Raw genomic sequence first — 72,089 nt, forward strand, 5'->3', positions numbered from 1 at the left:
TGTTAATATCCAAACAGTAATAACCTTATACATGATCTATAAAACAAATCGACAGTGCGCATCAGACAGTCTATGCCCCATTCATTGATACATAACAATTTAGTATGCACAAACAATGTCCCTTAGGTACAACACCCAATTATAAAAGTGTAGTGCAAACGTGCTCTGTACTTTAAGGGTTAAAATTCCTTGTTCATGATGCAGCTGCATCATATTAAACTTTTAAAACTGATGGAACTCACCGCCCATGGACCCGCCGAGCCAGCCAGCATTGGCGTCCCCCCATCTGCCATGCGCATGCGCCGGGCCAGACGTCTCTCACTCACCTCCCCACGCAGCCGCGTCACCACGCACGCTCCCTGGGATGCACCGCCACCCAGTGGAGCACACCGCAGGCGTCGCGGCGGTGGGAGGGGGGAAAGGACACGTGACACGGCCGCACTCGCACGGCGTCAGGGGTGTGTGTCAGTGGCCATGGTAACACAGGGTACATATCCCAGTGTGGCTTACAGTGGGGGCATCCAGACGGCCACACCGTGCACAACAGTCATATCAACCTTCATCTTGGTGTGTAAGGGGGCCAAGTGACGGCGACATCCAGCGTCAGGTTACATAACCGGACCTACCAGTGGCGCCCCCTTAGGCCACTCCCCACACCAAGAGAGAAACACTGGTGCTGCTCCAATGGGACAAACCCTTCCCATCTACATGCAATTAAAGCGTGGTATGCAAAACAATGCCATCTGGCATCAAGGTTCGAGGCCAAAGCTATGCCACCCAATACCATCTTCTCGTTGGTGTAAATCAGGTCAAATGTCATATTATGCACCATGTGACTCGTCCATATGCACACCCGCCGCAACAGCCAGTTCTTCATACAAGGGTCACTGCTTTGCTGGCGTTCTCAGGGGGTCCACACGCGGCACCATCCAAATATTAGACAAAGGGTCATTAAGTTCATCCAAAAATTATCTGAAAAAAAAGATCAGACAAAATGTAAAAAATACTGAACATACAATAGGTACCAAATAGCACTGTTGTATATCCTCCCCACAAGACAAGACGATTAACACCCCCCACGTTTGGTGAACAAATGACACATTCTCTATCCACATAATTCCCATCTACATTCTGCATTAAGGCCGTCAGGCTTAAGTGAACGTAACTTGTGTATCCACATGATCTCACGCTGCTTCAACTTTCTCTCCCTGTTGCCTCCCCTTTTAAGTGGAGGAATGTGATCTATCACCCTGAACTTGAGGTCCTTTTCTCTGTGCCCAGCTTCAACAAAATGCTTCGGCACAGGGAGGTCCCTCCGTTTTTGGCGGATGGAATACCTATGGTAGTTCATTCTCGTCTCATGTCACAGGTGGTTTCCCCAACGTATAGGAGGTTGCAGGGACATGACAGAACATAGACGACAAATGAACTATCACATGTTAGGAAGTGTCGTATTTCAAACACTGTGTTTGATGTTGGGTGCGTGAATTTCTCCCCTTTCAGCATATAACTGCAGTTCACGCAATTTAAGCATGGATAGCATCCATACTTCTTGCGACCTATGTAGGTCTGGACTGAGGTCCTGTCTCCAGCTACCTCTGCCCTGACCAATTTGTCTCTCAGGCTGTCAGTTCTCCTATATGACATTAGGGGAGGAACAGCAAATTCTCTCACATTGCCAAAGTTACTATTCATTATAGGCCAATGTTTCTTGATGACACCTGCTATCTAATAGCTACCCTCAGTATAGGTAGAGATGAACGGTACTCTAACTTGATTGTTGACTCTCTTGGGGCCCTTAGGTTCCAGATCGTCCAAATGTCTCTGGACTAATTTTTTGGGGTACCCTCTATTTGTGATTTTTTTCAGCTATCTCTGATAATCTCTTACTCCGTAATTGTGGATCTTTTACAATCCGTTGTATTTGGAGAAACTGACTCCGTGGTAATGATTTCACCACGGACCGCGGGTGGCAGCTCTCAAACCTCAATAGTTTATTGCAGTCAGTCGGTTTAGTAAACAAGTCTGTCACCAGTCCAGTGTCCTGCTTCCTAACCATAGTGTCCAAAAATTGAACCTGCTCGGTGGAGTGTGTCAGAGTAAATTGAATCTCGGGGTCCATTGTATTAAAAAATTCATGGAACTTAGCCAACTCATTCTCAGTGCCGTCCCAGATGACAAAAACATAATCTATGTATCTCCACCACCCCAGCACATGGCTGAAGTGGTGGGACACATAGACGTGCCCAGCCTCCAGGCCCGACATAAAAATGTTGGCATAAGTTGGCGCCATATTAGACCCCATTGCGCTTCCATGCAATTGAAGGTAGTAGCCATTTTGGAAAGCAAAATAGTTGTATCTGAGCACTACACTGAGCAGGTCAATTATGAACTCTTTGCATTCATCGGTGTACTGCGTTGAGACCAGACACCTTCTGACTTCCTCCACACCCCTATCATGTTTGATAGAGGTGTAGAGGCTGAATACATCAAAGGATGCTAGTATAGTCATCGAGGTCACCTGCACACCTGCAATTTTATCCTAAAAATCGCCTGTGTCCCGTATATATGATTTAGCTGAAATAGCAAACTGCCGGAGGATCTTATCTAAAAAAAATGGCCAAATTCGAGAACACAGACTCCCTCCCGGAGACAATGGGTCTCCCCGGGGGGTTCTGTATGCTCTTATGAATTTTCGGCAACACGTACATCAATGGTGTCTTGGGGTGTGTAACCAGTAAAAAGTTGTACAGAGACTCATCAATCAGACCTCCCATCTTAGCTCTATCTAATACCCTGGTGATGATTTTTATCACCTCAAACTTGGGGTCATGATTCAGCGATCTATATACTAGAACATCTCCCAGCTGTCTCTGAATCTCAGAGATGTACCATTTGGTGTCCATTACAACAACGGCTCCCCCCTTATCAGCGGGCTTCACTGTAAGGGATCCATTGTTGCATAGTTCACCCAAGGCCTGTATTTCTGCAGACGTCATGTTTGGATGTCTAAGGCCACTGGTTTGCAAAGAACCTTTTAACCCTTCAATGTCAGTCCTCACTGCATTGATGTACGTGTCTATAGCTGGACATTTTATCTGTGGCGTGAAGTCGCTCTTCACATGTAAACCAACACTGTGAAGGGAGAGTTCACAACCATGCACATTATCACTGTTAGTCAGCTGCTTATCAGAAAACCACACCTTCAATTTGATGTTTCTAAAAAACTTCTGTAGGTCAACTTCAAGTTGAAACCAGTCTATACCAACTGAGGGGCAATAAGAAAGACCTTTAGATAAAAGGTCAGTCTGTGCAACTGTCAGTACATGGGAGGATATATTTACCACCACTGATTTATTTTCCTCGTGGGCCGGCTCCTTGCTGTGTGTTGATCTTTTTCTCCATCTGTACTGTCTTTGTCCCCCACGTCTGGTCCTTTTGGATCCAGAGTTGGGCCTAAAAAACCATCATCTCGCCGTTGCTCGACTTGCATAGATCCTGCTTCAGCAGCTGGTGTCATTCTATTCGTGAAATTATTGTTGTTTTTCTTGGTGCTGTTGGTAGTACCATAGAATGGTTGACGTCTCTGGTTTCTCTGCTCCTGCCATGTATACACATTACCCCGTCTGTAATCTTCCTCATCTCATAGCCATTTGTGCCGTTTAATCATCTCCTGCTCTTTTCTGAATTTATCTAGGTAAGCAGAACAGCTGGTTAAAAAAGTGTCATAGTCCTGTACAGGGAGGACATCCTTCAACCTGTTGTCAGCCTTTTCAAACTGCTCACGTGTCGCTCCCAATTCGTGTTGGAGAAACTCCAAGTTGAGCAATATCACATCCAGGGCGTATTTATTGGAGATCTGCGTGAACTTGTGCGCAAATTTACTGTCAGCTGGAAACAAACTAGGCTTCAGTTGGGAACGCATCCCCCTTAGGATTCTATGCGACTTGTAGTACTCAGCTAAGGTCGCTAGATGCAGCTCCATTGAAGTCAGCCGTTTTCCATCAGCCTCATAGCCTTTCTTAAGCTCTGTAACAGATGGAGTGGATAGGAATGTGCAGTCGCTCACCAAATCATGGAGGATTCTCTCTTCATCCTGCCTTGTGTAGGAGAATACATCGGGGGGGGGGGGGGGGGTCCCGTGGGGGGGGGGGGTCCCGTTCAGTTGGGTCAGGCATCTTCAATATATTCAGTGCTAAGCTGCTAAGTCCTTATATAATACCACAAATATTGCAGCAGCACAGTCAGACCATGTGCACTGGGTGCAACTCCTCACAGAGGTCGGCTTCTCCTCCACGATATATACTCAGCAAATGACGAGGCAGCACTTCCAGCTTTTGGTGACAGGGTGACGACCCCAAAACTTTATTCCCAGCAACGTTTCGGCCTGCTCAATGAGGCCTTTGTCAAGCTATACAACAGTGCTTACTATTGGGTATATATACCCACAATTCATTACAAACTCAGTGCAATCAGTGAAAACACATGTTAACAATAAGGTCACATGATCATCAAACACCACATCATCACATGACATTCTGTGTATACAACATGTTAATATCCAAACAGTAATACCCTTATACATGATCTATAAAACAAATCGACAGTGCGCATCAGACAGTCTATGCCCCATTCATTGATACATAACAATTTAGTATGCACAAACAATGTCCCTTAGGTACAACACCCAATTATAAAAGTGTGGTGCAAACGTGCTCTGTACTTTAAGGGTTAAAATTCCTTGTTCATGATGCAGCTGCATCATATTAAACTTTAAAAACTGATGGAACTCACCGCCCATGGACCCGCCGAGCCAGCCAGCATTGACGTCCCCCCATCTGCCATGCGCCGGGCCAGACGTCTCTCACCCACCTCCCCACGCAGCCGCGTCACCACGCACGCTCCCTGGGACGCACCGTCACCCAGTTGAGTGCACCGCAGGTGTCGCGGCGGTGGGAGGGGGGAAAGGACACGTGACACAGCCGCACTCACACGGCGTCAGGGGGGCGTGTCAGTGGCCATGGTAACACAGGGTACATATCCCAGTGTGGCTTACGGTGGGGGCATCCAGACGGCCACACCGTGCGCAACAGTCATATCAACCTTCATCTTGGTGTGTAAGGGGGCCAAGTGACGGCGACATCCAGCGTCAGGTTACATAACCGGACCTACCAGTGGCGCCCCCTTAGGCCACTCCCCACACCAAGAGAGAAACACTGGTGCTGCTCCAATGGGACAAACCCTTCCCATCTACATGCACTTAAAGCGTGGTATGCAAAACAATGCCATCTGGCATCAAGGTTCGAGGCCAAAGCTATGCCACCCAATACCATCTTCTCGTTGGTGTAAATCAGGTCAAATGTCATATTATGCACCATGTGACTCGTCCATATGCACACCCGCCGCTCAGAAAAGAGCAGGAGATGATTAAACGGCGCAAACGGCTACGAGATGAGGAAGATTACAGACGGGGTAATGTGTATACATGGCAGGAGCAGAGAAACCAGAGACGTCAACCATTCTATGGTAATACCAACAGCACCAAGAAAAACAACAATAATTTCACGAATAGAATGACACCAGCTGCTGAAGCGGGATCTACGCAAGTCGAGCAACGGCGAGATGATGGTTTTTTAGGCCCAACTCTGGATCCAAAAGGACCAGACGTGGGGGACAAAGACAGTACAGATGGAGAAAAAGATCAACACACAGCAAGGAGCCGGCCCACGAGGAAAATAAATCAGTGGTGGTAAATATATCCTCCCATGTACTGACAGTTGCACAGACTGACCTTTTATCTAAAGGTCTTTCTTATTGCCCCTCAGTTGGTATAGACTGGTTTCAACTTGAAGTTGACCTACAGAAGTTTTTTAGAAACATCAAATTGAAGGTGTGGTTTTCTGATAAGCAGCTGACTAACAGTGATAATGTGCATGGTTGTGAACTCTCCCTTCACAGTGTTGGTTTACATGTGAAGAGCGACTTCACGCCACAGATAAAATGTCCAGCTATAGACACGTACATGAATGCAGTGAGGACTGACATTGAAGGGTTAAAAGGTTCTTTGCAAACCAGTGGCCTTAGACATCCAAACATGACGTCTGCAGAAATACAGGCCTTGGGTGAACTATGCAACAATGGATCCCTTACAGTGAAGCCCGCTGATAAGGGGGGAGCCGTTGTTGTAATGGACACCAAATGGTACATCTCTGAGATTCAGAGACAGCTGGGAGATGTTCTAGTATATAGATCGCTGAATCATGAGCCCAAGTTTGAGGTGATAAAAATCATCACCAGGGTATTAGATAGAGCTAAGATGGGAGGTCTGATTGATGAGTCTCTGTACAACTTTTTACTGGTTACACACCCCAAGACACCACTGATGTACGTGTTGCCGAAAATTCATAAGAGCATACAGAACCCCCCGGGGAGACCCATTGTCTCCGGGATGGAGTCTGTGTTCTCGAATTTGGCCATTTTTTTAGATAAGATCCTCCGGCAGTTTGCTATTTCAGCTAAATCATATATACGGGACACAGGTGATTTTTTGGATAAAATTGCAGGTGTGCAGGTGACGTCGATGACTATACTAGCATCCTTTGGTGTAGTCAGCCTCTACACCTCTATCAATCATGATAGGGGTGTGGAGGCAGTCAGAAGGTGTCTGGTCTCAACGCAGTATACCGATGAATGCAAAGAGTTCATAATTGACCTGCTCGGTGTAGTGCTCAGATACAACTATTTTGCTTTCCAAAATGGCTACTACCTTCAATTGCGTGGAACCGCAATGGGGTCTAATATGGCGCCAACTTATGCCAACTTTTTTATGTCGGGCCTGGAGGCTGGGCACGTCTATGTGTCCCACCACTTCAGCCATGTGCTGGGGTGGTGGAGATACATAGATGATGTTTTCGTCATCTGGAACGGCACTGAGAATGAGTTGGCTAAGTTCCATGAATTTTTTAATACAATGGACCCCAAGATTCAATTTACTCTGACACACTCCACCGAGCAGGTTCAATTTTTGGACACTATGGTTAGGAAGCAGGACACTGGACTGGTGACAGACTTGTTCACTAAACCGACTGACTGCAATAAACTATTGAGGTTTGAGAGCTGCCACCCGCGGTCCATGGTGAAATCATTACCACGGAGTCAGTTTCTCCAAATACAACGGATTGTAAAAGATCCACAATTACGGAGTAAGAGATTATCAGAGATAGCTGAAAAAATCACAAATAGAGGGTACCCCAAAAAATTAGTCCAGAGACATTTGGACGATCTGGAACCTAAGGGCCCCAAGAGAGTCAACAATCAAGTTAGAGTACCGTTCATCTCTACCTATACTGAGGGTAGCTATCAGATAGCAGGTGTCATCAAGAAACATTGGCCTATACTGAATAGTAACTTTGGCAATGTGAGAGAATTTGCTGTTCCTCCCCTAATGTCATATAGGAGAACTGACAGCCTGAGAGACAAATTGGTCAGGGCAGAGGTAGCTGGAGACAGGACCTCGGTCCAGACCTACATAGGTCGCAAGAAGTATGGATGTTATCCATGCTTAAATTGCGTGAACTGCAGTTATATGCTGAAAGGGGAGAAATTCACGTACCCAACATCAAACACAGTGTTTGAAATACGACACTTCCTAACATGTGATAGTTCATTTGTCGTCTATCTTCTGTCATGTCCCTGCAACCTCCTATACGTTGGGGAAACCACCTGTGACGTGAAGACGAGAATGAACTACCATAGGTAGTCCATCCGCCAAAAACGGAGGGACCTCCCTGTGCCGAAGCATTTTGTTGAAGCTGGGCACAGAGAAAAGGACCTCAAGTTTAGGGTGATAGATCACATTCCTCCACTTAAAAGGGGAGGCAACAGGGAGAGAAAGTTGAAGCAGCGTGAGATCATGTGGATACGCAAGTTACGTTCACTTAAGCCTGACGGCCTTAATGCAGAATGTAGATGGGAATTATGTGGATAGAGAATGTGTCATTTGTTCACCAAACGTGGGGGGTGTTAATCGTCTTGTCTTGTGGGGAGGATATACAACAGTGCTATTTGGTACCTATTGTATGTTCAGTATTTTTTACATTTTGTCTGATCTGTTTTTTTTAGATAATTTTTGGACGAACTTAATGACCCTTTGTCTAATATTTGGATGGTGCCCCGTATGGACCCCCTGAGTACGCCAGCAAAGCAGTGACCCTTGTATGAAGAACTGGCTGTTGCGGCGGGTGTGCATATGGACGAGTCACATGGTGCATAATATGACATTTGACCTGATTTACACCAACGAGAAGATGGTATTGGGTGCCATAGCTTTGGCCTAGAACCTTGATGCCAGATGGCATTGTTTTGCATACCACGCTTTAAGTGCATGTAGATGGGAAGGGTTTGTCCCATTGGAGCAGCACCAGTGTTTCTCTCTTGGTGTGGGGAGTGGCCTAAGGGGGCGCCACTGGTAGGTCCGGTTATGTAACCTGACGCTGGATGTCGCCGTCACTCGGCCCCCTTACACACCAAGATGAAGGTTGAAATGACTGTTGTGCACGGTGTGGCCGTCTGGATGCCCCCACCGTAAGCCACACTGGGATATGTACCCTGTGTTACCATGGCCACTGACACGCCCCCCCCTGACGCTGTGCGAGTGCAGCCGTGTCACGTGTCCTTTCCCTCCTCCCACTGCCGCGACGCCTGCGGTGCGTTCCACTGGGTGGCGGTGCGTCCCAGGGAGCGTGCGTGGTGACGCGGCTGCGTGGGGAGGTGGGTGAGAGACGTCTGGCCCGGCGCATGCGCATGTAAGATGGGGGGATGCCAATGCTGGCTGGCTCGGCGGGTCCATGGGGGGTGAGTTCCATCAGTTTTTAAAGTTTAATATGATGCAGCTGCATCATGAACAAGGAATTTTAACCCTTAAAGTACAGAGCACGTTTGCACTACACTTTTATAATTGGGTGTTGTACCTAAGGGACATTGTTTGTGCATACTAAATTGTTATGTATCAATGAATGGGGCATAGACTGTATGATGCGCTCTGTCGATTTGTTTTATAGATCATGTATAAGGGTATTACTGTTTGGATATTAACATGTTGTATACACAGAATGTCATGTGATGATGTGGTGTTTGATGATCATGTGACCTTATTGTTAACATGTGTTTTCACTGATTGCACTGAGTTTGTAATGGATTGTGGGTATATATACCCAACATTAAGCACTGTTGTATAGCTTGACAAAGGCCTCATTGAGCAGGCCGAAACGTTGCTGGGAATAAAGTTTTGGGGTCGTCACCCTGTCACTAAAAGCTGGAAGTGCTGCCTCGTCATTTGCTGAGTATATATCGTGGAGGAGAAGCCGACCTCTGTGAGGAGTTGCACCCAGTGCACATGGTCTGACTGTGCTGCTGCAATATTTGTGGTATTATATATATATATATATATATATGTGTAGGAGTTATGCTCCACAGCTATGGATCAGGATAGGCAGCTCAAGTGTTTCGGTGGGTCAAGGATTGCCTTTGCCCTCCTTTGGAGAGATAAAAGCGGTGCGGAGAGAAAGAAAGAAAAAAAAAAAGAGGAGCCCTTCGCACCCGTTAAAAAGAAAGAAGAAACACGTACTAGGCGCCAAATCATAGATTTCTAGACCAGTCCTCTATGGACTCCATACTGGTCTAGAAATCTATTGAAGCACTCCTGATGAAGAGGGCATCAGACCCTCGAAACGCTTTGAGCCATATATTATTATTAGAATGATTGACCAGAAGCCACGTGTGTAGACCGAGCGATTTGGCGCCTAGTACGTGTTTCTTCTTTCTCTTTAACGGGTGCGAAGGGCTCCTCTTTTTTTTTTTTTCTTTCTCTCCGCACCGCTTTTATAATCGCCACTGGCCATGTTGGTGGAGTACTCGAAAAAGTGCAACAAGGAACACAGGTCTCGCACGGAGGCCCAGTCATTGGTGGTGAAGTGGTGCTGTTCGCACGTCGCATATGAGGCGGTGAGCGAGAAGGCCATAGTTACACTGCAGCGCTGACAGGCGAGCAGCAGCAGGGTGAGAACACCGATAGCGCGCACAGATGGCCCGCACTTTATGCAGCAGCTCTGACATATCGGGGTAAGTGTTAAGGAATCTCTGCACCACCAAATTCAGCACATGTCCCAGAGCTGCTACGAGATTGTGCCCATTATCGCACACCACCAGGCTGGGCTTGAGGCTGACCGGCACAAACCACTCATCGGTCTGTTGTTCAAGGCCCGTCCACAGCTCCTGCGCGGTGTGGGCTTTGTCCCCAAAACAGATAAGTTTTAAAACTGCCTGCTGTCGTTTACCCCTGGCTGTGCTGAAGTTGGTGGTGAAGGTGTCATGCTGACCGGATGAGGAGCTAGTAGAGGATGAGGAAGCAGAGTAGGAGGAGGAAGCAACAGGAGGCAAACTGAAGCGGTCTGAAATCCTCGGTGGTGGAAGGACATGCGCCAAACTGCTATCCGCCTCAGGCCCATCCACCACTGCATTTACCCAGTGTGCTGTTATGGAGATATAACGGCCCTGACCGTGCTTACTGGTCCATGTATCCGTAGTCAGGAACACCTTGCCACAGATGGCGTTGCGCAGTGCACACCTGATTTTGTCCCCTACTTGGTTGTGCAGGGAAGGGATGGCTCGCCTTGAAAAGTAGTGGCGCCTGGGCACGACGTACTGTGGGACAGCCACCGCCATAAGGTCTTTTAACCACCTCCGGACCGCCTAACGCAGATGTGCGGTCCGGAGGTGGCAGCCCTGCGCACGACGACGCATATACGCGTCATCTCGCGAGGGCCGGGATTTCCTGTGAACGCGCGCACACAGGCGCGCGCGCTCACAGGAACGGAAGGTAAGCGAGTGGATCTCCAGCCTGCCAGCGGCGATCGCTCGCTGGCAGGCTGGAGATCCAAATTTTTTAACCCCTAACAGGTATATTAGACGCTGTTTTCATAACAGCGTCTAATATACCCCCTACCTGGTCCTCTGGTGGTCCCTTTTGTTAGGATCGACCACCAGAGGACTCAGGTAGGTCAGTACAGTCGCACCAAACACCACACTACACTACACCCCCCCCCGTCACTTATTAACCCCTTATAAACCCCTGATCACCCATGATCACCCCATATAAACTCCCTGATCACCCCCCTGTCATTGATCACCGCCCTGTCATTGATCACCCCCCTGTCAGGCTCCGTTCAGACGTCCGTATGATTTTTACGGATCCACGGATACATGGATCGGATCCGCAAAAAGCATACGGACGTCTGAATGGAGCCTTACAGGGGGGTGATCAATGACAGGCGGGTGATCACCCATATACACTCCCTGATCACCCCCTGTCATTGATCACCCCCCTGTCATTGATCACCCCCCTGTAAGGCTCCATTCAGACGTCCGCATGATTTTTACGGATCCATGGATACATGGATCGGATCCGCAAAACACATGCGGACGTCTGAATGGAGCCTTACAGGGGGTGATCAATGACAGGCGGGTGATCACCCATATACACTCCCTGATCACCCCCCTGTCATTGATAACCCCCCTGTAAGGCTCCATTAAGACGTCCGCATGTGTTTTGTGGATCCGATCCATGTATCCATGGATCCGTAAAAATCATGCGGACGTCTGAATGGAGCCTTACAGGGGGGTGATCAATGACAGGCGGGTGATCACCCATATACACTCCCTCATCACCCCCCTGTCATTGATCACCCCCCTGTAAGGCTCCATTCAGACGTCCGCATGTGTTTTGTGGGTCCGATCCATGGATCCATGGATCCGTAAAAAATCATGCGGATGTCTGAATGGAGCCTTACAGGGGGGGTGATCAGTGACAGGGGGGTGATCACCCTGATCACCCCCTGTCATTGATCACCCCCCTGTAAGGCTCCATTCAGACGTCCGCATGTGTTTTGTGGATCCGATCCATGTATCCATGGATCCGTAAAAATCATGCGGATGTCTGAATGGAGCCTTACAGAGGGGGTGATCAGTGACAGGGGGGTGATCACCCTGATCACCCCCTGTCATTGATAACCCCCCTGTAAGGCTTCATTCAGACGTCCGCATGTGTTTTGCGGATCCGATCCATGGATCCGTAAAAATTATACGGACGTCTGAATGGAGCCTTACAGGGGGGTGATCAATGACAGAGGGGTGATCTGGGAGTCTATATGGGTGATCACCCCCCTGTCATTGATTGATCACCCCCCTGTCATTGATCACCCCCCTGTCATTGATCACCCCCCCCCCCCGGTGAGGCTCCATTCAGACATTTTTTTTGGCACAAGTTAGCGGAAATTTTTTGTTTGTTTTTGTTTTTGTTTTTTCTTACAAAGTCTCATTCTACTAACTTGTGTCAAAAAATAAAATCTCACATGGACGCACCATACCCCTCACGGAATCCAAATGCGTAAACATTTTTAGACATTTATATTCCAGACTTCTTCTCACGCTTTAGGGCCCCTAAAAAGCCAGGGCAGTATAAATACCCCACATGTGACCCCATTTCGGAAAGAAGACACCCCAAGGTATTCGCTGAGGGGCATATTGAGTCCATGAAAGATTGAAATTTTTGTCCTAAGTTAGCGGAAAGTGAAACTTTGTGAGAAAAAAACTAAAAAAATCAATATCCGCTAACTTATGCAAAAAAAAAAAAATTTCTAGGAACTCGCCATGCCCCTCATTGAATACCTTGGGGTGTCTTCTTTCCAAAGTGGGGTCACATGTGGGGTATTTATACTGCCCTGGCTTTTTAGGGGCCCGAAAGCGTGAGAAGAAGTCTGGGATCCAAATGTCTAAAAATGCCCTCCTAAAAGGAATTTGGGCCCCTTTGCGCATCTAGGCTGCAAAAAAGTGTCACACATGTGGTATCGCCGTACTCAGGAGAAGTTGGGGAATGTGTTTTGGGGTGTCATTTTACATATACCCATGCTGGATGAGATAAATATCTTGGTCAAATGCCAACTTTGTATAAAAAAATTGGAAAAGTTGTCTTTTGCCAAGATATTTCTCTCACCCAGCATGGGTATATGTAAAATGACCCCCCAAAACACATTGCCCAACTTCTCCTGAGTACGGCGATACCAGATGTGTCACACTTTTTTGCTGCCAAGGTGGGCAAAGGGGCACATATTCCAAAGTGCCCCTTTCGGATTTTGCAGGCCATTTTTTACACATTTTGATTGCAAGGTACTTCTTACACATTTGGGCCCCTAAATTGCCAGGGCAGTATAACTACGCCACAAGTGACCCCATTTTGGAAAGAATACACCCCAAGGTATTCCGTGAGGGCCACGGCGAGTTCCTAAAATTTTTTATTTTTTGTCACAAGTTAGCGGAAAATGATGATTTTTCTTTTTTTTTCTTTTTTCCTTACAAAGTCTCATATTCCACTAACTTGCGACAAAAAATAAAAAATTCTAGGAACTCGCCATGCCCCTCACGGAATACCTTGGGGTGTCTTCTTTCCAAAATGGGGTCACTTGTGGCGTAGTTATACTGCCCTGGCAATTTAGGGGCCCAAATGTGTGAGAAGAACTTTGCAATCAAAATGTGTAAAAAATGCCCTGCAAAATCCGAAAGGTGCACTTTGGAATATGTGCCCCTTTGCCCACCTTGGCAGCAAAAAAGTGTGACACATCTGGTATCGCCGTACTCAGGAGAAGTTGGGCAATGTGTTTTGGGGGGTCATTTTACATATACCCATGCTGGGTGAGAGAAATATCTTGGTCAAATGCCAACTTTGTATAAAAAAATGGGAAAAGTTGTCTTTTGCCAAGATATTTCTCTCACCCAGCATGGGTATATGTAAAATGACCCCCCAAAACACATTGCCCAACTTCTCCTGAGTACGGCGATACCAGATGTGTCACACTTTTTTGCTGCCAAGGTGGGCAAAGGGGCACATATTCCAAAGTGCACCTTTCGGATTTCACCGGTCATTTTTTACAGATTTTGATTGCAAAGTACTTCTCACACATATGGGCCCCTAAATTGCCAGGGCAGTATAACTGTGAACCGAGAGCAAGGCAGGTGGTTTGACTCCGCAACCAGAAAAGAGTGCGTACGCAGAAGTCAAGATTAAGAAAATTGCATTTACTACAAATTAATAAAAGCAGGTTAACAGTGAAGTACAGAGATAAAGACAAGCTAAATATATAAAACAGTATGAACAATTCAAGTCAAATACTACAACAATTTCCACCTTTGCTGTGTCCGTGTTCGCAGTGCGGACACTAAGGAATAGCAGTCCCAGGAACTATCCCTAACTGACCCTAACTTTCAAGCGGGTGCGCACCCCCCTTATCCCAGTGGTCCAAGTGGACCTCTTACAGTTTGTGGAAGTGCACGGTGGGGCCCGACGTCGTCCTTTTCCTTTATAACCAGCGCAGGATCCACAACAAAGAAGTCCTCCTCAGCAGGCCGGAAAACCAGATGGATATAATCCAGAATTTTACAGTGACTGTCCGGTACCTCGACAGCACTGTGAGTCTCTTTACTGTTTGGGGCAATCCACTCAGCCCAATGTCGGCTCCACAGGTTAGTTGCTGCACAGTCCTTTTTAACTTGGCTTCACTAAATGCACGGTCTCTTTATACTCCATCCGTCTCTAGACTGAAGTTCACACAGCTTGGCTGCACAGGAACGTCCTTTAGTATCTCCACACACGTATACCACAGCACAGAACTTGTTTTCTTTCTTGCCAAGATGGCAGCCGTTATAGTTTTTGTCCCTCTTCCTCATTCTTCCTGCTCACACTGAGGCAGGCTGACATCATAAGGGGCGTGTCACTTCAACACTTAACTGCTGTTTTAAAGAGCCACTACACATTAATACACTTTCTCTATGGCAAACTTCAATGCAAATTGGTCCTATGCTGCCATCTACTGACCAAACGAATACTGCAGGCATTTACATTTATCTGTATTACTAGAATAGCATTATACATTAAATTTTAACACAGTTTACTAGGATAACAAAACTTAGACACATTACATGACTGTTTCTTACATATTCCCCCCCACTTTAAGATTGGCAGTCCCTGCCAATGACTGAATATCCAGAGGGCTGTACTCTTATATGTAGAGTGGTAATGTACCGTTGTATGGCAGGCCAAATAAACTCGTCCTGCGCATAACGAACAGGGGGAATGCCAGCATTTGGTCTAGTGGTGCGTCTGAGAACCACTGGTATACTCTGGGGTACTGTAGCCATAGGCTGAGAAGGACCAGCAGACTCCGCACCAGAGGGGGCACAGGCTGGGGGCACAATAGTCACAGGTGGAACATCCTCAGGAGCGGGGATTGGCCAACAATCATCCTCATCATCGTAAGCCCATTCAACACCACCAGTCTCGGACTGTGGGAGCTCGTCGACATTATCAGTCCCATCACAATTTGCTTCTTTAGATTGACACAGGCGCAACATATTTCTGTGAAGTACTCGGACACAATCAGTTCCTTCCTTCTGAACTTCGTACACAGGCCCATTTGCATACTTGCGGGCAACTACACGATATGGCACAGCCTCCCACCTGCTTTCCAATTTTCCTTGAGGCTTCTTGACACGTACCAGCACCAGGTCACCTGGCTGCAATGGTGCCCTTTGCACCGGGGTCTTATCAGGATGAGAATTTTCTTGCAGACGCTGCCGCACCAATCGATGAACTGTCTCAAGTCTCTGCCGGTGTGCTCGCACCCAGGAGGCTGGATCTCTTGGAGGGAACCCATCTACATCATTTAACTGTAACTCTCCGACACTTCGCCCAGACCGTCCAAAGAGGAGAGTATAAGGAGAATACCCCGTTGTAGAATGGACCTGATTGTTATAGGCCCACACCATCTCAGACAAGAACTGAGGCCACTGTAACTTCTTGTCCTCCTCCAAAGTCCGCACCATCTGTAGCAGAGTTCTATTAAATCGTTCGCAGGCTCCGTTTCCTTGGGGATGGTATGGAGTCGTGTGCGACTTCTTTATCCCGTAGATACGTTGAACTTCTTTCATTACATGTCCCTCAAAGCAAGCCCCTTGGTCAGAGTGGATGCGTTGTGGACACCCGTACACTCGGATGAAATCTTGGCATAGGGCTCGAGCTGCTGACTCAGCGGTCTGGTCCTTGGTGGCGGTCACCACCGCAAATTTGGTGAAGTGGTCCACCATTACGAGGTAGTACTGGTGCCCACTGTTGGATGGGCCCACCATTAGGTAGTCTATCATGACGATCTCCAAAGGTTCCTGGGTCACTATGGTTTGCAGGGGAGCTCTTTGTTCTATTGCCTTATGGATCTCACAGGTTCGACATCTATGACATACTTCTTCGACCATTTGACGGAGAGCTGGATAGTAAATCAGTCGCTGTAGCCAACGAAAGGTCTTCTCATGACCAAAATGTCCATTCTTATTATGAGCCTCAAGAGCCAATGATTGAGCCAGTTCACTAGGCACTACGATTTGGTAACAAATGTCGATTTCAGAAGGCAGATATACCTTTCGGCATAGCACTCCATTTTTCATCTCTAACTTTTCCCACTGACTCAGGACTAATAGCATTTCACGGGTCAGTCGCTCTCTTTCCTCTTTACAGGGTTTCTTGCCTTTCTCAACACACTTGATCATTTTCGCCAGCCCCTCATGGGCCTGCTGTATTTGCACCCATTCCTGTAGTGAGGGGCCAAAGAAAGGAGCCGTTTCGGTCCCTTCCACTGCACACTGCATAGCAGTGACCAAGGCTTGTGAAAATCTGCTGAAGTCAGGCATCTCCACATGCTCCAACTCATGATCCACGTCTCCGCTGGGGGCCTGGGTAGTTACCCTAGAAAGTCCATCGGCATTTTGGTTCTCCGTCTTGGACCGATACTTAATGCGGTAATTGAACTTAGACATTCGGGCTATCCACCTCTGCTCCAAAGCCCCGAGCTTGGCATTTTCCAGGTGAGCCAATGGGTTGTTGTCAGTCAGTACTAAGACTTCAGCTCCGGTCAAATACTCAGAGAATTTCTCAGTCATGGCCCATACCAGTGCCAACAGTTCTAACTTGAATGAACTATAATTGTCAGGGTTTCTCTCAGAATCTCGCAAGGATCGGCTGGCATACGCTATGACACGCTCTTGGCCATCCTGGAACTGAGATAGCACCGCTCCGAGACCATACAGGCTTGCATCGGTATATAGCTGGAAGGGCAAGTGGTAATCAGCATACGCTAAGATTGGGGCCGTTGTAAGAGCATCCTTCAATGCCTGGAAGGCGTGTTCCTGTTCAGGGCCCCATTTCACAGACCGGTTCTTCGGACCCCCGGCGGTGCCTCGTAGGAGAGCATTAAGTGGCGCTGCTACTCTAGCAAAGTCCTTAATAAACCGTCGATAGTAGCCGGCTACTCCCAGGAACGCCCTCACTTCTCGCAGGGTAGTCGGTGTCGGCCAGTCTTGAACAGCCGCTATCTTGTCCCTTGACGGCCTCACCCCTTCTCCTGATACACAATGACCCAAGTAATCAATTTCAGATTGAAACAACTGACATTTACTGGGTTTCAGTTTGAGCCCATGTTTCCGCAATCGTTGAAATACTTGTCCCAACTGGCGGAGATGGTCCTCAAAGGTTGCAGAGTACACTATAATGTCATCCAAGTAGATGAGAGTGAATTCAAAGTTGAAGTCACCAAGACATTTCTCCATCAATCGTTGAAACGTTCCAGGTGCATTTGTCAATCCAAAGGGCATCCGGTTAAATTCGTATAGTCCCATGGGCAAGATAAAGGCTGTCTTTTCCTTATCTTTCTCGGCCATTGGCACCTGCCAATACCCACTAGCCAGGTCTAGTGAGGAGAAGTAGCGGGCTCTTCCTAGTGCTGAAAGGGACTCCTCAATCCGAGGTAAGGGGTAGGAATCTCGTACGGTGCAGGTATTCAACTTTCGATAGTCTACGCAAAACCGAATGGACCCATCTTTCTTCCTTACTAGTACCACTGGAGCTGCCCAGGGACTTTGGCTTTCTTGAATGATCCCATTCTGCAGCATCTGGGTCAACAGTTCTTTCACCTCCTGATACATCTGTGGAGGGATTTGTCGGTAGCGCTCTCTGATTGGAGGGGTGTCTCCTGTGGGAATCTCATGGTAGATCCCTGTCGTACATCCAAAATCTTCAGCATGACGTGCAAAGGTTGTGCGGTTTTCCCATAACAGTTCATCTACCTTCCGGATCTGTTCCAGAGAACACAAAGAAGTCTCTATTTTCATCTGTTCTCGAATTGCACCGCCATTCCATTTAGGGGTGGGGTTCTCGCCTTCCCCCATAGACACGGTTACGGCCCATTCACCTCGTTCAGCCGGCCTCAACTGCATCGGGGTCGCTTTCCTCACTTCCTCCGGAGTCACATAGAGGTTAGCCAGCAGCCTTCCTGGGGCTAGGTCTACACTCTGATCCTGAGTGTTCACACATCGGAGGGGTACTCTCCCATTGCGGACTACTGCCAAGGAACGGGCTACTAGCGGATCAACACTTCTTCCGGCTGTCGGCAGTGGTTCTATCAACACAGCTATGCCCTCTAGTTTCCTACAGGTGCCTACAGGCATGGACACTATCATCTCCCGTCTGGGTGGCAACGTAACTTTTGTATGCAGAGGGACCGAAATTCGAGCAAGAGGACACTGTGCATCTGAACTTTTCTGTAAGCCACATGTTCGGACCAGCCGCTGGAAGGCCGTTTGAGTAGGCCGATGGCTAGTGGTTTCTCTCCAATAACCGTGACCTTTCTTTTCAAAGAGAATCTGATCCAATTCTTTTAACACATTTATCCCCAAGATGACAGGGACCTTTACTTCATGTGACTCCTGTACTACCACAATGCCTTTCTTGCCTAGATCTTGGCCACATAATCTGACATTCATCCAGGCCACTCCCACCACCGGTACTGGTAACTGATTAGCTGCGACCACTCGTATGAATGTATGGGGATCATATTTCACATGTCGCTGAAAATACCGTTCGTAACAGTCTCTACTCAGGGTCGTACTTGGGAACCCGTGTCAATCATCCCGGTAACCGGAATACCTTCCAATTCCATCTGTATGATGGGACTTGCAGCGATCAGATCCTCTTCAGGGCATTCTCCTCTAATAGTCTCCTTCTCAGTTTCCCCTACTGCCCGCCCTACTGCAGCAGGGGATTTCAGTTTAACGGCGGTCTCTCATAAGCTTGTCGCTGCTCTGGACATCTAGCAGCAATGTGGCCCACACGTCCACACTCCCAGCAGCGTACTTCCCGTCGCTCTGGCCATCGGTTTGGGCCCCTTCGGTAAGCCCCATCGTTCTCTCCTGAGAGTTGTACTACATTATTGGGACCCCTTCGGTAGGTCCTATCCTCATCCCTCCAGTAGGGTTGTGGGTGATGCTGACCTTCTTGGTATGAACGGCCCACCCCTTCGTCTCTAGTTTTCTGGAGGCCTGCAATTCTCATAGAATTCTCATTACAATTGGTTTGTAGGTGTTCCATTTGCTCTTGCAATTTCTGCATTACTGTAAGTATCTCTTTAACTGTCCCCTTTTCCACTGTTTCTGGGCCAGAGCTAGCCCCCTGCGACAATGTAACTCCAACTGCGGTCTGAGGCTTCTGAACCATACTATTGGCACGTGAGATGGCCTCCACCTGTACGTCATGAAATTTAGCATCAGTCTCCCGTCGTATAAAGTCCTGCATAGCAACAGTCAAGCTGCCATCACGGATCCCCAGAACAAACTGGTCACGGAGTGTCCGATCAGGGTTACAGAAGGCTGGTGAGCCCCCTCTTTCCTTCCCTTGAATATCTCGGAGCAGTTCTTGTAGGGCATTTGCATATTGAGGGAGACTTTCATTCTCCTTTTGTACCCTCTGAAAGAACCGTGCCTGCAGGGACCCCAGCAATGCGGTTTCTCTATAAATAGTTTCTAGAATCTGGACAACTTGCTCAAATGTCTGTCTTTGTTCAAATGGCCGCATATGGCTAGCTCTACTAGTACTTCTGGTGCGGTCTGGTACATGCGCTGTACCATTCGTATCTGCTCTGCCCACACACTTACAGACATATTATTGCCATCAAACTTTGCTAACTGACTCATTACAGCCCCTGCTGGCATTCTTCCTCCAGCACCATCCCTCCTAACGGGTGCGTCGCCGTCCATTCTGGTAGGCGGATCCTGCCGACTACGCCAATTTGTGAACCGAGAGCAAGGCAGGTGGTTTGACTCCGCAACCAGAAAAGAGTGCGTACGCAGAAGTCAAGATTAAGAAAATTGCATTTACTACAAATTAATAAAAGCAGGTTAACAGTGAAGTACAGAGATAAAGACAAGCTAAATATATAAAACAGTATGAACAATTCAAGTCAAATACTACAACAATTTCCACCTTTGCTGTGTCCGTGTTCGCAGTGCGGACACTAAGGAATAGCAGTCCCAGGAACTATCCCTAACTGACCCTAACTTTCAAGCGGGTGCGCACCCCCCTTATCCCAGTGGTCCAAGTGGACCTCTTACAGTTTGTGGAAGTGCACGGTGGGGCCCGACGTCGTCCTTTTCCTTTATAACCAGCGCAGGATCCGCAACAAAGAAGTCCTCCTCAGCAGGCCGGAAAACCAGATGGATATAATCCAGAATTTTACAGTGACTGTCCGGTACCTCGACAGCACTGTGAGTCTCTTTACTGTTTGGGGCAATCCACTCAGCCCAATGTCAGCTCCACAGGTTAGCTGCTGCACACAGTCCTTTTTAACTTGGCTTCACTAAATGCACAGTCTCTTTATACTCCATCCGTCTCTAGACTGAAGTTCACACAGCTTGGCTGCACAGGAACGTCCTTTAGTATCTCCACACACGTATTACACAGCACAGAACTTGCTTTCTATCTAGCCAAGATGGCAGCCGTTATAGTTTTTGTCCCTCTTCCTCATTCTTCCTGCTCACACTGAGGCAGGCTGACATCATAAGGGGCGTGTCACTTCAACACTTAACTGCTGTTTTAAAGAGCCACTACACATTAATACACTTTCTCTATGGCAACTTCAATGCAAATTGGTCCTATGCTGCCATCTACTGACCAAACGAATACTGCAGGCATTTACATTTATCTGTATTACTAGAATAGCATTATACATTCAATTTTAACACAGTTTACTAGGATAACAAAACTTAGACACATTACATGACTGTTTCTTACATAACTACGCCACAAGTGACCCCATTTTGGAAAGAAGACACCCCAAGGTATTCCGTGAGGGGCACGGCGAGTTCCTAGAATTTTTTATTTTTTGTCGCAAGTTAGTGGAATATGAGACTTTGTAAGGAAAAAAGAGAAAAAAAAAAAATCATCATTTTCCGCTAACTTGTGACAAAAAATAAAAAATTCTAGGAACTCGCCATGCCCCTCACGGAATACCTTGGGGTGTCTTCTTTCCAAAATGGGGTCACTTGTGGGGTAGTTATACTGCCCTGGCAATTTAGGGGCCCAAATGTGTGAGAAGTACCTTGCAATCAAAATGTGTAAAAAATGGCCTGCAAAATCTGAAAGGTGCACTTTGGAATATGTGCCCCTTTGCCCACCTTGGCAGCAAAAAAGTGTGACACATCTGGTATCGCCGTACTCAGGAGAAGTTGGGGAATGTGTTTTGGGGTGTCATTTTACATATACCCATGCTGGATGAGAGAAATATCTTGGCAAAAGACAACTTTTCCCATTTTTTTTATACAAAGTTGGCATTTGACCAAGATATTTTTCTCACCCAGCATGGGTATATGTAAAATGACACCCCAAAACACATTCCCCAACTTCTCCTGAGTACGGCGATACCAGATGTGTGACACTTTTTTGCTGCCAAGGTGGGCAAAGGGGCACATATTCCAAAGTGCACCTTTCGGATTTCGCAGGCCATTTTTTACACATTTTGATTGCAAAGTTCTTCTCACACATTTGGGCCCCTAAATTGCCAGGGCAGTATAACTACCCCACAAGTGACCCCATTTTGGAAAGAAGACACCCCAAGGTATTCTGTGAGGGGCATGGTGAGTTCCTAGAATTTTTTATTTTTTGTCGCAAGTTAGTGGAATATGAGACTTTGTAAGAAAAAATAAAAAAAATAAAATCATCATCATTTTCCGCTAACTTGTGACAAAAAATAAAAAGTTCTATGAACTCACTATGCCCATCAGCGAATACCTTAGGGTGTCTACTTTCCGAAATGGGGTCATTTGTGGGGGTTTTCTACTGTTTGGGCATTGTAGAACCTCAGGAATCATGACAGGTGCTCAGAAAGTCAGAGCTGTTTCAAAAAGCGGAAATTCACATTTTTGTACCATAGTTTGTAAATGCTATAACTTTTACCCAAACCATTTTTTTTTTTTGCCCAAACATTTTTTTTTATCAAAGACATGTAGAACAATAAATTTGGCGAAAAATTTATATATGGATGTTGTTTTTTTTGCAAAATTTTACAGCTGAAAGTGAAAAATGTCATTTTTTTGCAAAAAAATCGTTACATTTTGATTAATAACAAAAAATGTAAAAATGTCAGCAGCAATAAAATACCACCAAATGAAAGCTCTATTAGTGAGAAGAAAAGGAGGTAAAATTCATTTGGGTGGTAAGTTGCATGACCGAGCGATAAACGGTGAAAGGAGTGTAGTGCCGAAGTGTAAAAAGTGCTCTGGTCATGAAGGGGGTTTCACCTAGCGGGGCTGAAGTGGTTAAACTCTCCGTCTCCACCAGACAGAATGACAGCATTTCAAAAGCCAGTAATTTATAAATGCTGGCATTCAGGGCTAGGGATCGCGGGTGGGTAGGGGGGTACTTCCTCTTCCTCTCCAGCATTTGGGAGATGGAGAGCTGAACGCTTCCTTGGGACATTGTGGAGATGCTTGGTGACCCAGTTGTTGGTGTTGCTGGCAGATCCTCTGTTTGCGGGGTGCCAGGTGGCACTGTCACTCCAGAGGTGGATGAAGAGGCCGCGACTACAGAAGAAGAGGAAACAGGAGGAGCCAGAGATCTTTCTTGGTTTTTGAGGTGTCTACTCCACTGCAGCTCGTGCTTTGCACTTAAAGGGACACTGACAGGCCCAATTAGCATATTTAGGTATATATATGTCAGTACAGGTCTTATAAAGTCTATTAAAATCATCTAAGTATCCCCCCTGTCCACCTTATAAATACCGAAATATAAAGTTTTATAACCTGCTTGCCCGGTCACCAATCTGCCCAAGGGGCAGCGTTTCATCTCAAAATGCGCCCAGCCAGCCGCTCCCAACTGCCGTTCTGAAGCCCCGCCCAGCTTATCAATATTCACTTCGCTGGGCGGCGGCTACAACTCTCCCGACTCAAGTGCCCGGCGCATGCGCATAAAGCAGGGGCTGCAGCGCTCTGTACGCAGGCGCGATGTGACCCCGGCCGGGCGCATGCGCTGAAGATTGGACGGAGGACGTGCCCTTGATTCGGGAGAGTTGTAGCCGCCGCCCAGCAAAGTGAATATTGATGAGCTGGGCGGGGCTTCAGAACGGCAGTTGGGAGCGGCTGGCTGGGCGCATTTTGAGATGAAACGCCGCCCCTTGGGCAGATTGGTGACCGGGCAAGCAGGTTATAAAACTTTATATTTCGGTATTTATAAGGTAGACAGGGGGGATACTTAGATGATTTTAATAGACTTTATAAGACCTGAACTGACATATATATACCTAAATATGCTAATTGGGCCTGTCAGTGTCCCTTTAAATGCCTGGTCATGCAGGTTGTGCTCATCTAGAGAACGTTTATGCCTCGTTTCAGGCTCTGATTGCACAGCGTGCAAACCACTCGTGTCTTGTCTTCAGCACATTGTCTGAAGAACTGCCACACCATGGAACTCCTTGGAGCTGGCTTTGGTGTGCTCGGTCCCTTGCTGCAGTGGGCAGTACGAGGCGTACTGTCTAGAGGATGGCCGTTCTGCTTTTGCACCCTGCTCCCTCTTCTGCTGTGCTGGTGGCTCTGCGCGACCACCGCCTCTTCCTCTGAACTACATAGGTCACTCGCATGACCTTCATTCCATGTGGGGTCGAGGACCTGATCGTCCTCCACATCATCTTCCACCCAGTCTTCACCCCTGCCTTTCTTGTCGGTCTGCACACTTTCCAAAGCCCCAGCAGTTGGCACCTGTGTTTCGTCATCATCCGAGACGTGCTGCGATGGTCCTCCCATGTACTCATCTTGAAAGATAAGTGGTTGGGCATCGGTACACTCAATCTCTTCCACTTCTGGGGCAGGGCTAGGTGGATGGCCCTGGGAAACCCTGCTAACAGAGTCATCAAAAAGCAGAAGAGACTGCTGCATGACTTGGGGCTCAGACTGCTTGGCTGAGTTGCAAGGGGGTGAGGTGAAAGACTGATGGACATCGGCTGCAGGTGCCAACTGTGGTCTTTTAGCAGGAGACTGGGTGGGAGACAATGTGATGGAACTGGATTCACTGTCAGCAACCCAATCTTCTATCGCCTGTACTTGTTCAGGCCTAACCATTCGTAGAGCAGCATTAGGCCCGACCAAATACCGCTGCAGGTTTTGTCGCCTACTCGTACCTGAAGAAGGGGTTTCACTTGTGCGTGTAGCTGGCACAGATCTACCACGTCCTCTCCCTGCAACAGGAGCTCCACCAGCAGCACCACCACCTGGGCCACGTCCCTAATTTGAAGCTCTCCTCATATTTTTCGAATTTGGGATCTTGCACTAAATGCGTGTTTAAGGGGGGCGCATGCGCGTGGCTTGCAGGGAAGACATGGCTCTGTGAGCTCCGCTCCAACTGCTGACGAATTCCCTATACCAGCGCCGTTTAAACGGCTCCACAAGCCCTGAATACTCAAGCAGGGGTCGCAAAAAAATTGCCCAAGGCAAGAGGGGAGCTATGGAGCTCCTCTGAGTGCGCCTGCGCCAACTGAAGACCGGCGCGAGATTTAAAACGCAGACAGGGCCAGTCAGAGGACGAGCGCGTCCGCTGGCCCTGTCAATCAACATGAGTAGGGGGCGTCATTATGAATGGAGGATGCGGCTGCTAGCAGCAGGTAGCCGCCCTACCTGCTGCTAGAGAGGTAATTTGCATAATATAAAAGTCAGTTTTTTTATAGAACTACTGAACCAAACACTGTAATAGCTATATATATTAAGAAATCGCAGCATAAGGATTGTAGGGAGACCAAAAAAAAAAAATGAGTTTACTGGAGTGACAGAAGCCCTTTAAACTAAAACTCATGGCAGACTACTCTGGCAGAGACCTCCGTGAAAGTACTTCATAGAACCCACCTGGTACCCTACAGGTTGAATCACATATACCCAGAGGTGTCACCGCTATGCTTTAGAGGTTGCACGGAGGATGGTACAGTTTTCCATATTTGGTGGACTTGCCCTCATGTCCAGCGGTTTTGGTCTAAAATAGGCAAACTGATTTCCAAGGTGCTAGGATGCACCTATAAGCCCACCCCTTCACTATGTCTACTAGGGGATAAACCCCTTGGCTGACTTTTGCCAAGTTCAAGCTATCGCAACACATATTGCTAGCTGCTAGAATCCATATTGTGTCCAAATGGAAATCTGATACATTAAGTTTTTGTGCAGTTATAGATAGAGTCAATAAGATTCTGCTATATGAAAAACTGTCGGCCATTCGCATGGATACGTATGAACCTTTTGAAAAATTGTGGGAGCCTTGGGTCTCCTCCTCCTACTCTGCCAATGTACAACAAAGTATTTTGTTATGATATCTACTACGCCCTGTTGAGATCTCAAGTACGCGAGGCCTATAAACCACTTGAAAATGTATGGATGTAGCACTTTATACCACTTCCCTGTAATTGACCACTGTCTGATCTCCTTTGGATATTTGTTCAAGTAATTTTACTTTGTTCCTTTGTTTTATTATATGTATGTACCAAATACCTTTATCATTGGTATCTCATGATACATTTTTGATGCTATAAAATTTCAATAAAGCATTTGAAACATAAATGCGTGTTTAATTAATAGTAGAATAGAATGACAGCATGTAAAGGGAGTATCTCACACGGCCTGAACCAGTGTAGGCCTGAAGTAATATTTTTTTTTTACCTAAATGGCTGTTTTTCAAATAGCTGTAATTTAAATCCCTGAATCAAACCCCTGTATGTAGAGGGAGTATCTCACATGGTCTGAACCAGTGTAGGCCTGAAGTAAATATTTCTTTGCACACAATGGCTGTATTTCAAATGGCTGTATATAAAATCCCTAAATCAAACCCCTGTATGTAGAGGAGGTATCTCACATGGCATGAACCAGTGTAGGCCTGAATTAAATATTTATTTGCCCAAAATGGCTGTATTTCAAATGCCTGATTCAAACCCCTGTATGTAGAGGAGGTATCTCACATGGCATGAACCAGTGTAGGCCTGAAGTAAATATTTATTTGCCCAAAATGGCTGTATTTCAAATGCCTGATTCAAACCCATGTATATAAAGGGGGTATCTCACACAGCCTGAACCAGTGTAGGCCTGGAGTAAATATTTCATTGCACAAAATGGCTGTATTTCAAATGTTTCTATTTCAAATCACTGAATCAAACCCCTGCATGTAGAGGGGGTATCTCACACGGTCTGAACCAGTGTAGGCCTGAAGTAAATATTTCTTTGCCCAAAATGGCTGTATTTCAAATGGCTGTATTTCAAATGCCTGATTCAAACCCCTGTATGTAGAGGGGGTATCTCACACGGTCTGAACCAGTGTAGGCCTGAAGTAAATATTTCTTTGCACAAATTGGCTGTATTTCAAATGGCTGTATTTCAAATCCCTGAATCAAACCTCTGTATGTAAAGGGGATATCTCACACGGTCTGAACCAGTGTAGGCCTGAAGTAAAAATTTATTTGCACAAAACGGATGTATTTGAAATGGCTGTAATTTAAATTCCTGAGTAAAACCCCTGTATGTAGAGGGGGTATCTCACAGGGCATGAACCAGTGTAGGCCTGAAGTTAATATTTCTATGCCCAAAATGGGTGGATTTAAAATGGCGGTATTTCAAATCCCTGAATCAAACCCTTTTATATAGAGGGAGTATCTCATAGGGCCTGAACCAGTGTAGGCCTGAAGTAAATATTTATTTCTCCAAAATTGCTGTATTTCAAATGCCTGATTCAAACCCCTGTATGTAGAGGTGGTATCTCACCCGGTTTTAACCAGTGTAGGCCTGAAGTAAATATTTATATGCCCAAAATGGCTGTATTTCAAATGGCTGTATTTCAAATCCCTTAATCAAACTCCTGTATGTAGAGCGCATATCTCACACGGTCTGAACCAGTGTAGGCCTGAAGTAAATATTTATTTGCACTAAATGAATGGCTGTATTTGAAATAGCTGTATTTCAAATCCCTGAATCAAACCCCTGTATGTAGAGGGAGTATCTCACAGGGCCTGAACCAGTGTAGGCCTGAAGTAAATATTTCTTTGCCCAAAATGGCTGTATTTCAAATGTCTGTATTTCAAATGCCTGATTCAAACCCCTTTATGTAGAGGGGGTATCTCACACGGTCTAAAGCAATGTAGGCCGGAAGTAAATATTTGTTTGCACAAAATAGCTGTAATTCAAATGGCTGTATTTTAAATGCCCCTCTAATTTAAAACTATGTCCTCTTGTAGCAGTTTTTCTTCTTTTAAATATTCTCTCCTCTTTTACCTTGTTGATTCCCTTTATATATTTAAAAGTTTCTATCATATCCCCTCGGTCTCGTCTTTCTTCCAAGCTATACATGTTAAGGTCCTTTAATCTTTCCTGGTAAGTTTTATCCTGCAATCCATGTACCAGTTTAGTAGCTCTTCTCTGAACTCTCTCCAAAGTATCAATATCCTTCTGGAGATATGGTCTCCAGTACTGAGCACAATACTCCAGATGAGGTCTCATTAGTGCTCTGTAGAGCGGCATGAGCACCTCCCTCTTTCTACTGGTAATTCCTCTCCCTATACACCCAAGCATTCTGCTAGCATTTCCTGCTGCTCTATGACATTATCTGCCTACCTTTAAGTCTTCTGAAATAATGATCCCTAAATCCCTTTCCTCAGATACTGAGGTTAGGACTGTATCACTGATTTTATATTCTGCTCTTGGGTTTTTACGTCCCAGGTGCATTATCTTGCACTTATCAACATTAAATTTTAGTTGCCAGATTTTTGACCATTCCTCTAGTTTTCCTAAGTCCTTTTCCATTTCGTGTATCCCTCCAGGAACATCAACCCTGTTACAAATCTTTGTGTCATCAGCAAAAAGACACACCTTACCATCGAGGCCTTCTGCAATTTCGCTGATAAAGATATTAAACAATATGGGTCCCAGAACAGATCCCTGAGGTACCCCACTGGTAACAAGACCATGGTCTGAATATACTCCATTGACTATAACCCTCTGTTTTCTGTCCCTCAGCCACTGCCTAATCCATTCAACAATATGGGAGCCCAAGCCCAAAGACTGCACTTTATTGATAAGCCTTATATGTGGTACAGTATCAAAAGCCTTACTAAAGTATAGATAAGCGATGTCTACTGCACCTCCTCCATCTATTATTTTAGTCACCCAATCAAAAAAATCTATAAGATCAGTTTGACAGGATCTCCCTGAAGTAAACCCATGCTGTTTTTCATCTTTCAATCCACAGGATTTTAGATGTTCCACAATCCTCTCCTTAAGTATGGTTTCCATTAATTTCCCCACTATTGATGTCAGGCTTACTGGCCTATAGTTGCCCGATTCCTCCCTACTACCTTTCTTGTGAATGGGCACAATATTTGCTAATTTCCAATCTTCTGGGACGACTCCTGTTGCCAGTGATTGGTTAAATAAATCTGTTAATGGTTTTGCTAGTTCACCTCTGAGCTCTTTTAATTGCTTTGGGTGTATCCCATCAGGCTCCTGTGACTTATTTGTACTAATTTTAGACAGTTGACTTAGAACCTCTGTAAAGACACATGCATCAAAAGATTCATTAGTCTTCCTTCCTAACTGAGGTCCTTCTCCTTCATTTTCCTTTGTAAAAACTGAACAGAAGTATTCATTGAGGCAGTCAGCTAGTTCTTTATCTTCTTCCATATACCTTCCTTCTTTTGTTTTTAATCTGGCAATTCCTTATTTTAGTTTCCTTTTTTCATTTATGTATCTGAAGAATGTCTTATCGCCTTTTTTCCCTGACTGAGCAAATTTCTCTTCTGCCTGTGCTTTAGAAGCTCTTATAACTTGTTTGGCCTCTCTCTGCCTAATCTTATAAATTTGTCTGTCATCCTCATTTCTTTTTTTTTTTTTATAATTCCTAAATGCTATCTTTTTGTTTTTAATGATTTTGGCCACTTCTGCTGAGTACCACAGTGGTTTCTTCCTTTTTTTGCTTTTACTGACAAGCCTAATGCAATTTTTTGTTGCCTTCAATAGTGCCACTTTTAAGTAGTCCCATTTCTCCTGGACTCCAATGAAACTGTTCCAGTCTGATAGGGACTCGTATACCACTAATCTAATTTTAGAAAAGTCAGTTTTTCTAAAATCTAAAACTTTTGTTTTTGTGTGGTGTGACTCAGTCACTGTACTTATAGTAAACCACACTGACTGGTGATCACTAGATCCCAAGCTTTCCCCTACAGTAATATCAGATACCAAATTCCCATTTGTGAATACTAAATCTAAAATGGCCTCCTTCCGTGTTGGCTCCTCCACTACTTGCTGTAGAGATAATCCCAGTAGGGAATTTAGAATATCTGTACTCCTGGCAGAACTAGCTATTTTGGTTTGCCAGGTTACATCTGGAAGATTGAAGTCTCCCATAATGATAACTTCCCTCTTCAATGTCATTTTAGCTATTTCCTCAACTAGTAGATAATCTAATTCTTTGACTTGGCTAGGTGGTCTATATATCACACCTACACAAGTTACCTTATGATTGTCAAGCTGCAAGGTAACCCAAACTGACTTTAAATTGTTCTCGCTAACTTGTATCAAATTCGATTTTATGCTATCTTTCACATACAGGGCCACCCCTCTGTCTTTCCTGTATAGAGAGAACCCTGGTATTGATATATCCCAGTCATTACTTTCCTTGAAACACGTCTCAGTAACAGCCACTACATCTATATTCTCAGATGCCATTATAGCCTCAAGTTCATTGATCTTATTCCCTAGACTGCGAGCATTTGTAGACAAGACTCTGAGCTTGTCATTTCTTAACCTTTGTGCTACTGGCCTCTTCTGGCATTGTTCCGGTGGGCAGTTGGACTGCTGGATTATCACTCTTTTGCCCCCCTTTCTTAGTTTAAATGCTTCTTAGCAAATACTTGGAACTGTTCACCGAGGACATTCGTTCCCTTGAGAGAAAGATGCAAACCATCTTTCTTGTACAGTTCTTTTCCATTCCAACAAGAACTAACATGAGACACAAAGCCAAACCCTTGGTTCAGACACTATTCACCAAGCCATACATTGAATCCCTTAATGCGCATCTTTATGTCATGCTGAAGGTTATGCACAGGCAAAACTGCAGAGAATGAAACAGTTGATGCAACCTCCCGTATATCCTTTCCAAGTGTGTGAAAAGCTTCTTTCACCTTTGAAACCTCATTGCAAGCCAGATTGTTTGTCCCAAGATGGAGAATAACATCGACTTCCCTTTCCTGCTTTGCTTGCCTAACAATGTTAAGGATCCGTCGTCTATCCCTGCTAGCGGTAGCACCAGGGAGACATCTCACAACACCATTCTCCTCAAACTTCACACCTCTTATGATGAAATTGCCCACCAACAGCTGCTTACTATCAATCCTCACCTTCTCCTTTTTGTCTTTGGCTGCAGTCTTACATATTTTAGGCATGGGAGATGATTGTTTCTCACCCACTGTGCTTGAGCCATCCTCCATGTTGCTCTTGCACTCTGAAAGTGCTGCAAATGAATTATGGAGAGCCACAGACTGTGGGACATGCCTTCTATCCACAACTCTCAGTCTACCAGAACCTACAGTAACCCATCTTCCATTTCTAGGGGGCCTCTGTGGCAGTGGCATTGCAATGTTCTCAGCCTGAGTTTGTTTAGTGGTTAATTTAAAAATCTCATATTTCAAAAAGGTAATTTCCTGCTGCATTATGGAGAGCTGTCTACAGATCAGACAGTATCCAAACCTCTGAAGCATGGAATCTGAAATAAAAGCACAACAATTCCTGCACAGAACCAGGTCTGCCATTGTAAAGAGGGGAAAGATTTTAAACAAAAACATCTTACTTGTTTAGATTTTATCCACCTCCAGATTACCTCCTGAATATCTCCAATGCTCTTGTAGATCAGCTCTTGGTAAAGCAGACTTGGAAAAGCAGCAAGCTATAATTAGCAAGCTAATACTGTGTGGATATATATACACACACTCCCACAAGGCTCCTCCCCCAACAGAAAATGAACAACTTACTCGCCTATGCTCATTTGCAATCAGACAATAGAGATACCGTGTCTAGCAAATTCCTTACCTCTTTTGAAACACAGTGTCTGAGTATTCACCAGAAACACCACTGAAGTTCTGCTACAGTGGAAAAACTCTGAGTTAGACTAAGTTAGTCTCCTGAATATCTCCAATGCTCTTGTAGATCAGCTCTTGGTAAAGCAGTCTTGGAAAAGCAGGAAGCTTTTCATCCAAAATGCTAGTGCTGGAGGAGGAGACAGATGTAGCAGTGCTGTATATGAAGTTGATCAGCCACAGTGCAAGTGCTGGAGACAGGTGTAGCAGAGCTGTATAAGAAGCGTTTCATCAAAAATGCTAGCGGTGGAGCGGGAGACAGATGTATCAAAGCTGTATAAAAAGTTGTTCAGCAACAGTGCTAGTGTGGAATTAACTATATATATGTAGCAGAGCTGTATAAGCGGAATGGTCAGCCTTAGTGATGGTGAAAGAGAGAGAGATGAACTCAAACTCTGAGGCTGTTCAGCAACAGTGCTAGTGTGGAAATTACTATATATATAGTAGGCTTCTTGAGGAAGGCTCTTGTGAGCCGAAACGTCGCAAGACTTGCCATATCGTGGGTGAATAAATCACTGCTATTTTACTACATTTTGGAGTGCAGTCCTACTTCTTCGCTTTATACATATATATATATATGTAGCAGAGCTGTATAAGCGGACCGTCAACCTCAAGGATGGTGGGAGAGTATAATAAAGCTGTAACAGAGCTGTAAAGGAAGCCCTTGAGCCAACCTTATGATAGGAGATGGGAGAAGAAACATGTTCCTGAGCTATATATGCATCTATACATAGTGTAAGATTTATACACAATTGTAGTACAGCTGTGATAGAAAGAAATCTGCATCAGTGCTGGTGGGTGGTCATGTTTTATGTGAATCAAATGCACAGATTATAAGTCTACTGGCTGACAATCTTTAGAGCTAAGGTATAATATGGAATTATAGTGTTTGCTGCACAGAATGGGTTTGTAAAAGATCAGACTGAGATTGTGTGTAAAACTTTTCAGAAGAGCCACATGTTCCTGTGCACTGAGATCAACTACCATGGCTCTCTGATTCCACAGCACAGGAGGGCGGCTCACAGACACTACAGGCTGACAGACTGATGACTCATTCTTTTCACATGAACTAGAACGTAAGAACTCAGTGCTCAGTTTGATGTCATAAGGAGGCATGGCCGGCCTTCACTCTAGCTGCCTAAGCCCGTCCAGCCTTATCTGCAGAAAACCAGGAAGTTACCAGCAGAGTGACTGCAGGTGAGGATGAAAGAGCAAGATGATAATACCCCTTTAAGATAAAAAAAATCTGAGCATTTTGTCATTTTAGGTTAAAGAAAGTGTTGAAGGTGTTTTTAACTAAGATATTTTGCTTAACAGTAACAGCAAAAGGACCATACATCAGTCTTAACCAGCAGTTGGTCCTCAATCTATTTTTGACTGCATGATGGTAACCAATGTCATGGCACATTGGTACCATGTCTGACTCCATATGACAAGGAAGGGTGTTTTTAATCACATTGAGATCAGAAGCTCCTTTCCGTTTGATGTGAGTAGCGGAAATACCTTCTTAATTGCTGATGGCATGTCTTTAGATCACCCTGAGGTCATGTTTTTTTGGGCATATAAGATACAGTCAAATTAGGGTGATAAACTCCTCCCTGACTGCCAATATGGAAAACAAAATTACTTCCTAAACCAGTTCTGAATATTCCATGGCTGAATAAAAGCTTGCCAGGTAACTATTGAGCTTTTTAACAATTAAAGGATCTCAACATTGTGTGTTGGAAAGGTCCATATTCTCACTCCACTTACTGGAAAGAATCATCATGTTTAATGATGGTGAAATCTTTCCTGTAGAAGCAGTGGATGCCTATTTATCCTGGATTTAGGCCTAGGTGTAGAAAGATCATTTCACCGATTTGTCTACTGTTAATTCAAGTATTTTTGCATATATTTAGATAGCCCCCAAGCTTAAATACTGGTGACGGAAACACATAAGTTTGCTGGTCAGTGCTACGGATATCTTCTCATACTAGACTTCATAGCGAAATTACCAGGTTTTAAACCCAATTTAGTTAATGAAATGGGAAAAACGCATCTTTAGAAATTTTATAGAGAGAAAAAGCTCACTCTCAGTGTCCCATTCTTTACTGGAACTTACATTCTCCTAGAGGCACACTATCCACTCTTCCTTATTAGTAGTTTTATGACATCATGAGGGAAAAACAAGCTTCTTTTAAAAGTAGTATAGCAATTGGTTAGAAGAGGCAGGCAGTAGGCATTTTGTCAAAAAGGCATTGGAGAGAAACAGGGTCAGAAAGCTAGGTGTTGACTGATCTTGTAGCGTAAGAGTTGCGTGTCAGAGTGTTGTGCGTTTCTATAATATCATGGTTAGCTGTCCTTTTTATTACCAAATTAGTACTACAGAAACATTTTTCTTAACTAGAGACACATTATTTACTAGAAATCCCTTTACCTTAATAGCAGAAATAGCAATCCTTCTTGTTTGTTGCAGCGAAAATTGTGAGTAAAATTGGCTTCTTTCAAAAGTATTGTATCAGTCCTTTTGAATTTCGAGGGTATTAACATTTCTTCAACAAAAATTGGTGATGGTTTAGGTCCCAACTAAGCAGAGCCTTTAGACCTTGTGGCGCAATGGTAGCGCGTCTGACTCCAGATCAGAAGGTTGCGTGTTCAAATCACGTCAGGGTCAGTAATGTTTTTGTTAAATAATGAGTAAACAGCATGGCCCTTAAACTGCTAACTTCAGCCGTTTCCCATTGCTCTCTTAAGAAGAGTATAGTTTGCCATGATGTTAACTTTCCGTAAGCCTGGAAATTCTGAGCAGTTTGTCAATTTAGGTTAAGTAATGGGTTTAAGTTGTTTTAACTATGATTTGTGGTCAGGTGTCGTTTTGATCACTGCATGAGTACTACAAAAACATTTTTCTTAAATAGAGTCACATTATTTACTAGAATTGCTTTCAACTTAAGGACACAAAGTGCAATCCTTCTTGGTCTTTGAAGTAGGGATTGTGGGAAAAATTGCCATCTTTTAAAATTGGTTGATCAGTTATTTAGAATTAGCAGGGTGTTATCATTTCTTTACAGGTACATCGGTGACGTGGAAGAACAGCATGAAAGTCGTCCCTTGACCTCGTGGCGCAACGGTAGCGCGTCTGACTCCAGATCAGAAGGTTGCGTGTTCAAATCACGTCGGGGTCAGTTATTTTATTCATCATAGAATGAGTAAACAGCATGGCGGAATTTTTAATGAGCCCAAAGAATATCCAATAGAAGAACTCCAGCTCCCGTAAGGGGAGGGGTTTGCCCCCCAGCCCACCGTGTCTGTAACAAGAAAGTACTTTAGGGTATTAACGGCCCCCTAACCCATAAACCCTCTAGCCACTGGCGTTTTAATGAACAGCTTACAAGTATATCTTCCACTAAATCTAAACTGAAAGACCTCCTGGAAGAATATTTTCGCACGAATTGTTCCCCCGAGATTTCACCTCAAGTAGTCTGGGATGCCCACAAAGCATTTATAAGGGGCCACTGTATTAGCTTAGGGGCGTATCTAAAAAAGGAAAGACAGAAACAGTTAGACACCCTGTATGAAAAAATTAGTCAGCTGGAGAGTGCCCATAAAAAATCCCAGTTGGAGTCACATTTATTAGAACTTTCCGCGTCCAGGGCGGCCATCAAAAACTTATTGAACTTAGCCTCTGCTAAATTATATTTACACTCCCAGTACAAAATATTTGCCCATGGTAATAAAGCTTCTCGATATATGATGTCTAGACTAAAACGTAGGAAACTGAACAATTATATACACAAACTAAAGACCCCAGAAGGCCCGTTGACCTTTGAATCAAATAAAATTGCTTCACTGTTTAGGGATTATTATGAATCTCTTTACAACCTAAACCCGACGCAACCTCCCTCTGGTGAAGCGGTGATTCCTCCACTCCTTACCTCATATTTCAGCGGCTTGTCCCTCCCCTCTCTCTCGGAACAGGATGGGGTTCACTTAGCCTCCCCTTTTTCTCCTGAAGAACTCCTGCATGCCATCAAAAACTCCCCGAAAGGGAAATGCCCAGGCCCAGATGGGTTCCAGATACCCTATTACCATTCTTTCCATGAAATATTGATTCCGCACATGCTCCGAGTGTATAATAACGCCTTACAAGGTACCCCACTATAATCTGATATGTCAAATGCCCACATTACTTTAATTCCTAAAGAAGGTAAAGACCAGTCCTTATGCCCTAACTACCGACCCATTTCACTTCTTAACATTGACTTAAAACTTTTAGCTAAGATGCTTGCAAACAGGTTGTCAAAGCTTCTCCCTGTACTAGTCCATAGGGACCAAGTGGGTTTCGTTAAAAATAGAGAAGGAAAAGACAACACGGCCCGGATCCTCAACATTATACATTATGTTAAGAAAAAGAGCCTTCCCCTGGTCCTTCTCAGCACAGACGCTGAGAAGGCATTTGACAGGGTTAACTGGCCTTTCATGTATGCGGCGCTACAATCTCGTAACCTACCCCTCCCCTTCATAGCAGCGATTAAAGCAATGTACCACCACGCTTCAGCCTCAATTAGGGTCAATGATACTCTATCAAAACCATTTAAGATTAGTAATGGCACTCGACAGGGTTGTCCCCTCTCTCCCCTCCTGTTCGTCCTCGCCTTAGAGCCACTTCTACAAACTATCCGGAAAGATTCTGACATCCAGGGTGTACACCTAGGTGACCAACAACATAAAGTAGCCGCGTTTGCGGACGACCTACTCTTAATAACAAGTAATCCTGAAAAGGCTCTTCCAAAACTTTATGGCCACCTAAAAACGTATGGGTCACTTTCTAATTTCAAGGTGAACCATAATAAATCACTAATTATCGCTACGGGACTTAAAAAATCTCTGAAGACCCGGCTAGAAGCAGAATCGCCATTTAATTGGTCATCCCCTTTTCTTACGTACCTTGGAATCAAAATGAGTGCAGATCCTAACCAACTCTTTAATCTGAACTATATTCCTCTCCAAAACAAAATAGCTGATGATTTGACCTCCCTTGATATCCCCACGCTCTCATGGTTTGGGAGGAAGAACATACTAATGTCACTCATTATACCTAAACTCACGTACCTCCAACAAGCCTTACCAATTCCCATTCCCTCCAATTACTACTCTAAACTTAAGACCATGTTCCGATCTTTTATCTGGAACAAGAAGAAGGCCAGAATGTCCTATAGGTCTCTGTCTTTTCCGAGAGAGAGGGGAGGGATAGCGTTGCCAGACCCGGAACTTTATGGTAGAGCTATTTTACTCACCAGAGTTGTGGACTGGCTGACAGCTCCCAAGCAAAAATCCTGGGTCTCAATGGAGGAGGAGTTGCTGGGTATTCCGTTCAGAGCAGCTCTATTGGGCCGCATGTCGCCACTACCCCCTTGCCCTGATATCACCCTGGTTATGAAACCTTCTTAATTGCTGATGGCATGTCTTTAGATCACCCTGAGGTCATGTTTTTTTTGGCATATAAGATACAGTCAAATTAGGGTAATAAACTCCTCCCTGACTGCCAATATGGAAAACAAAATTACTTACTAAACCAGTTCTGAATATTCCATGGCTGAATAAAAGCTTGCCAGGTAACTATTGAGCTTTTTAACAATTATCGTTCAATATATCTTTATTGAGGATTTTTTCATTTATCCAGATTAGTCAAAGATACAATATAGAAAGTCAGTGCAAAAGTATCAAACATCAAGATACAATATTATGTTACCTTAGATGTCAATATCTGGCAAGATAATAAATCTTTGTAGAATTTGAGAAAAATGTAGGAACACTGAAAAAATGTAGGAACATTGACAAAAATAAAATAAAATAAATTAACCAGAACAAAAAAAAGATGGCAGAGAGATCTACAGTAGTCATGTCACCGCGGTGTGTTTATCATCTGCTATAGCGAGATTTAACCGTGCAACAGATGCAGAACAGTTATAGCCAGTTAGGACCAACACTCTTCAGGCTATCCTTCAGGAGAAAGATTGGTCCACTGTGCCCATTCTATTTCAAACCTACCCATCATGAAGTTTTTGTGAACCAACATTTTTTCATAGGATCTGGTGGTATCCACAGCATTTATGACTTCTTGTATCGTCGGGATCGTTGAACTTTTCCAGTACCTGGTAATGGCTAATTTTGTAGCTAAAAACAGGTGCATAGAAATAGTTCTAAATGTATATTGGATGTCTGTGAGATCAATAAATAATAAAGCTAGGGCTGGGTCCCTGTTTAGCTTATGACCTGTTGCCCTTTCAATTAGTTGAAAGACGCTGGACCATAATTCTCCCAGTAGGGGGCAGTCCCAAAGTATATGCAGTAGGGATCCTCTGCCGCCACATCCCCTCCAGCACAGCAGCCCCGAGCCAGGGAAAATGCGATTTAGTCTCAGGGGCGTAAAATACCATCTAAGTAATGTTTTCGAATAAGACTCTAGATGTGATACACATTTCAATCTCTTGGTCGCGTAGTTGATAGCTATGGACCACTGTGCTGGGGGGATGCTGCGTCCTAACTCTGCCTCCCATGACAAGATGGGTGCTGTCTTTACAATGGAGTTTTTCTTGCCAAGAAAACAGTAAAGTGGGCGGATACCTTTCCAATTGGATTGCTTCAGAGCCCACTGGTTCAGGAGCTCCATGTGTACATTTACTGTTAGTGTAGGGTTGGAGGACAATAAATGACGGATCCTCAGGTACTTATAAAAATCCCTCTTATGGATCTTAAATTGGGTCTGCAAGTTTTCAAAAGAATTCAGAGTTAGCTGCGAAAGCAGATCCGCAACCATCACCGCCCCTCCCTCTTTCCACCCCGTAAGAGAGAGGTCAGGAAGAAGGTATTGCAGCGCCTCTATCGGGGGTGAGTTTCGCTATGGAAGCGGTTAAGTCCTGCCTGCTGTTATGATATTGTTTCCAAACATTTAGAGACGTGGAAAGTAGGTACGGGAGGGAATGTGACGGGATGTCCCCAAAGAGGGAAGCGCACAACAACGCTTTCAGGTCATGGGTCGGGGCAAGTGCTTGTTCAATATGAACCCAATGCTTGGGGTAGTCAGAGTTCCACCATTCTTTGAGTTGATGTACTCTAGTGGCTAAGTAATAGTCATGAATATTTGGGAGGCTTAAACCGCCAAATTTTTTAAATCTTGTCATGACCGACCTAGCGATGCGTGGGGGGCCCTTGTGCCAGATGAACCCATTAAGCAATTTGTTCACGGCCCTAAATAAGGAACTAGGTAATTCCAGTGGGAGGATCCTGAACAAATAGAGAAGTTTGGGGAGCACATGCTGCTGAAAGGCCGCCAGTCTGCCAAGCCATGATATTTCTGTTTTTGCCATATTCCCTAACTCCTTTTGGAGATCCAGGAGGAAACTAGGAAAATTTGCATCGTACAGCTTTTGAATAGTGGGAGTGAGTTGGACTCCAAGATATTGGACACCCGAGGACTGCCAATCCCAGGGGTAAAGCGTCTGTAGATGCTCTAGAGTACGTTTGGGGATAAAGAGGGGAAGTGCCTGGGATTTTCCTTCATTCAGTTTGTAAAATGAGAGAGAGCCATAATCATGAATGACCCTCCTCACTTCATGTAGCGACTGGACAGGGTTAGTGAGGGAAAGTATAATGTCGTCAGCGTATAATGAGAGAGTGTGCTGCCTGTCTCCGATTCGAATCCCCGAGATGTTCTCAGCTTGTCTGATAGCTTGTGCCAATGGCTCTAGGGATAATATAAATATTAAAGGGGATAGGGGACATCCCTGCCTGGTGCCATTGGAGAGACTAAAGGGGTCTGACAGAACGCCGTTGGCCAATACACGAGCTGTAGGGCCTTTATATAATGCTTCTATGGCCCTGGTCAGGGCAGCAGGGAACCCCAGTTTATGGAGTACCGAGAAGGCAAACGACCAATTCACCCGGTCGAATGCCTTCTCGGCGTCCAGGGTAAGGAATACCGTGGGCACTCTCAAGCTGTTGACTCTATCTAATAAGTTAAAAACTCTCCTGGAGTTGTCTGTAATCTGTCTACCCAGGACAAACCCTACCTGGTCAGGAGCTACTAAGAATGGGATAATTGCCGCTAGTCTGTTTGCCAACAGTTTGGCGTATATTTTCAGGTCGGTGTTGAGGAGGGATATAGGCTGGAAATTCTGGGGGGTGGTAGGTTCTTTACCCGGTTTTGGCAAGGTGACAATAGTTGCCTCTAACATCTCTCTAGGCATATGACCATCTTTCAAGATCCTTGATAGGGACGAGTGAAGATGTGGGCCCAGAAGTTCAGAGAACATCTTATAATAGGAGTTAGACAGACCATCTGGTCCAGGACTTTTGTGGTGAGGCAATTTTTTGATTATACCCAATATCTCCTCGAGTGTGATGGGCTGACATGTACGTAATTTTTGTTCCTCAGACATAGAGGGTAAAGAGAGGGAGTCAAGAAACCTACTAATGTCACATTCCTCGGGCTGAACCACCGCTTCATTTGCAGCCAGGTTATAGAGGTTGGAGTAGAAGGTCATAAACCTATTTGCAATCGCTTTCGGGTCATAAATTTTGTGGGATTTAGTGGGGTCCCAGAGAAAAGCAATACGTGCGTTCTGGGACCTACGTTTAATTGCATTTGCTAATAATTTCCCCGCTTTGTTCGCCTGGGAGTAATACATGGCCTTGACTTTCTTCAGGGGCAGTTCATACTTATGCAGCATGTGCTCCCCCAACTGTGCCCTAAGGGAGCGAAGCTCCTCTGAGTGAAGAGGAGAAGGGGATGACTTGTTCAGAATCTCTAGGGCTCGGATTTTGTTCAGTAAATACGTAGTGTTGAGTTCTCTCTTCTTTTTGGCTCTACACCCTATCTTAATAAAAATACCTCTAACATAGGCCTTATGTGCTGCCCAAACAATAGAAGGATTATCTACAGAATTTACATTGTTCAGGAAGTATTCAGACAAAGCCTTCGTCACCTCTTTCTGACAATCCGAACTTGCAAGCAAATAGTCATTTATTCTCCATGTCGGATTCGGAGGGCGATTATACTGTTCTGAGATCTGCACAGAAATGGGAGCATGGTCTGACCATGTGATCGTACCTATTTCAGAACTTGTAACATTTGAAAGGGAGGTTCTGTCTACTAACACCAGGTCTATGCGAGAATATGTGAGATGAGAAGGGGAGAAGTACGTATAGTCACGTTCCATGGCATGATGTAAACGCCAAATGTCATATAGGGACATTTTGGATAAAAGGGTCATCAATGTGTGGCGATTCTGTCTCATAGGAGAGGAGGAGTCAATGGATGCATCGGGAACCATATTGAAATCACCACACATGAGGACCCTTCCTTGTTGCACAGACTGGACTTTGTTGAATAGGATTTGGAGGAAGCGCTGGGAATGCGTATTAGGCGCGTATAGACCTACTAAAGTGTAGAGAACGTTGTTTAAGTAGCAAATATGTATAATGTACCGCCCTCCGGAGTCGACAATGGATGACACAGCAGAGTAGGCTACCGTATTCTTAATTGCTAACAATACCCCACGTTTCTTTTTAGCACAATGGGCCTGAATAATAACTGGAAAACATCGATGCTTGATGCGGTCAGCATCAGAGGCTATTATATGCGTCTCCTGAGCACAAAAAATGTCACACTGCAGGGAGACAGCCTCCCTCCACATCAAATTGCGTTTATAAGGGCTGTTAAGCCCTCTAACATTTAAGGAGCTAAGCTTTAGTACCATAAGTATTATGTATTGCTATCGACGCAAAAGAAGTAATGAAGTGGAGGGAGGCGCAGGTCCGGCCACAGTGAACACACACAATGCAAGTGCAATTAGACATAATGCTCTGCCAAAAATAAATGAAAAACCAGAACTGGAAAGCAAAAAATATGAATAGTGACCAAGGAGTCACAACAAAAGTCGCCCTATTGGAAGGACAAAACAGGGAGAGGGACATGGGTAAGGCACATATATGCGCCTCGGCGGGGGAAAAGTCCAGCCAAATGCCATCGTGGAGAACCCGAGACTGTTGCTCCATGGGTATAGTAACAGGTTCAACCCCTTTACTGCGCTTTCTTCCTTCATCGATTTTCCACCAGCTGCCACTCTCCAGATGAATGATGATGACGTCTAGGAGCATCAGAGTCCTGAGAGGTGTCCACTGCAATATTCCAAGATGCAAGGGTCGCTTTGCCTTCGGCAACCGATCGGATCACCACAAAGGAGCCATCCTTATGGATCAGGAGCTTGACGGGGAAACCCCATCTGTAAGCAATAGAGTGTGCTCTCAGAGCGGTAGTAATGGGAGCTAGAGACCTCCGGAGTTGCAGTGTCGCCGCAGAAAGGTCCATAAAGAGTTTTACCTCAGTATATGGAGTAGGTAGGACTTCCAGCTTCCTCGCTGCGGTGAGGACCTGTTCCTTGATGTGAAAAAAGTGTACCCTGGCCAGTACATCTCTTGGGATATCATCCGGAAGGTGTTTGGGCTTAACTATTCTGTGCGCCCTATCAATTATAAGGTCACGGTCAGCACATTTGGGTAAAAGCAGTCTTATCAGCCTCTGGATATAGGCAGTCAGCTCAGGTGCAGTAACCTCTTCTGGGACCCCTCGCAATTTGAGGTTCTTCCGGCGGGAACGATCCTCCATGTCTGCTATCTTCGCTTTAAGCTGGGCGACCTCACCAGAGAGGAGTTCATGGGAGTCTATAAGAGTGTTGTGGGAGGAAGCGAATTCTCCCATTTTGGTCTCCACATGATCCATTTTATCCCCCAGCTCCCTGACAGTGGTCTGGATCGGTACAATCGACCGCGAGATCTGTGCTGTGATGGAGTGATGGAACGCCAGCAACATGTCCTTTATTAGGGTTCCTGAAGCTGGTTGGTCCGTTGTTTGCAGGCCCTGAAGCGCCTCATGTATAGAGGGCATGTCAGACTGGCCCTTGGGGGAAGATGCACACTCACCGGAGTCTCGGGGACCATGATGTCTCGGCCTCTGTTTGTCCGGACTAGCTGTCGGTGATGCTTGTGTGTCTGCAATTCCAGGGTGCGAGGGAAGCATCTCCTCCATCCGCGGCTGAGATCTGGGTGAAGTTGCTGCAGGGAGAGACTCCGCTGGAGAAAAATCTTAGATTTTTTCATGTGCAAAGAAAAAGTCCAATTTTCCTTGTTGCTTCACACTTTTCCTGCCTCTAGTCATTATGGAGGCTTAGGGTGAGCTCTTAGGAACAAATCGCTGCCGATTGGGTGGATATTGGTGGGGTTTAGCAGGTCTGAAACGCTTCGGTGGAGCAGGAGCTCAGACTCAGGCTGCCATCTCACTCGGCTGCTTGGCCACGCCCCCCTAAGGCTGGCATTTTAGATGCCGATCTTAAAAAACTCTTCGCTGATAGTGGATCCACCGAAGTTATGTAGAGGTGCTGGCCTCTACATATCTTTAGCACAACCACCGCCGGTCTAAATGTACACCAGCTTCCTTGCTGCTTAAAATAGGCATAGAAAATGATAACTGAGACACGGCCCCTTTTTAGACCTGGCGTGAGACGGGAGAAGTCACAGATTGCGGCTCAAATCACCTTTAGGGTCCATTCACATGCAAATTGCGGATCTGCAAAACACAGGCACACTTTAATGGAAATGCCTTTTCTTTTCCGTGTCTGCGGACAAGACTAGGACATGTTCTATGTTTTGCAGAACAGAAGTGCAAATGTGGACAGCACACTGTGAGCTGTCTGCACCCGTTCCACACAATCCGGAACAGATCCGGACCAAGCTTGCGGACGTGTGAATGGACCCTTACAGTGTTAATTCTCATCCCTTAGGTCTCATGCATGCAGTGGCCGTATTGCGGCCCGCAAACAGCGGGTCCGCAATATGCGGGCACCGGCCAGGTGCTCCCCATTCACTTGAAGAGAACATGAATATTTTTTTTACGGTGCGGACAGATCACAGACCCATTCAAGTTGAATGGGTCTACATCTGTCCCAGCCACCGCACGAATGTTGCCTGTGCATTGGGGACTGCCGTGTGCATGAGGCCTTAGAGATAGTATCAGGATGGGGTGAGTCCTAAACCTGGGCTTGGCTCTTTCCTGTGAGCTGTTAGTGAGTCTAGAGCTGGTAGATGAGGTTTGAGCATCAAAAGATAGTCAGTCCTGTGACAGCTATAGTTGGCATATGAAAATCCAGGGGGAAAAACAAGGCAGCATCCCCCAGAGTAAGTGAAGGGACTCAGCATGCCCAAGAATTTTGAGCAGCAAAGAGAAGAAGGTTTGTGCATGTGTAACACCCCAGAGTTGTGTTGCTAAACTCTTTTACCCCACTACAATCTCCTAAGAGCATTAACCTTGTCATCTGATGTAATTTTACATTATATCCTCACAACTGTGCATTATAAACCATGTTAAGTGTATATTGCTGTAATTTCCATGTTCACCAGCAGGTGGCAGAAATGTTCTGGTAAGGACTTAGGTTCAGTTTAGTACATCTAGGCTGGAATAGTTCATTCCAGCATAGCTCCCCCTCTGTGAGCAGAGTGGGCTGTGCCCAGATCCTGCAGCATGGGGAGAGAAGGAAGTTAGAGTCATAGTGCCAGCCACTCCTGTTGGGGAAGGCTGTGTGTTAGTCTTCAGGAGTCCCCCTGCATAGGGAACCAAGCCAGGATCTTGTCTTGGCTGAGACATTGATCATGATCCCCAGCCTGAGCCCTGCAGCCTTGGCTGGATGAAGCAAGCAGACAACTCCAGTTCCAGGAAGAAATCATACCCTGAGAAGAAAACTGTGAGTAAAGTCCAGAGACCCAGGAGAAGCCATATTCCTCCTCAGCTAGTCAGTCCCCATACAGCAGAAGATAGAAAGTGCAGAAGCCAAATTCCTGCCACAGTATAGAGCTAACAAGCAGACGTCCTTTCCTGCAAACTCCAGGTACATGAGAGAGCAGAAGATAAATTCATGCCAACCATTGCCAATAACTGCTGGGACCTAAGACTAAAGCTGTATTTTGCTTGGATGAAAGTTACAATGAATAAAGACAAGTTTGAACTTCACCCAAGGCCTGGATCTCAATTTATGCTGCAAAATCCCTCTATTACTCCTACTAGCACAACACAAAATTTATTGCAAGTGAGCCAGGATCGAGGAGTCCAGCCATAACCAGGTAGGATACACCGTTGACACCATTACCACTACCATACAGAGACATTACACCACTCTGGCATTCCTAACCTGGGGCATAAGTTATAACACCTTAAAGGGCCCTGTGACAGTACCCTGCACAAGCTGCAATTGGCGTCACAAACAAAACTATAGACTATCACCTACACCTGACCCAGCCAGTGCATAATTTGGCGTCAGAGTGCATACCCCGGTCCAGCTGTAGTGTCCCACTACGTAAAGGTGGGCACTACTCAAGGGTCAATTGTACTCAAGGGTCAATTGGGTCACGTTGTTCCCCACCTTTTTTGGAACATGGTCATGGTATTTTGTATTGCATTTTAATGTATGTTGTCATGTTATCTCCTGTGTACCGGGCCTGTTAGGGGTGTAGTTCCTCCTCCTAGGCAGTAGAGGGAGCTAGGGAACCCCCTAGTATATATAGTCAGGTCCAGTTCAGGGAGAGATAGTTAGAGTGTGTAGTTAGAATCCAGTGTGCACTTTAGCTAGAGAGCAGCTGAAGTTCAGCTTCTAACATGCAGCTAGATAGCCCAGGTTTCTAGCTTGCACCCAAGAGAAGAAGTTTCATCCTGAAGTTCCCTGTATCTTGCCAAGTACAGAGCAGAGCCAGTGTTAACCAGCCAAGTAGAAAGCTGAAGGGCAGAAGGATATTTACAGCAAGAGGATTTATACCAGAGGAAGTTTTCCCTACCCAAGGAGAAAGCCATCTATAGGGCATACGGGCCTTGGAGAAAGCCAGACAGGATCTGAAGAAAGTACAGCCTGATCTGTGAGTGTTCATTCCCTCTGAGTATCTTGCAAAGACTTTGCCTGCCATTTATGTGAAGCCTGCCTGTTACCAAGACCCTTAATATGGAACTAACTGAAACCTGTATATAGTTGAACTGTTCAGTAAAAAGAAGTTCTGCTTCACTACAACTGAGTGTACCTCAATTATTCCTACAATAAATCTGTGTGCCACCGTTACCGGCACTGGTGTCACAAACTGTAAAAGATCTCGCCACCGGCACACTAAATCTACAACACCCAGGGCACCTCACCTACCACCAGGCCTGGTCCCTATACCCAGAGAGTGCCCCAGAGGATCCATGTGCCAGCCTCTCCATCACTGCTGTACGCCTGCCCAGGGTATATTAAAAACTGTGAGTACTAATAGCAACCCTCGGTCTGTTAACTGTCCCCTGTGACCTCACGATCGCTCACCCTACAGGACTGGCGTATTGCACAGCTCACTGCACATGGAAGCAGACTATGGAAGTAACATACTTCTATTATTCCTGGACTTCACAGCCCTGGATTTAAATGGCCTCTGGCTCCCAGTCATATCAGGGGGACAGATTATGTCACTGTCTTAAGGTCGACACCCCACAGTGAGCATTGTAGATATATATATATATATATATATAGAATTGTACCCCTCTGCTGAATTGGGACTTTAAGTGTTGCCATCTTTGAAAGTGTCTTAGGGAGCTCCTGGAATCAACCCCATAAGGGTCTATTCACACGTCCGTAGAATGGATCAGCATCCGTTCCACAATTCTGTGGAACGAGTGCAGACCCATTCATTTTCAATGGGGACAGAAAGGATGCGCATTTCCAGTCCGCGGCTTCCGAAAAAAAATAAAATATGTCCTATTATTTTCCGCAATAGCGGACAAGAATAGGCATTTCTATAGGGGTGCCGGCCCGGTGTATTGCGGATCAGCAATACTCTACGGACGTGTGAATGGACCCTAAGGGCTCATGCACATGACCGTATGCCCTCCGAGACATACGATCTGTGAGCGGGCCTCATGTCCCGGAGCGGCATACATTGTGCGCACGGGAGTACACATCATCATAGGTTCCTATGATGCTGTGCGCATCGGGCCGCCCGCGGGACTATTGTCCTGCAATCATAATATCATATGAGTGCAGAACAATAGTCCGGTGGGCGGCTCGATGCGCACATCATCATAGTAACCTATGATGATGTGCACTCCCGTGCGCACGATGTATGCCGCTCCAGGACATATGGCCTGCTCACGGACCTTATGTCTCGAAGGGCTGGGCTCACACTTCAGTTATTTGATCAGTTATTCCTATCAGTTATTGTGAGCCAAAACCAGTAGTAAAGCCTATACAGAGATTAGGTACAATGGAAAAATATGTACCTGTTCTGTGTTTTTGACTTGCACCTAGTTTTGGCTCACAGTTACTGATGGAAATAACTGACCAAATAACTGAAGTGTGAACCCAGCCAAAGGGCTCATTCAGACAACCGTATGAATGGGTCTACATTAGTTCTGCAATTTTGCGGAATGGGTGTGGACCCATTAATTTCAATAGGACTGCATCTGTAGTTCCGTTCCGCACCTTCACAAAAAAAGAGAGAGCATGTCTTATTCTTGTCCGCAATTGTGGACAAGAATAGGCATTTCTATCATAGTTCCGTCCATGTGCGGTCCGCAAAATGTGGAACGCACATGGGGCAGTATATGTGTTTTGCGGATTTGCAATTTGCGGACTGCAAAACACTACAGCTGTCTGAATGAGCCCTAGGTCAGACTCAGGAATATTTGCAACTGTGTGTGAACAGTGCCTGCATTTCATGTGGATGATTGTTGATGACTGGCTCTTCATCCAAAACTTTGGCAATCTGTTGAACTCCATTGCATCCTCAAATCACCTGTTCTCCTGTTTTTGCACCCTGTCACTTTAACACCAACGGCCCCTCACTTTCCAACAAGCAAGAGACCTCTATGAAGGAAACCACTGCTGCCTTCTTCACTGTGCATGAGTCAACGGAGCGCTGGAGCTGCACAGCTTCCACAGTGAATAACACCACCATCCTCACAACTCTACCACTCCCATTTTCTCCCTCACACCACCAACCGGGCCATTGCAGAACACACATTAGTCTCTGTGGAACTACAGATCCCAGAATATACCGAAAACAGACTAGAGCTAGATCAGAATGTCAGAATCTTGAAGGAAATGTGCCTAGTACACACTGTACCTGACAATCAGACTGAACTTATACCTGGATATAAATAGGCTCAGCCAACAGCACTCTACCATAATCAACCATGCAAGGCTAGATGATAATAACCAAACCCAGATGCAGATGCAAAGCAGCTGTATAGCAACTGCCCACATATAGTAACTAGGTGACCTTGAAGAAACAGGCAGACCCCTGTTACTTGTAACATCTGGAGCCAACATTTTTGGGGTCTGGTCTGGAGACTGATAAATGGGTCTGATTGAGGGTGTGATAAATTTATTATAATGATCTGATGTCTGATTATGTTAGGGCTCTGGTCTGGTACCTGTTGATTATGGGGATTGTTCTGGGGTCTGATTAAGTGGTCTGGTCTTGGGTCTGAATAATTTTAAGATTCTAGTGTCGGGTTTGATAAATTTTAGGGGTAGGAATTTGAGATATGACTAGGGGTCTGAATAGTTTGAGGGTCTAGTTTGGGTCTGGGGTTGGATTTGAATTAAAGTGGTTGTCCAGGCTTTTACTAATTATGTCCTATCTTCAGGACAGGTAATGAATATCAGATCGGTGGGGATACGACTCCTGGCACCCCTGCTGATTAGGGATGAGCGAACTCGAACTGTATAGTTCGGGTTCGTACCGAATTTTGGGGTGTCCGTGACACGGACCCGAACCCGGACATTTTCGTAAAAGTCCGGGTTCGGGTTCGGTGTTCGTCGCTTTCTTCGCGCTTTTGTGACGCTTTCTTGGCGCTTTTTGAAAGGCTGCAAAGCAGCCAATCAACAAGCGTCATACTACTTGCCCCAAGAGGCCATCACAGCCATGCCTACTATTGGCATGGCTGTGATTGGCCAGAGCACCATGTGACCCAGCCTCTATTTAAGCTGGAGTCACATAGCGCCGCCCGTCACTCTGCTCTGATTAGCGTAGGGAGAGGTTGCGGCTGCGACAGTAGGGCGAGATTAGGCAGATTAACTCCTCCAAAGGACTTGATTAACTGATCGATCTGCAGCTGTGGATCATTGAGCTGCTGATCCTCAATTGCTCACTGTTTTTAGGCTGCACAGACCGTTTGTCAGTCACATTTTTCTGGGGTGATCGGCGGCCATTTTGTGTCTTGTGGTGCGCCAGCACAAGCTGCGACCAAGTGCATTTAACCCTCAATGGTGTGGTTGTTTTTTGGCTAAAGCCTACATCAGGGTGAAGCTGTCACACCAAGTGCATTTAACCAGCAATAGTCTGTTCATTTTTTGGCCATATACAAAATCAGGGGCAAGCTGCGCCTGTCACCAAGTGCATTTAACCCTCAATGGTGTGGTTGTTTTTTGGCTAAAGCCTACATCAGGGTGAAGCTGTCACACCAAGTGCATTTAACCAGCAATAGTCTGTTCATTTTTTGGCCATATACTAAATCAGGGGCAAGCTGCGCCTGTCACCAAGTGCATTTAACCCTCAATGGTGTGGTTGTTTTTTGGCTAAAGCCTACATCAGGGTGAAGCTGTCACACCAAGTGCATTTAACCAGCAATAGTCTGTTTATTTTTTGGCCATATCCCAGTCTAATTCTGTCACTAAATCCATACCGGTCACCCAGCGCCTAAATACTAGGCCTCAAATTTATATCCAGCTAAATCTGTCCCTAGTGCTGTAGCTGGGCGAGTTATTTAGTGTCCGTTCAAGCACATTTCTTGTTCTGGGTTGAAATACAATTCCCAATTTAGCAATTTCATAATTTAGTGGTTTCTGCTATATCAGAGCTATTTGAAATCTATCCCTAAAAGGGTATATAATATTCAAGGTGCACATTGGGTCATTCAGAATAACTTCACACACACCCACTACTGTGTATTTCCAAGTCTAATTCTGTCACTAAACCCATACCTGTCACGCAGCGCCTAAATACTAGGCCTCAAATTTATATCCAGCTAAATCTGTCCCTAGTGCTGTAGCTGGGCGAGTTATTTAGTGTCCGTTCAAGCACATTTCTTGTTCTGGGTTGAAATACAATTCCCAATTTAGCAATTTCATAATTTAGTGGTTTCTGCTATATCAGAGCTATTTGAAATCTATCCCTAAAAGGGTATATAATATTCAAGGTGCACATTGGGTCATTCAGAATAACTTCACACACACCCGCTACTGTGTATTTCCAAGTCTAATTCTGGCACTAAACCCATACCTGTCACCCAGCGCCTAAATACTAGGCCTCAAATTTATATCCCGCTAAATCTGTCCTTAGTGCTGTAGCTGGGCGAGTTATTTAGTGTCCGTTCAAGCACATTTCTTGTTCTGGGTTGAAATACAATTCCCAATTTAGCAATTTCATAATTTAGTGGTTTCTGCTATATTAGAGCTATTTGAAATCTATCCCTAAAAGGGTATATAATATTCAAGGTGCACATTGGGTCATTCAGAATAACTTCACACACACCCGCTACTGTGTATTTCCAAGTCTAATTCTGGCACTAAACCCATACCTGTCACCCAGCGCCTAAATACTAGGCCTCAAATTTATATCCCGCTAAATCTGTCCTTAGTGCTGTAGCTGGGCGAGTTATTTAGTGTCCGTTCAAGCACATTTCTTGTTCTGGGTTGAAATACAATTCCCAATTTAGCAATTTCATAATTTAGTGGTTTCTGCTATATCAGAGCTATTTGAAATCTATCCCTAAAAGGGTATATAATATTCAAGGTGCACATTGGGTCATTCAGAATAACTTCACACACACCCGCTACTGTGTATTTCCAAGTCTAATTCTGGCACTAAACCCATACCTGTCACCCAGCGCCTAAATACTAGGTCTCAAATTTATATCCCGCTAAATCTGTCCTTAGTGCTGTAGCTGGGCGAGTTATTTAGTGTCCGTTCAAGCACATTTCTTGTTCTGGGTTGAAATACAATTCCCAATTTAGCAATTTCATAATTTAGTGGTTTCTGCTATATCAGAGCTATTTGAAATCTATCCCTAAAAGGGTATATAATATTCAAGGTGCACATTGGGTCATTCAGAATAACTTCACACACACCCGCTACTGTGTATTTCCAAGTCTAATTCTGGCACTAAACCCATACCTGTCACCCAGCGCCTAAATACTAGGCCTCAAATTTATATCCCGCTAAATCTGTCCTTAGTGCTGTAGCTGGGCGAGTTATTTAGTGTCCGTTCAAGCACATTTCTTGTTCTGGGTTGAAATACAATTCCCAATTTAGCAATTTCATAATTTAGTGGTTTCTGCTATATCAGAGCTATTTGAAATCTATCCCTAAAAGGGTATATAATATTCAAGGTGCACATTGGGTCATTCAGAATAACTTCACACACACCCGCTACTGTGTATTTCCAAGTCTAATTCTGGCACTAAACCCATACCTGTCACCCAGCGCCTAAATACTAGGTCTCAAATTTATATCCCGCTAAATCTGTCCTTAGTGCTGTAGCTGGGCGAGTTATTTAGTGTCCGTTCAAGCACATTTCTTGTTCTGGGTTGAAATACAATTCCCAATTTAGCAATTTCATAATTTAGTGGTTTCTGCTATATCAGAGCTATTTGAAATCTATCCCTAAAAGGGTATATAATATTCAAGGTGCACATTGGGTCATTCAGAATAACTTCACACACACCCGCTACTGTGTATTTCCAAGTCTAATTCTGGCACTAAACCCATACCTGTCACCCAGCGCCTAAATACTAGGCCTCAAATTTATATCCCGCTAAATCTGTCCTTAGTGCTGTAGCTGGGCGAGTTATTTAGTGTCCGTTCAAGCACATTTCTTGTTCTGGGTTGAAATACAATTCCCAATTTAGCAATTTCATAATTTAGTGGTTTCTGCTATATCAGAGCTATTTGAAATCTATCCCTAAAAGGGTATATAATATTCAAGGTGCACATTGGGTCATTCAGAATAACTTCACACACACCCGCTACTGTGTATTTCCAAGTCTAATTCTGGCACTAAACCCATACCTGTCACCCAGCGCCTAAATACTAGGCCTCAAATTTATATCCCGCTAAATCTGTCCTTAGTGCTGTAGCTGGGCGAGTTATTTAGTGTCCGTTCAAGCACATTTCTTGTTCTGGGTTGAAATACAATTCCCAATTTAGCAATTTCATAATTTAGTGGTTTCTGCTATATCAGAGCTATTTGAAATCTATCCCTAAAAGGGTATATAATATTCAAGGTGCACATTGGGTCATTCAGAATAACTTCACACACACCCGCTACTGTGTATTTCCAAGTCTAATTCTGGCACTAAACCCATACCTGTCACCCAGCGCCTAAATACTAGGTCTCAAATTTATATCCCGCTAAATCTGTCCTTAGTGCTGTAGCTGGGCGAGTTATTTAGTGTCCGTTCAAGCACATTTCTTGTTCTGGGTTGAAATACAATTCCCAATTTAGCAATTTCATAATTTAGTGGTTTCTGCTATATCAGAGCTATTTGAAATCTATCCCTAAAAGGGTATATAATATTCAAGGTGCACATTGGGTCATTCAGAATAACTTCACACACACCCGCTACTGTGTATTTCCAAGTCTAATTCTGGCACTAAACCCATACCTGTCACCCAGCGCCTAAATACTAGGCCTCAAATTTATATCCCGCTAAATCTGTCCTTAGTGCTGTAGCTGGGCGAGTTATTTAGTGTCCGTTCAAGCACATTTCTTGTTCTGGGTTGAAATACAATTCCCAATTTAGCAATTTCATAATTTAGTGGTTTCTGCTATATCAGAGCTATTTGAAATCTATCCCTAAAAGGGTATATAATATTCAAGGTGCACATAGGGTCATTCAGAATAACTTCACACACACGCTTCTGTGCATTTCCAAGTCTAATTCTGTCACTAAATCCATACCGGTCACCCAGCGCCTAAATACTAGGCCTCAAATTTATATCCAGCTAAATCTGTCCCTAGTGCTGTAGCTGGGCGAGTTATTTAGTGTCCGTTCAAGCACATTTCTTGTTCTGGGTTGAAATACAATTCCCAATTTAGCAATTTCATAATTTAGTGGTTTCTGCTATATCAGAGCTATTTGAAATCTATCCCTAAAAGGGTATATAATATTCAAGGTGCACATAGGGTCATTCAGAATAACTTCACACACCCGCTACTGTGCATTTCCAAATCTAATTCTGTCACTAAACCCATACCTGTCACCCAGCGCCTAAATACTAGGCCTCAAATTTATATCCCGCTAAATCTCTCGTTACCGCTGTCCTGTTGTGGCTGGGAAAGTTATTTAGTGTCCGTCAAAGCACATTTTTTGTTCTGGGTTGAAATACAATTCCCAATTTAGCAATTTCATAATTTAGTCGTTTCTGCTATATCAGAGCTATTTGAAATCTATCCCTAAAAGGGTAGATCATATTGAAGGTGCACATAGGGTCATTCAGAATAACTTCACACACACGCTTCTGTGCATTTCCAAGTCTAATTCTGTCACTAAATCCATACCGGTCACCCAGCGCCTAAATACTAGGCCTCAAATTTATATCCCGCTGAATTTGAATACAATACATTGGGCCAAATAATATATTTGTTGTTGTGGTGAACCATAACAATGAGAAAAACATCTAGTAAGGGACGCGGACGTGGACATGGTCGTGGTGGTGTTAGTGGACCCTCTGGTGCTGGGAGAGGACGTGGCCGTTCTGCCACATCCACACGTCCTAGTGTACCAACTACCTCAGGTCCCAGTAGCCGCCAGAATTTACAGCGATATATGGTGGGGCCCAATGCCGTTCTAAGGATGGTAAGGCCTGAGCAGGTACAGGCATTAGTCAATTGGGTGGCCGACAGTGGATCCAGCACGTTCACATTATCTCCCACCCAGTCTTCTGCAGAAAGCGCACAGATGGCGCCTGAAAACCAACCCCATCAGTCTGTCACATCACCCCCATGCATACCAGGGAAACTGTCTCAGCCTCAAGTTATGCAGCAGTCTCTTATGCTGTTTGAAGACTCCGCTGGCAGGGTTTCCCAAGGGCATCCACCTAGCCCTTCCCCAGCGGTGAAAGACATAGAATGCACTGACGCACAACCACTTATGTTTCCTGATGATGAGGACATGGGAATACCACCTCAGCATGTCTCTGATGATGACGAAACACAGGTGCCAACTGCTGCGTCTTTCTGCAGTGTGCAGACTGAACAGAAGGTCAGGGATCAAGACTGGGTGGAAGACGATGCAGGGGACGATGAGGTCCTAGACCCCACATGGAATGAAGGTCGTGCCACTGACTTTCACAGTTCGGAGGAAGAGGCAGTGGTGAGACCGAGCCAACAGCGTAGCAAAAGAGGGAGCAGTGGGCAAAAGCAGAACACCCGCCGCCAAGAGACTCCGCCTGCTACTGACCGCCGCCATCTGGGACCGAGCACCCCAAAGGCAGCTTCAAGGAGTTCCCTGGCATGGCACTTCTTCAAACAATGTGCTGACGACAAGACCCGAGTGGTTTGCACGCTGTGCCATCAGAGCCTGAAGCGAGGCATTAACGTTCTGAACCTGAGCACAACCTGCATGACCAGGCACCTGCATGCAAAGCATGAACTGCAGTGGAGTAAACACCTTAAAACCAAGGAAGTCACTCAGGCTCCCCCTGCTACCTCTTCTGCTGCTGCCGCCTCGGCCTATTCTGCTGCTGCCGCCTCGGCCTCTTCCTCCGCCTCTGGAGGAACGTTGGCACCTGCCGCCCAGCAAACAGGGGATGTACCACCAACACCACCACCACCACCTCCGTCACCAAGCGTCTCAACCATGTCACACGCCAGCGTTCAGCTCTCCATCTCACAAACATTTGATAGAAAGCGTAAATTCCCACCTAGCCACCCTCGATCCCTGGCCCTGAATGCCAGCATTTCTAAACTACTGGCCTATGAAATGCTGTCATTTAGGCTGGTGGACACAGACAGCTTCAAACAGCTCATGTCGCTTGCTGTCCCACAGTATGTTGTTCCCAGCCGGCACTACTTCTCTAAGAGAGCCGTGCCTTCCCTGCACAACCAAGTATCCGATAAAATCAAGTGTGCACTGCGCAACGCCATCTGTGGCAAGGTCCACCTAACCACAGATACGTGGACCAGTAAGCACGGCCAGGGACGCTATATCTCCCTAACTGCACACTGGGTAAATGTAGTGGCAGCTGGGCCCCAGGCGGAGAGCTGTTTGGCGCACGTCCTTCCGCCGCCAAGGATCGCAGGGCAACATTCTTTGCCTCCTGTTGCCACCTCCTCCTTCTCGGCTTCCTCCTCCTCTTCTTCCACCTGCTCATCCAGTCAGCCACACACCTTCACCACCAACTTCAGCACAGCCCGGGGTAAGCGTCAGCAGGCCATTCTGAAACTCATATGTTTGGGGGACAGGCCCCACACCGCACAGGAGTTGTGGCGGGGTATAGAACAACAGACCGACGAGTGGTTGCTGCCGGTGAGCCTCAAGCCCGGCCTGGTGGTGTGTGATAATGGGCGAAATCTCGTTGCAGCTCTGGGACTAGCCAATTTGACGCACATCCCTTGCTTGGCGCATGTGCTGAATTTGGTGGTGCAGAAGTTCATTCACAACTACCCCGACATGTCAGAGCTGCTGCATAAAGTGCGGGCCGTCTGTTCGCGCTTCCGGCGTTCACATCCTGCTGCTGCTCGCCTGTCTGCGCTACAGCGTAACTTCGGCCTTCCCGCTCACCGCCTCATATGCGACGTGCCCACCAGGTGGAACTCCACCTTGCACATGCTGGACAGACTGTGCGAGCAGCAGCAGGCCATAGTGGAGTTTCAGCTGCAGCACGCACGGGTCAGTCGCACTACAGAACAGCACCACTTCACCACCAATGACTGGGCCTCCATGCGAGACCTGTGTGCCCTGTTGCGCTGTTTCGAGTACTCCACCAACATGGCCAGTGGCGATGACACCGTTATCAGCGTTACAATACCACTTCTATGTCTCCTTGAGAAAACACTTAGGGCGATGATGGAAGAGGAGGTGGCCCAGGAGGAGGAGGAGGAGGAGAAGGAAGAGGGGTCATTTTTAGCACTTTCAGGCCAGTCTCTTCGAAGTGACTCAGAGGGAGGTTTTTGGCAACAGCAGAGGCCAGGTACAAATGTGGCCAGCCAGGGCCCACTACTGGAGGACGAGGAGGACGAGGATGAGGAGGAGGTGGAGGAGGATGAGGATGAAGCATGGTCACAGCGGGGTGGCACCCAACGCAGCTCGGGTCCATCACTGGTGCGTGGCTGGGGGGAAAGGCAGGACGATGACGATACGCCTCCCACAGAGGACAGCTTGTCCTTATCCCTGGGCAGCCTGGCACACATGAGCGACTACATGCTGCAGTGCCTGCGCAACGACAGCAGAGTTGCCCACATTTTAACCTGTGCGGACTACTGGGTTGCCACCCTGCTGGATCCACGCTACAAAGACAATGTGCCCACCTTACTTCCTGCACTGGAGCGTGATAGGAAGATGCGCGAGTACAAGCGCACGTTGGTAGACGCGCTACTGAGAGCATTCCCAAATGTCACAGGGGAACAAGTGGAAGCCCAAGGCCAAGGCAGAGGAGGAGCAAGAGGTCGCCAAGGCAGCTGTGTCACGGCCAGCTCCTCTGAGGGCAGGGTTAGCATGGCAGAGATGTGGAAAACTTTTGTCAACACGCCACAGCTAACTGCACCACCACCTGATACGCAACGTGTTAGCAGGAGGCAACATTTCACTAACATGGTGGAACAGTACGTGTGCACACCCCTCCACGTACTGACTGATGGTTCGGCCCCATTCAACTTCTGGGTCTCTAAATTGTCCACGTGGCCAGAGCTAGCCTTTTATGCCTTGGAGGTGCTGGCCTGCCCGGCAGCCAGCGTTTTGTCTGAACGTGTATTCAGCACGGCAGGGGGCGTCATTACAGACAAACGCAGCCGCCTGTCTACAGCCAATGTGGACAAGCTGACGTTCATAAAAATGAACCAGGCATGGATCCCACAGGACCTGTCCGTCCCTTGTCCAGATTAGACATTAACTACCTCCCCATAACCATATATTATTGGACTCCAGGGCACTTCCTCATTCAATCCTATTTTTATTTTCATTTTACCATTATATTGCGATGCTACCCAAAGTTGAATGAACCTCTCCTCTGCCTGTGTGCTAGGCCTAAATATATGCCAATGGACTGTTGCAGTGGTGGCTGACATGAAGCCTGATTCTCTGCTATGACATGCAGACTAATTCTCTGCTGACATGAAGCCAGATTGTCTGTTACGGGACCTCTCTCCTCTGCCTGGGTGCTGGGCCTAAATTTATGACAATGGACTGTTGCAGTGGTGGCTGACGTGAAGCCTCATTCTCTGCTATGACATGCAGACTGATTCTCTGCTGACATGAAGCCAGATTGTCTGTTACGGGACCTCTCTCCTCTGCCTGTGTGCTAGGCCTAAATATATGCCAATGGACTGTTGCAGTGGTGGCTGACGTGAAGCCTGATTCTCTGCTATGACATGCAGACTGATTCTCTGCTGACATGAAGCCAGATCCTCTGTTACGGGACCTCTCTCCTCTGCCTGTGTGTGTGCTGGGCCTAAATATATGCCAATGGACTGTTGCAGTGGTGGCTGACGTGAAGCCTCATTCTCTGCTATGACATGCAGACTAATTCTCTGCTGACATGAAGACAGATTCTCTGTTACGGGACCTCCCTCCTCTGCCTGGGTGCTGGGCCTAAATATATGCCAATGGACTGTTGCAGTGGTGGGTGACGTGAAGCCTCATTCTCTGCTATGACATGCAGACTAATTCTCTGCTGACATGAAGCCAGATTGTCTGTTACGGGACCTCTCTCCTCTGCCTGTGTGTGTGCTGGGCCTAAATATATGCCAATGGACTGTTGCAGTGGTGGCTGACGTGAAGCCTCATTCTCTGCTATGACATGCAGACTAATTCTCTGCTGACATGAAGACAGATTCTCTGTTACGGGACCTCTCTCCTCTGCCTGTGTGTGTGCTGGGCCTAAATATATGCCAATGGACTGTTGCAGTGGTGGCTGACGTGAAGCCTCATTCTCTGCTATGACATGCAGACTAATTCTCTGCTGACATGAAGACAGATTCTCTGTTACGGGACCTCCCTCCTCTGCCTGGGTGCTGGGCCTAAATATATGCCAATGGACTGTTGCAGTGGTGGGTGACGTGAAGCCTGATTCTCTGCTATGACATGCAGACTAATTCTCTGCTGACATGAAGACAGATTCTCTGTTACGGGACCTCTCTCCTCTGCCTGTGTGTGTGCTGGGCCTAAATATATGCCAATGGACTGTTGCAGTGGTGGCTGACGTGAAGCCTCATTCTCTGCTATGACATGCAGACTAATTCTCTGCTGACATGAAGACAGATTCTCTGTTACGGGACCTCCCTCCTCTGCCTGGGTGCTGGGCCTAAATATATGCCAATGGACTGTTGCAGTGGTGGCTGACGTGAAGCCTCATTCTCTGCTATGACATGCAGACTGATTCTCTGCTGACATGAAGCCAGATCGTCTGTTACGGGACCTCTCTGCTCTGCCTGTGTGCTAGGCCTAAATATATGCCAATGGACTGTTGCAGTGGTGGGTGACGTGAAGCCTCATTCTCTGCTATGACATGCAGACTGATTCTCTGCTGTCATGAAGCCAGATTGTCTGTTACGGGACCTCTCTGCTCTGCCTGTGTGCTAGGCCTAAATATATGCCAATGGACTGTTGCAGTGGTGGGTGACGTGAAGCCTCATTCTCTGCTATGACATGCAGACTGATTCTCTGCTGTCATGAAGCCAGATTGTCTGTTACGGGACCTCTCTGCTCTGCCTGTGTGCTAGGCCTAAATATATGCCAATGGACTGTTGCAGTGGTGGGTGACGTGAAGCCTCATTCTCTGCTATGACATGCAGACTGATTCTCTGCTGACATGAAGCCAGATTGTCTGTTACGGGACCTCTCTCCTCTGCCTGTGTGCTAGGCCTAAATATATGCCAATGGACTGTTGCAGTGGTGGCTGACGTGAAGCCTCATTCTCTGCTATGACATGCAGACTAATTCTCTGCTGACATGAAGCCAGATTGTCTGTTACGGGACCTCTCTCCTCTGCCTGGGTGCTGGGCCTAAATTTATGACAATGGACTGTTGCAGTGGTGGCTGACGTGAAGCCTGATTCTCTGCTATGACATGCAGACTGATTCTCTGCTGACATGAAGCCAGATCCTCTGTTACGGGACCTCTCTCCTCTGCCTGTGTGTGTGCTGGGCCTAAATATATGCCAATGGACTGTTGCAGTGGTGGCTGACGTGAAGCCTCATTCTCTGCTATGACATGCAGACTGATTCTCTGCTGACATGAAGCCAGATTCTCTGTTACGGGACCTCTCTCCTCTGCCTGTGTGTGTGCTGGGCCTAAATATATGCCAATGGACTGTTGCAGTGGTGGCTGACGTGAAGCCTCATTCTCTGCTATGACATGCAGACTAATTCTCTGCTGACATGAAGACAGATTCTCTGTTACGGGACCTCCCTCCTCTGCCTGGGTGCTGGGCCTAAATATATGCCAATGGACTGTTGCAGTGGTGGCTGACGTGAAGCCTCATTCTCTGCTATGACATGCAGACTAATTCTCTGCTGACATGAAGACAGATTCTCTGTTACGGGACCTCTCTCCTCTGCCTGGGTGCCGGGGCCTAAATATCTGAGAATGGACTGTTCCAGTGGTGGGTGACGGGAAGCCAGATTCTCTGCTATGGAACCTCTCTCCAATTGATTTTGGTTAATTTTTATTTATTTAATTTTTAATTTAATTCATTTCCCTATCCACATTTGTTTGCAGGGGATTTACCTACATGTTGCTGCCTTTTGCAGCCCTCTAGCTCTTTCCTGGGCTGTTTTACAGCCTTTTTAGTGCCGAAAAGTTCGGGTCCCCATTGACTTCAATGGGGTTCGGGTTCGGGACGAAGTTCGGATCGGGTTCGGATCCCGAACCCGAACATTTCCGGGATGTTCGGCCGAACTTCTCGAACCCGAACATCCAGGTGTTCGCTCAACTCTACTGCTGATCAGCTGTATGAGGAGACGGTGCATGCTGTGCACGTGCCATCTCCCTTCTCTCTTCCTGCTCACCTCTGCTATGCCTATGGCAAAGATTATAGACAGCAACAGCCGACATGAAGACAGAAGGGAGACGGCATGTGTGCACTGCGTACACCATCTGCAGCGTCCCACTAGTGTACCTGGGCACTGCAAAAGCTTGTTTTGTCAAATGCTGTATCATGCTGTATTTTATTCTTATGTGAAATCCCTGTTACCAGGCTGTCAGGAGCACTACACACATTCCACCACTAGATGGGGTAGCACCACAGTATATATAACACAGTTCAGGCCTAGTTAGGGAGTTGGAGTTAGAGTTTGGAGAAAGAAGGAGATGGAGTGAGGAGCAAGGGGGAAGGAGGGGTCTCCTTTCCTCTCAGCTCTCTCTCTCTCTCTCTTCGGCTCCACGGCCCAGAGGAGCCATCGTGGGATCTCAGTATCAAGCTAGGAAGATAGGCAGAGGTGAAGTCTGTATTCTACCATTCACTCTTCCAGAGTATCAAGTGGATTTTTCCCAAGTTTATTGTGGAAAAGACAAAGGAAGGACAAAGCCATTATTCAAGGCTCTAGGCGCCTTTGTACAGTCCTGATAAAAAGTTTAAGAGCACTTGAAAAATGGCAAAAAATCATATTTAGCATGGCTGGATTTTAACAACGTTCCAAGTAGAGCTTCAACATGCAACAAGAAGAAATGGGAGTGTGAAAAGCACAAGCCTGGTCATCAGGCAGCTCAATAGAGACAATGGACTTCTACCCAATCCCTCAAGAGAGATGACTGCGGACTTACTCCCATACTCGATCAGACCTCAGGGGGCACAGGTATCCCAGATATGGAGTAGACTAGGAAGCTATTCGACAGCCGACTTCATGAAAAAATCATGGGGGACTTACCGCAACAACACCCCCTCTGCCAGACTTGGGATACCCTTAATTTCTTAGATTTGATCTCGCTAAGATCAGTAGGAGAGGCAATAGTTGCACAAAACAAACTCACCGGTACCCTGACATGGTTTGAAAAGATGATGACTCCCTCAACACCTCAGTGCAGGCTAATATCTACAATATACCTACCCTTAAATACTCCACAAACCCGAGTAACACCACAATATATCCATATATCAATTTTATACCATTATAAAATTTACAGATGACACGACCGTGATAGGCCTAATCTTCAACAATGATGAGAACCTAGAGAGATGGAGTAAGAACAACAACCTCATACTCAATACCAAGAAAACAACGGAGCTCATTCTGGATTTTAGGAAGAAGAAACAAAATGGACACCATTCCATTAGCATTAATGGTGGAAACGTGGAGATAGTTCAAAGTTTCAGATTCTTGGGAGTTCATATTAGTCAGGACCTGTCATGGATAAAAAACACAACAGAAATTACTAAAAAAGGCCTTCAGAGGCTTTATTTTCTGAGGAGTCTGAAGAAAGCACAACTCCCAAAACAGCTGCTTGTCAATTTTTACAGGTGCACCATAGAATCTGTTATCACATACTGCATTACAGTGTGGTACTCCGGCTGCTCTTCTGAGGACAAGAAGACCCTCAAGCGCATCATCAGAATGGCTGGCAGAATCACTGGTACTCAGTTACCATCACTGGATGACATCTTCACTGCTCGTTGCAGCAACAGGGCAAAAATTATCTGCGGGGATCCAACTCACCCCGGCCACAGCCTTTTCACTCCCCTACCCTCTGGTAGGCGTCTTAGAGCCCTACATGCCCGCACCACTAGGCTGAAGAACAGCTTTAAGTTTTACCCCAAAGCAATCAGTCTCCTAAATGCTCGGAGATTATTGCCCCTTCCTAGGATAGAAACTACCACAGACTGAAAGTGACTGCTGCATTCATGAACCCATGATGACCTCTTGTCTGCAGTGGTGTCTGAATCAGTGTATATATACTCACAAGCACTTACTATATATATGCTGTGAACTGTGAATAGTAATGCCTTCTAGTGCAATGTTTTGTTTTTTTCTAGTGTAATGCTTTAGTTTAAATGTCAATTCTTGTTCCTCTGTCCATGGCATCTAGGATTGCTCCAAACAACATTTCATTGTATTATATTGTATTGTACAGTGACAATAAAGGCATCTTATCTTATCTATCTACATGGGCTGCAGAATTAAATGTGACTTTCTCAGACAGATATCCTCCGCATACACACACACTCACACGGCTTTTCCCGCTGTGTGAAAATACAGGAACACTCGTACAAAGTGCTCACACAATGTTACCGTACACCCAAACAACTGGTCCTTAGTGGCCTAAGCGACAATGATAAATGTTGGAGATGTAAAGAGGATAGGGGTACATTACTCCACATTTTCTGGTCCTGTCCTAGAATAAGACCATACTGGGAGAGTGTCTCATCGACTATTAACAAAATACTGAGCATCAACCTTTCTCTGTCTCCCGAACTGGTTCTCCTGTGGCTTCCCACAACGGCCATGTCACCCTCAAAGGGCAATCTGGCGACTCACTTGATACAAACAGCCTGCTTACTCATTCCACAAAAATAGCTAAGCACAGACCCCCCAACTCTATCCCAATGGTTAGCTAAGGTAGACTGTGTGCATCGCATGGAGGAACTAGTTAGTTAGGAACTCCGGTCCCATGAAAAACATCGAAAACTGTGGGCCTCATGGACCTCTTACAGGCACCCGACCTGACCTCAACTTTCCTCAGCAAGGGATTTAGCTGACTAATCATCCTATTCTCTCCCCTCCCTGGGATTTATATAAGAGCACTATGGCAGGACATAATAACCCTCGTCTCCTTGGGTGTCTCCCAAGGTAGCATTAGACTAGCTTATCGACCGATGTTGTCCAGTTTTAAGGGCATACTCCCCTTCTATTTACCTGTTAAATGTCACTCTATGGCTGATAAGAAGAGGCATATGCAAATAGATGTATGCATCATTTGAATATGTTAACCATACTACCTCATTGCTTTTGAGATAATGACAGAATCTACTATGCAATATACTACCTTAACCCATTTGATACTGTTTGTACCAGATTATATACACTCGTCACAACTAGGTGATACTTGAAAAGACAACAACTAAGGTGCCCTGGGCGCACACAACATGCTCCACAGAGTGGGGTATGAGTTGTGAGCCGGGAGGCTATATGGAATATATGCATATATTTGTTACAGTATGTTACCTCTGTATGCATTGTGTATACCCTATTCTGTGATGCACTATGAAAATCTGTGCAAAGATGTGGATTCATTGTCATTTTCTGTCAGGTAGTCACACGTTGTGATGGCAAAGGCAAAAAAATCTCCCTTTTTTAACGTGGTCGGGTTGTTGAACTGCATAAGCAGGGTCTCTCACAGCGCGCCATCGCTGCTGAGGTGGGACGCAGTAAGACAGTCATTTGGAATTTCTTAAATTCTTAAATGATCCTGAGGGTTATGGAACAAAAAAGTCAAGTGGAAGACCCAAAAAAAATTCATCAGCACTAAGCCGGAGGATCCAATTGGCTGTCCATCAAGATACTGGACAATTCTCGACCCAAAGGCCCCTTTCACACGAGCGAGTTTTCCGCGCGGGTGCAATGCGTGACGTGAACGCATAGCACCCGCACTGAATCCTGACCCATTCATTTCAATGGGTCTGTGTACATGAGCGTTGTTTTTCACTCATCAGTTCTCCGTTGCGTGAAAATCGCACCCGCGCAGAAAAAACTGAACAACTGAACGCAATCGCAGACAAAACTGACTGAACTTGCTTGCAAAATAGTGCGAGTTTCACTGAACGCACCCTGAACGCATCCGGACCTAATCCGTCACGCTTGTGTGAAAGAGGCCAAATTAAGGCCCTTACTGGTGCTGACTGCAGCCCCATAACCATCAGACGGCATCTGAGACTGAAGGACTATAAAAACAAAAAACTTCTTCAAAGACCTCGACTCCTTTACCCTGGGTTCACACCTGAGCGTTCTGAAACGAGCGCTCTGTATGCGCGATTGTACCGGCGCTTACAATCGCGCATACAGAGACAGGCGAACACACATTGTCGCGCGTTCCCGAATATCTATGTACGGGAACGCGCGACAAAATGCCACAAAAAAGCTCAAGAACTTGTTTGAGCGTCGGGCGTTTTACAGCGCGATCGTATGCGCTGTAAAACGCCCAGGTGAGAACCATTCCCATAGGCAAGCATTGGTTTCTCCTTGTTGAGCGTTTTACAGCGCGTAGGAATGCGCTGTAAAACGCTTAGGTGTGAACTTAGGGTTAATGCCACATAACTGCTCATTTGGACTTTTCAAGAGAGCACCAAAAATGGGACATTCAAAGGTGGAAGAAAGTTTTATTCTCTGATGAGAAAAAATTTAACCTTGATGGTCCAGATGGTTTCCAACGTTACTGGCATGACAAGCAGATCCCACCTGAGATGTTTTCTACGCGCCACAGTGGAGGGGGCGCCATAATGGTCTGGGGTGCTTTTTCCTTCAGTGGAACAATGGAGCTTCAGGAAGTGCAGGGGCGTCAAACGGCCGCTGGCTATGTCCAGATGTGGCAGAGAGCATTCCTCATGACTGAGGGCCCTCGTCTGTGTGGTAACGACTGGGTTTTTCAACAGGACAACGCTACAGTACACAATGCCCGCAGGACAAGGGGCTTCTTCCAGGAGAATAACATCACTCTTTTGGCCCATCCTGTGTGTTCCCCTGATCTAAATCCAATTGAGAACCTTTGGGGATGGATGGCAAGGGAAGTTTACAAAAATGGACAACTGTTCCAGACAGTAGATGGCCTTCGTGCGGCCGTCTCCACCACTTGGAGAAATGTTCCCACTCACCTCATGGAAACGCTTGCATCAAGCATGCCGAAACAAATTTTGGAAGTGATAAACAATAACGGCCATGTAAGGGGACGTAGGTAACTCATTACTGAGTCCATGTTTGGAAGTTGGATTTCTGTTTTGGGGGGGTTTCTTTTTTTTTGGAGGTGTGGTCCTAAACTTTTGATCAGCTGAAAAATAACCTGTTTCAGTTTATTCATTGTTTTCATTAAATTGAATGCTCAAAAAATGTTTTGTCTCACTCCCATTACTTCTTGTTGCATGTTGAAGCTTTACTTGGAACCTTGTTAAGATCCAGCCATGCTAAATAAGATTTTTTGGCATTTTTCAAGTGGTCTTAAACTTTTGATCAGGACTGTATCTAGGTGAAGGATCTATTAGCTTCCATCAGCCTCACAGTTATTTTAAGGACAGATAAGATATCTGTTGAACTACCTCAACTGAGACTGAAGCCAGGCAAAGAGCTGAATATCAGTGAGTACACAATTACCTACTATAGCCTGAGACATAACTACGTATAAGTATTTATGACATAAGTACAGCCTGTTACTGGGATTCATCACAACCAACCTGCATGTTTATACGAGACTGTTTCATAACTGGATGTAAACTCTTATCAAAAACCTGGTTACAGTAAAGTTTTCAGTTGGATTCAAACCTGCCTCATTCATCTATCTCCATCCTACAACCACCCTCACCATTTTGCACCATCAAGGTGCTGGCGTCACGACATTACCTAAACTAGGGGCCCAGCCGCACAAGCACTCATAAACCCAATCACCATCAAGGGCACCTCGATCACCACCTGCACAGTGTCCCCTGTAATAGAGTGTGCCCCGGAGAATCCAGTGCTGTTCTCCTTTTCACTGCACTGCTGGCAGTGGCAGATCCAAAGCCTGGTCTCAGGAGGGGCACTTCCATATTGTTTTGTAATGTGTTGCTTATAGAACAGACTATTTTATTTAACCTGTGTGAGCAGAAGAAATGCTCTGTCTATAACTAAGGAATATCAGGGTATATTATACAGGAGGTAATATAACTGAGGAGGCGTAGCAGGGTAAATTATACAAGGGGTAATATAACTGAGGAGGGCTATCAGGGGACATTATACAGGGGTAATATAACTGAGGAGGCGTAGCAGGGTAAATTATACAAGGGGTAATATAACTGAGGAGGGCTATCAAGGGACATTATACAGGGGTAATATAACTGAGGGGTATCAGGGTAAATTATACAAGGGGTAATATAACTGAGGAGAGGTATCAGGGAAATTGTACAGGGGTAATATGAGTTATATTACCCCTGTATAATGTCCCCTGATAGCCCTCCTCAGTTATATTACCACTGCATACTGTCCCGTGCTACCCCTCAGTTATATTACCCCTGTATAATGTCCCCTGATATCTCTCAGTTATATTACCACTGTATAATGTACCCTGATACCCCTCAGTTATATTGCCCCCCTGTATAATGTACCCTAATGCCCCTCAGTTATATAACTGAGGGTATCAGGGTACATTATACAGGGGGGTAATATAACTGAGCTGAGGAGGGGTGCAGGGTACATTATGCTTAGTGCGTACTGTATATAACATATAGGGTCTCAGCCAGGCCACGATGACGCCGCCACCCTCACCTCACTTAGCAGGCGCGCACGCCGGCACGCAGTAGCTTGAAGCAGGCTCTTCTTCCTTCCTCTGCCGCCCAGATGGGACCACCCCCTCTCATGTCCTGGCTGCGTGCGCCTACACGCACGTCGCACGGCTCTGCCTCAGCTCCAGCTCCACCCCCCATGTACAGTGAATTTAGCCGGCACAGATATTGTAATTTACACTGAGTGATGGGCGCGGCCAGCGTTAGGGCAGGGGATTCAGAAAAACTATATTCTTGGATTCCCGGAGGGGGGGAAATTGCCCCCCCCCCCCGGATCCACCAATGACTGCTAGCCCAGGGAGGAATCTACTAACCGCGAGTACCCGATGAACTATTGTACCTTTCGGCCCACCGTCAACCTCACGTGTTCTCCCCTGTGGATCGGCACGTTGCATATTTTCTCATACAGCTGATCAGCGGGGGTGACGGGAGTCGGACCCCCACCAATCTGATATTGATTACCTGTCCTGAGTATAGGACCTCATTAGTAAAAGCCCACACAACCCCTTTAATTAAAGAGTTTGATATGGGATCTGACCAAGGCTCTGAACTAAGGTAGGTGTCTAGTCTGTTGTCTAATTATGTTAGGGTGTGGGTTTAAGGTCTGAATTTGCAATTTAAGAGTTCAGGGTCTGATTAATATAAGGGTCTTGTAGAGCAATATGTGCTTTAAATGCAGCCTGCATTGACTGCATCATATAAAGTAGCTTTTAATTTTACTGTACCATCAGAAAATAAAAACTTCCAAATGATCTCCAAAGTTTTTTCTATTTATGTAAGACACAAGAAATAAATTCTGATTACAGGTGAGCAAACTTGAATTCTGTTATGGATTCCGTTACCATGGACCATAAGTTATGGTAGCAGAATCCATAACGGAATTCTTAGATAACCCGAACCTTGTACGCTGAATTTGATAACACAAGTTCGCTAAGGCTTTGTTCACATCACCGTTCAGCCTTTCCGTTCCCCTGTCCCGTATAGGGGCAGGAAAACGGAAAGGACAGATTCGGCACAAAACTGAGCTGAAAGGAGCCCTCGGGCCCCATAGACTATAATAGGGTCCATTAGGTTTCCGCTCAGAAGAAGATTTTTAAAGCGGAGACAAAAGTCCTGCATGCACAACTTTTGTCTCTGCTCCAAAATCTTCTTCTGAGCGGAAAACTAACGGACCCCATTATAGTCTATGGGGCCCGTGGGCTCCGCTCGGCTCAGTTATGTGCCGAATCTGTCCTTTCCATTTGTCTGCCCCTTAACGGAGCAGGAGAACGGAAAGGCTGAACGGTGAGGTGAACGAAGCCTTATCCCTATTTCTGATGCATGGATATTGTAGAATTTTAAGTAAAATTACAGAAATTTCCTTTACAGATTCTACCGGGAAATGTAGAACTGAAATCATAGTTGAGGGTGAATCATGTGATGGTGACACTAATGCTCAACTCATAGTATTTGTAAGATTTTATGACATTTTTTTTGTGAGAATCTACTGATTCTACAATCTACCATTGTGTTTCATGGTCATACAAACGGTGAAGATATGTATGGACCAAAATCAAAAATGCTGAAGGACATGGATTATGTTATGTCAGTGGTGCCCAACCATTTTTCATCTGAGGGCCGCACTAGACATGGTATAAATTTCTCGGGCCAGAACCACGAGTCTAACAAGACCAAACTTGACTCTGCTGGGGCTTGTGGTTCTCCAGGACAGCTTAAAGCTGGCTTTTCAGCCTTCCAAGGTCACAAGAACATACTGTTTGACATCTTGATCGCACTGGTCCATGGAGGTTGAATCTGACCTTAGTGAGCACAGAATATGCCTACGACCAGAGATATGAAAAATGACTATGTTTCAGTCCCTCAAAGGTTCAATAGGTCGCTTTACCAGCTCTCTCTGGTTCCCTACGGAGACTGTTGTCGGAATGTCTGGCTAATGTTATCCCAGGATCCAGTATTTTACAATGAGCCTTGGCAGGGGTGCTTTTGAAGCTCCCATCCTTATCTTTATGACAGGGAAGTGTCATTTTTAATTAGTAGGACACAGCTCCAAGCAAGGGAATATTTCTCTTTTAAAGCAGAATAAAGGGGGCCTCTAGGCCTGTGAGTGTGTGTGTATTTAAAAAGAGTACTCTACTTTGGGTACCCTCGTCACAGTTTCTATTATGTAAGCCTCACAAAGTGACTTCAGACCTGAACTGGTCCTTAAAAAGTGGGTTTTGGATTTGCGTCCAAACTTCTAAGCCTTCTAACATCCCCCAAAAATAAAAAATTTCATTTTCAAAATGTTCCAAACATGAAGTTGACATATGGGGAATGTAAAGTAATTACTATTTTTGGTGGTATTACTATTATAAAAGTAGAGAAATTGAAATTTGGTAACGCAGCAAAACAGCAAACAAATCCTGCACTACCCAAATGCACTATATGGAAAGTATATTATTGGTATATAACACCCCTGCTTCAATCAGTTTTTTTGGGGGGCAACTGTTATATCACACCAGTAGAATTTATTTGTTCCAATAGAGTTTGTCACTTTGTGTAGCTGCAGTATCGCAGAAGAATCGCACACAACTGCTGCACAATACAAATGCACTATAATATACTTTCTATGATAGAAAGTATATTATAAGTATATTACACCCCTCAGGAAGTCACACCTATCGATAGACTTTTGTGCCCTATTAGCTAGCGCTTGGTGTCCCTAACAATGTGTCCCTGCTCCACACAGCAACTTCTCCCTACACTGGCAAAAGACTGAATGTAAAATGGGGGCCAGATTGGGTTTATTTGTAAGGTAGGGGGTATGTCCAGGTGCTGAAAAGTCTTAATTGGCTGTCCTGTACCACCTGATAGATGTGTCATGGGTAAAATTTCTTCACAATGTAAAAGAATATGGCACCAGCGGACATCGCCATATGTTCACCCGTTCGGTGACCCGCGAACAAGAAAAGTTCGCCGCAAAACGACCACCGGGCGAACCGCAAGGCCATCTCTAGAAACAGGTATATCAAACCCCTTAATCAGTATTTTGTGTAAGCAGGTATATCGCCGGCCTCGATCAGTATTTTATGAAAGCATGTATTTCAAACCCCTTAATCAGTATTTTGTGGAAGCAGGTATATTGCAGGCCTCAATCAATATTTGGTGGAAGCAGGTATATTGCAGCCCTCAATCAGTATTTGGTGGAAGCAGGAATATTAAACTGTCACCACCAGACATCTGAGAAGCTCTGACAGACGTTCTTCAGGACCTCCTCCTTGAGGTTCCTTTTGTTTTGCTTTCGTTTTCTCATCTCGTTAGCCTCTCTCAGCTGTCATGTAGGTGCAATGATTGCATCCCTTTAAATCCCTTCCCATACTGCATCACTTTGCGGTTTATACAACTTCCTGGAGTGTGTGCATGCTGGATGCTACTACTGAGTCTTCTACAGATAAGTTTTGTTAATTCATTTGTATTTTCCTGTTTGCTGGATCCCAGGTGACCCTGACTCCCTCCGTATCAAGTGTAGGGAGCCGGTGGTCGTGTCCCCTCACTATTCACTGTTCAGGTGTTATACAGTCGAGGAAAGAGGATATGCGATCATCTACCATTGAGATTTTTGCATAGGTTGAGCAGTTAGGGAGAGAGCCAGGTCTGTTGCAGGGCTATCCCTTTGGTTCCTTAGTTTTGGATCCAGTCAGTCGGATCTTCATTTTGTGTCTTCTAGTTTTCTGTACACCTTCCGTGACATAAACCCATTAATCAGTATTTTGTGGAAGCAGGTATATCGCAGGCCTCGATCAATATTTGGTTGAAACAAGTATATCAAACCCCTTAATCAGTATTTTGTGGAAGCAGGTATATCATAGCCCTCAATCAATATTTGGTGGAAGTAGGTATATCGAACCTCTTAATCAGTATTTTGTGGAAGCAGGTATATTGCAGCCCTCAATCTGTATTTTGTGGAAGCAGGTATATCGCAGCCCTCAATCAGTATTTTGTGGAAGCAGGTATATTAAACCTCTTAATCAGTATTTTGTGGAAGCAGGTATATCGCAGGCCTCAATCAATATTTGGTGGAAACAGTTATATCGAACCCATTAATCAGTATTTTGTGGAAGTAGGTATATTGCAGGCCTCAATCAATATTTGGTGGAAGCAGGTATATCAATCCCCTTAATCAGTATTTTGTAAAAGCATTTATATCGCAGGCCTCAATCCATATTTGGTGGAAGTAGGTATATCAAACCCCTTAATCAGTATTTTGTGGAAGCAGGTATATCCTGCTTAATCAGTATCCAACCCCTTAATCAGTATTTTGTGGAAGCAGGTATATCACACCCCTCAATCAGTTTTTTTGGGGGCAACAGATATATCATACCCGTTGCAAATAGTTGTTCCAATAGCACTTGTCCCTCTATATAGCTGCGGTATCGCAGCAGAACTGCACACAACTGCTGCACAATACAAATGCACTATAATATACTTTCTATGTTAGAAAGTATATTATAAGTATATCACACCCCTCAGTATATCACTCCTATCAATAGCACACCTATACCAGTCCTTAAAAGGACTTTTGTGGCCCTATTAGCATCTTGTTTCCCTAACAGCCTGTCCCTGCTCCACAAAGCATCCTCTACCTACACTGGAAAAACACAGAATGTAAAATGGCTGCTAGATCGGGTTCTGTTATAGGGTGGGGGTGTGTCTATGTGCTGAAATGTCTCAATTGGCTGTCCTGTCCCACCTGATGGATGTGTCATGGGTCAAAGTTCGGCGAAATGCAAAAGAATATGGCGCCGGCGGACATCGCCATATGTTCGCATGTTCGGAGAACCGCGAACACGTAAAGTTTGCCGCAAAACAACCGCCAGGCGAACCGCAAGTCCATCTCTAATAATTATCACCTATCACAAGAATGGGGACCCAGTACCCTTTGGAGCCCCCCTGAAATGGATGGAGCAGCTAGTCGGAAATGCACTCCGTTGCTGCATTCATTTTTCTGGGAGTGCCAAATATTGATAAGCCCTGTACTTGCCTATCTTCGCCGCTCCCTTAGAAGTGAATGAAACAGCGGAGCGGTTTTCTGACCAGCCACTCCATTCATTTCAGAGGGGCTCCACAGGATCACAGCTTGTGATTGTTGAGGGTACCAGCGGTAGGACTGCCACCGATCTAACAGTTATACTTGGTATAACTGGAATACTCCTTTAAAGGGGTTGTCCCATTTTTGACTTTGGTGGCATATTGCTAGTATATGCTGCAAATGTTTGTTAGGTATAAGTGCCACCTCTTGAAAAATGAAAACACAAGGCACGTTACAAATATTTTAAGATTTAGTTACATGTCGAATGCCTCTCAGATTATGAATATATTTGAATACATCTGAAATCTACAAGGTTGGTTATGCACGATATGTGATGCAAGGGTCTACCATAAAGTTTATCCTTTGATCATGTGAGAGCAGTTAATACATGGATGACCTTGCACAGGCACTGAAAATTAGAGTGATTACTTCTACTATGCTTAAGATACCCTGGTATGTAAGCACTTACTGTATTAACTCCCACCCTACTTATATTTCTGGACTGCCTAAGCAGAGCACCAAGGTTGTATCTAGAGATGAGCAAATTTTTTAAAAGTTTGATTCGACTGCTTTGCCGAATTTTAAAAAATAATTTGCTTTGTGACGAATTACTTTGTCACGAAGCGCATTTTTTTTGTTAGTAGTGGGTAAAATGACAGGGAGCTGCGATAGCGCCACCTCCCATTATTGTACCCCCCAGATGCCGCGTTCATACATGATCGCGGCTTCTGAGT

General features: G+C 45.5%; 1 protein-coding gene and 2 non-coding genes across 3 annotated transcripts in view; 2 read left to right on the forward strand and 1 right to left on the reverse strand.

Annotated features, from left to right (window-relative positions):
- Nucleotides 1–34,146: 34,146 nt before the first annotated feature.
- On the forward strand, nucleotides 34,147–34,218 carry TRNAW-CCA. Its single transcript has one exon. It is a non-coding gene; the product is annotated as a tRNA-Trp (tRNA).
- A 439-nt stretch (nucleotides 34,219–34,657) lies between these two features.
- TRNAW-CCA lies at nucleotides 34,658–34,729 on the forward strand. The gene has a single exon. It is a non-coding gene; the product is annotated as a tRNA-Trp (tRNA).
- Nucleotides 34,730–71,592: 36,863 nt separating this feature from the next.
- Nucleotides 71,593–72,089, reverse strand: part of LOC122929330 (cysteine-rich motor neuron 1 protein-like) — a 14,913-nt gene continuing 14,416 nt past the window's right edge. Inside the window, exon 4 of the mRNA XM_044282861.1 lies at nucleotides 71,593–72,089. This exon is cut by the window's right edge and continues 591 nt beyond it. The gene's annotated coding sequence lies outside the window, so the exon portion shown is untranslated.

The sequence above is a fragment of the Bufo gargarizans genome, chromosome 2, assembly GCF_014858855.1.
Source record: "Bufo gargarizans isolate SCDJY-AF-19 chromosome 2, ASM1485885v1, whole genome shotgun sequence".
NCBI classification, from domain to species: Eukaryota; Metazoa; Chordata; class Amphibia; order Anura; family Bufonidae; genus Bufo; species Bufo gargarizans.